Raw genomic sequence first — 71,373 nt, 5'->3', positions numbered from 1 at the left:
CAAGAACCACTAGCTAAAATGATCAAAGTAATAAAAGGTGAACATTGAGTATAATTTAGTTTCTAAATACTTCTTTTAATATTCATTTAAAAAACTCAAGTGCTTTTGTTCAAAGTTATCAGTTCTCCGTTTGGGACTGCGGTTAAAAAAAAATCAGTAAAAGTTTATTTTTAAATTTTTTTTGAGTATATTAATGTTAAAATTAATTTATTTTTTAAAATTAATTTAATATATTTTTAAATAAAAATTATTTTGCAAAATAAATACTATTATATTTTTAAACACCCTCTAAATCAGCCCAGTCAGGATTATGAATGCTATTATATTCTTAAACATCCTTTAAATCAACCCAGTCAAGATAATGAATCAGATGAATTATCTTATTAATCTAAAAATTTGTTTTTTTATATATTTTTTAAGTTAAAATAATATTTGAGCTATTTTTAAAAGACCAAATCAAGTTTTGATTGATTCCATTTAATCATAAATTAATTAAATTTAATAAAGTTAATTTTTACCTTATTTAATTTGAAATCAAAATGATATTGAGTTTAATTACAATGATCTTTTCTTTTATTTCAAGGAAAATATTATATTGCTAGTTATGTCAATTATTTGTTTCAACAATAAATACTCATAAATCCATTATCTAATTAAGTTAAATTTAATTTAATTTAATTTGAAATCAAAATGATGTTGAATTTTATAGCAGTGATCTTTTTCTTTATTTTAGGAGAATATTATATTTTTATCATAAATTTCTATCCAAGAAATGCAAGATTTTGTTTTCTTTTTCAAGAAGGTAAAAAAAAAAGCAAAATTTTGTCCAAAAGCGATGCTCCCCCATGTCCCATTTTATTGCAATTTGCAGTGCTTGTGCCTCCAATATTAGGTGTAACTAGCCACCAAATCTCCTCTCATATATATATATATTCTTGGATAGCAATCAAAGACCTAGAAATTGTGTCTATCTTCCTCTATTTAATTTTTTAATAAAATATTATATTGCTGGACTAAATTAATTCTCATTAATTCACATATTAATACTCAACTAAACAGATATATAACTTCATAATTAAAAAATATAAACAAGTGTATAAAAATATTGTTTCTCAAAATATTAACAAATAAACTAAAACAGATATCCGATAATATTTCCACTCATAATCCTTAAAAATTTTATAATAATCTATATATATATTTATAGCTTGTAACAACTAATCTTCATCTTCCTTACAACTAGTGTTTTTCAATTTCTAACCCATTTATTTTATGTACATAAAAAAGAAAATGAACTGTGCTAAATCTTTCACGTGCCACCTGCCACACGTGCGGGTCAGAATTCTGACAATTTCATGTAATAATCCGAACACGGTGACGGAGGCATTGACGGAGGTGGCGCCCTTAAATCTTTAAAATACTCCCTTATATCCACCCCAGCTGCCGTTGCCCTCTCCGTTAACTCCCCGTCGTCTCTCGACGGAATAAACGGCGGTCTTAAGACTTCCGTTAATAGGTCCCACCTTACACCCTTAAAAAACACATGCTCCTTGATCTCACAAGCTCCACGTTGATACCCCAACCTCTGTGTTGGGTCCTTCTCTAACAGCCGTTCAATCAAGTCTGTTAGCTCGTTTCGTTTCCCGATAAACTCCGGCTTCTTGGTCAATACGTTTCGAAACGTTTCCTTCCGGTTCTTCCCTACAAAAGGCGTCGTCCCATATAACATCTCGAAGCTCAAAATTCCAAGAGCCCACCAATCAACAGCGAACTCGTGCCCATCTCCTCTTACAACCTCCGGCGAGACATATTCCTCTGTGCCCACGAACGAGTTGGACCGTTCTCCATTGTTGAAGCTTGGTTTTCTCCTACTCACCGGGCTAACTCGTGCAGATTTTGCCTTCTTTAGCCCGTTCTTTTTGTGTGGAACATCATTAACAAACCACCACCTCGTCAAGTTCCTTATATGATGTTGCTCCTTTTGAGGTTTCTGTTCAATTTCGCCGACGGTGATTAAATTATTGCAGCTCGCGGCGGCGTTAGGGACAAGATTTCTTACCGTTTTTCTCGTTAACGTACGAGAAAGATCAAAGTCTGTAAGAGTAACGTGACCAGAATGTTGTATCAAAATGTTTTCAGGCTTTAGGTCTCTGTAAACAATGCCCATTTGGTGGAGGTGATCAAGAGCACACACGATTTCAGCTACGTAAAAGCGTATTACAGCAGGGGAGAAAACATGGTCGTTTTGGCGGTGGCGGAGAACGTTGAGGTCACCACCGGGACAAAAGGGGACAGACCAAGCGAGGAATTCTTGGGTTTCTATGGAGGAAATGAGGTGGGGGAGAAATGGGTGGGTTGTTTTTGGGGTGGATAATTGGTTCAAGACTTGGATCTCCCACCGTGCACGGCGTTCGGCGTCGAATTTGGTATGGAGGGTGGATTTATCGACTACTTTGAGGGCAAATCGGTTCTTGGCTGTGGAGTCTGTTTCTTGGTTGTGTACAAGGAAGACTGTCCCCATGGCTCCTTTGCCGAGGACTTTGGTGGCTCTAATGCTGTCAAAGTCTAAATCTTTTTGGTGTTGCTGGTCTTGTGGTGGTGGTGGAGGTGGTGGTCTTGGGAAGGGTGGTGGGAGCTCCATTTTTAGAGAGAGAAAAAGAGAGGGAGAGAGGATTTTGAGGGTGGATAGGAGAGCTGGATTTTGGGTTTTATAGTTAGTTTATATATATATATATATTTGGTTGTGGCTTTGGCTTTTTTTTTTAAGTGATGGTGATTCATGAGGGTAAATTTACTGCTTTGTACACCCCGGCATTGGATTAACTCATGGTTCCTAGTCCTAATTTGAAAGGTACGAGTTATTAGCCGGTTTAACTTCCATTAACTTTTTTTAAAAATTAAAAACAATTTTTTGTTATTTTTTTATATATTGGTCAGCTTGGTTCAATATCAAGCAAATCATTAAAAAATTAATCCAATCAACTAGATGTTATTGGATTAATATTTTATATAACTCAATTAAAAACTTACTCTCAATTAAATTTTAGATTATGAGTTCCGCGATCAGTGTAACAACAATGGATTAACTACAGGCTAATTTAGGAAAGCAAAAGAAGGATGGATTTATTGGGTTTTGCAGCTTCTTCTGTGCTATCTTTGTTGATTGTTTACTTTACAGCTGGCATTCTCTTTGCCATGTAAGGGTTTTGGACCAATAGAATTGGAGCTTACTTGGATGGAAATTGTTGCCTTAGTGGTAGAATTTCTTAATTCAATGAATTTGAAGAAATTAAGATTAACTGACCCTCGAACCAGCATATATTCTTTTTATATTCAATTTAGAAACTTGCAAGTTTGTGCATAAATCTCTCAACTCATAGCTTGTACACTTTGTATTTTGTTTTTTTGGATAAAGAAGGATTGTTTAAGGAATTACAAGCTGTTTGTGCATATATAATCACAATTGGACAAGTTATTGTAGAAGCACATTGAGCAATTTATAGGATAACTATTATAATGTTTCATTTTTAATTTAAGAAACTAGCACACATTCATGTTTTTTTATACTAATCCTAGTTTGTCATTAATGATTGGGTTAAGAAGTTCATCAAACATAAGTTTACTCACATTGAAATGAAAAAAATAGAATTTCAACTAATAAAATTAGCAACTTGCTATGTAATTGTTTTTATTTTACATATATGTTAGAGAGATTTGTGGGATATAATTATCAAAATCTTATTGCAATATTACAACCTCTCCAATAGCTAGGCTAACTAGCTAGCTAGGAACTAAACCGACCAAGTTAGGTTGTAACATTGTCCTAAAAGTGTCCTTGTTGCTTGTACTATTGTACGTGAGAAAAATGTATCATTAATCTAAACAATAGGATTATTGGCAATGCTTCATGGGAGGCATGTCTTCTTAAGTGTAATGAGTTGTTGATTAAAGTTTGAGTCTTTATTTTCCTAATTAATTAAAGGCTAAAATATATATAGAAACCTGAAACGAGAGGCACTCGTGCAAGGAGTAAAGATCGAGAGGATGCAATGCGAATTGCATATAGAGCCAAACGAGAGAGAGACAAGAAAAAGGCTTTCTTTTCAAGGTTTTTCACATGGTGGCTTCCATAATCTAAGGGAAGACTGTGATCGTGCAACTTAGGCATGAAGTTAATTAGGGTTGTTGATGGAATGTTGTCAGCTTGTCATTCCTTTATTCAAGCTAGATATAACTTCTTAATTTAATTAAGATTTTTAACTTTTTAAAAAATAGAATATGATTGGTGTACAAGTTAATGCAAGCATGTGAGCTGCAGTATATTAAATTATTTATTGACTTTTGTACAAGCTAACAACAGTTTATTCTCTTAATAGATTGCAGAAAATCAGGATAATGTTGCACTATATTAAATCAAGATTAGGGTTTGTCTCGAGGATTATTTAATTAGGATCCCAATATCATCAATCAATTAATCAATTAATTATGTATTATAGGAAATAATTGATAGGTCAAATATTGGAGGCATGTTCAATATTGCAGCTTCCAAACATGTTAAAATAATTCATTTGAAGTTGCAATCAGCTTAGAATTAATTAACTCTTCGTTATTGAATTGAGTTAATTTTATTTTATTATTTACTTATTTGTATTTGGATGTGGAAGGATTTTAAATTTGGACATTTCAACTTCTAAAATGATTTGGGATCAGTAAAGTTGGACTGGGATTAAGTTTATAACAATAAATCATAAGAATTAAGAAGGTAATTGATTCTAACTTGCTTATTGATCTTCGACATGGTAACTTTTTTACCCCAATTTTTTTTTTAACAGATGGTGAAGGACCTAACCCTGACCAAAAATGGTGATGATGGCTAAAAAAGTGATCATGCATATATATAGGGCATATAGAGTACTAATTAACAAGTAATTATGGTTTAAAGAAATTAAATATAGTGGAGCCCCATATATTAAAAAAGAAATTAAGAACTACAAGGCTAGCTAGGCTTTGCTATCATCACCTTTGTGGTAAAAATTTTATTCTTTGAACTTGAGCATAAAAGAAAAACAATCTGAATCTAATACCTGGATGTTGGCAGACATAATTATAACCACTTTTAGCAAATAAAATTAAAATAAATGTTGATCTGCAAATCTACTACTTAATTGATCATAAATAATGAAATATAAAGTGGGAAAAGGCTGTTACTTAGAAGTGAGTATTTAAAGTGGGGATTAGTTTCAAATTAAATTCCATTTAGCTACGTCATTGAAGCCAAATTATCTTAATTGATGGTCAGGGTTCATGTTAGGTATTCCCGATCAATCGCTGAAGCTCCTTCTTGGAAGCGGAGAAGAGAGGCTCATCTGCATATATATATATATATATATATATATATTGATGAACCAAAGTTTTTATTAATATATTTTTGCCAAAAAAATTAGATTGAAAAAGATTTACGGATATAAATTTTTTGAAACACAAGCACTCGCATGCCAAACCTAGCTATAATTAGGTATAACAGTGTGTCCAGCCTTGGGCACACATAAGAGAATAAACATCCTCCCCTAGACATATTCAAAAGAATGACTATCTTTCTTAGACACATCTAAAGAAATAAAGATTTTATTTAAAATGACTGAACTCTTTTAGTATCACCAAAGGACGAACTCAACCTCGCTCACTCAATGGATGAATCCACCTTTATTGGGTCTAATCTAAGGAAATAGCTCAATTTTCATGGTCTTAGCTATATTTGATGTTTTGGATCTTAATTTTTTTTTTTAACCTTTTAGGTGTATAAAAGTCCTTTAAGAACCCACTATATTTCTATCAAATATTAATATAGATATAAGAGATATTTATACATTGTTAAATATTATTAGGATAAAATTACACTTCAGACCACTTACGGGTTATAAATATACTATGAGACCTTTAAAACAAATATTCATAATTTTCATGTTCTACTGCATATATATTTTTAGAGCATCTCTTTCTAGAATATTATTGTATTTTCTCTCTTTAAAAAGATATTAAAGAGTCTTCACCTCCATGAAAATAAACTTTTTACACGTACTAACCACCCTTGCCTACCAAACACAAAGTATAAGCTATTAACTACCTTAGTTAAAAAGAATAGATGAGATTGCTAAGATTAATTGATTAACCGATTATCCAACACAAGAATCTTATTTCTAGGCTACTTGGAATATATATATTCAAAAACCAACTACATAAATTTTCTTTCTTTTCCTAGTCATTTTGACTTTTTTTTATTGTCTTTAATCTTTAAATGCTCATAAAATCTTTCTTATTACTTGAGGTTTGCATGCTCTTTAAATTTTAGAAGAACACCAAATCAATTTATTTTTCAACTTATTTTAAGTACTAGCCAAAATCTTGTTTTCCCTTTAACACAACTAAACAAAAATAAATAACAAAAAGTTCAAACATAAAACTATAAGCTTTACTAACAAAACTTGTCTTTTTTTCTTTTCTTTTCTTTCTAATTGTAATGCAGTCAGGGTGACGTCGAAATGGTATGTTTTAATTAGCCTCCTAAAAGATATATTGTTGGAAAGGAAATAATTTTGAGTTTAATCACAAAATTATGATTAACGTTCAGGAGCCCCTACCTAGTATTAAGTTTACTAGGATACCTCATGATTTGTGAGAGTTTGAGCAGAGGATTGGTTGTGCAAGCGGAGGACGCATCACCCCCAGAGCACCCTATTTAAAGTAAATTGTATTATTGCTTGATTCTTTTTCTAGATCAAGTTTTTATTCATTGGTTTGTTTTCAAAGGTCTAAGGCATATCTTCTTTTGTTAAGAAGTCTCTACCTTATTATGTTTAATCCTAACCATTCTTAAGTCTAAATTTTAGTATTATATTTATTTTATATTTTGTTTATTTAATACTTGATGGTGTATTCTATTGTGTAGTTTTATACCCCAAAATATTAAAGTCTACATTTACATCCTAATATAAAATAAACAAAATGATTGGTGAAATATTTTTTATATTTTGGTCAAATTCTAATGGATAAACATAAACTAGTTATAATATCCAAATTTTTTTTTAAATATGAGAAAAAAACATTTTTTATTTTTTTTATGAAAATATACCTTGGAAAAAATTTAGGATTTAGCTGTATGCATGAAAATAAAATATTTTTTTATGTTTTTTTAAAGAGAAATAATTTAAAAATTTTGAGATTTTTTTTAATTTTCAAAAATACATTGAGGAACATTTCAGAGAAAACTTGGTATTTTAATACCAGATTTATATCTTATAATATAAATATACAACTCGATATTATAAAAAATTAATATAAAAATATGCAAGAAAATAACAAATTTTTTTAAAGGACTTTTGACATTTTTGGATTTTTTTTAATAATAATATTATATATTATTATTATATTGGCTGGGCCAAGCCCAACTAAATTTGTTTGGGTTGACTGGTGGCCCTGGGCCAGTATTAGCCCAATAGACTTTACTTTTTTTTGGTTGGATTGGACTCGACCTAACTATCATGGGCTGGGTAGGCACGAATCCAACCCAAAACTAGAGGGGGGGGTTAATTACCCCCCGCTCTGCATGCAAAACAAATTACTTGGAGAATAATGGCTAGGGTGATAAAAAGAGAGGAGGAGATTTCTGGCATAGGGGGCTGATGATGGCCTGACCATGGAGCTGGTGGAGTGGACGATGACTACAGTTGGTTCCAAGAAAGGAAGAAGGAGAAGTTTGTAGAGGAGAGAGAGAGAACTCGATGGCACACTTACAATATAATGTGGTTAGGTTGTGCTTGCGATGGAGATGATGATTGTCAAGCTGGTGGTGGTTGAAGGCCACAGTAAAAAGAGAAAGAAAAGAGAGATGATGGCAGAAAAAGAAAAAACTACGGGGAGCGAGGAGCTGATTTTTTATCGATTTTAGCCTTAAATTTCTCCTTCCTCGAGCCTTGAAATCCACCTCTATTTATAGGAGGTGGAAGATGGACGTTTTGTCTTTACTGATGCCAAATCTTGACTTTGATTCAACCCAGAAAGATCCCAACCGTTGACTCAAAGTAGCTATAATGGGTTATCGAATTTGATTGGGTTGGCCGGGTTGGTCACTTTGGAGCAGAGCCATAGCCGTTGTGGTGTCAATCAACTAAAATGGATCACACCAACGTGTAGTCATGTGAACATTTTAGTATAAGTTTTGCCAAATTTGAGAGAAAAATAAAGCATTAAATGCTTTAGAAAGGAGGCCACTCAAACAGCTTTTCTAGCTAAAATTTTAAGAAGAAGAAGATAAACACTCAGCCCTAAAATAGTGTTATTTTGATAAAGCTCAATTCAGTCCTTTGATTTCTGATTTCTCTTAATTACATTCCTAATTGACTTTAAATTTTTAATTTTGTTCAATTTTGCCCCTAACAAACTTTAATTTCAACCCTGGATTTTAGTGCTTCTTTTGTTTTGGTTATTGGTTTCAAATTTTTTTTTAATTTAACTTATAATTAGTTCAAATCTCTTTAATTTTATCCCTGATTTCAGCCAATTAGGTTCTCATAGTTTAATATCTTTTGCAAAAATAATATTTAGCTATGAATTTCTTCAATTTAGCCTTTAATTGATCAAAAAACTTTAATTTTGTTGCAATTTTATTCTTGATTTGAATTAATTGACTTAGAAAAAATTAAATTTGATCTTCTAAATTTCAAGTTTCTTAATTAAATCCAAATTGAGCTCTCAAACTTATTTTTTCACCAATTAAGCCCCTAATAAAATTAATTTGACTCATTTAAAGTATAATTAAGTCATTGTTTCTAATTAAATCCTTCAATTAAACCCAAATTAATTTTTAAATATAATTAAATTGTAATTTGGCTCATGATTAAATCAAATTTGCCTATTAAAAATCTAATTATGTCTTTAAACTTAATTTTTATACAGATTCATCTAAAAATAATTTGATTTAACATTAATTATGTATTATCTCTTTATTTTTTAGTAAGACCGGGTATAATTAGACTCCTGATTCTATCTAAAATTACAGCTTGATTTTTTATTCATGTGAAATCCTCCCAACTTATTTTTATCAAAATGTCAATCTTCTTGCTATTTTTATTTTATTATTATTTATTTATTTATCTCTATTATAAAAAAATTAAATTTAAAGAATAACCTAGAAATATGTTATTACAAGTAATATTATCTAGCAATCAAAGTTCAATATCTTGCTCTTGTAGCTTGTAAAGTATATAATATTTGCGTACAATGGAGCTAGCATTTATTCATGATGAATCCAGCATTTCGTTTTCACGCTTGTTCATGCATGTGCTCTGTTTCATCACGCAGGAAAATTGAGCTTATGTATATTAATGATGGAGCATTAACAAGTTTTCTAGCTAGAGTGAGTTGTGTTTTTTCAAACAATTTTTAATGGGTCGGACAATAGAGATAAATTGAGATGCTTTGTTCATATCTAAGATCAAGCAAGATTTCTCAATCACATTTTATGCTTTCAGTGTTGATTGTTACACATCACAAGCATGGTTTCAAATGTTATGGTCCTAAGATTGCATTGCCATTGTCAAAGTGACTAAGTATCAACAATCAATGGACGTGATGAATCAATGGGTCCTTACTACGATATGTCAAATTATTTTAATTTTTTTTTTATTTGGATGGCATATGATATCCATATTGTGATAAGTTGCAATATGAAAAATTACCTATCCCTAGCCTATTATAAAAATTTACCTATTTCAAAACCTATTATTAGAAGAGAGATCAACAATCCTTGTTTGTAAGAAATTCTTTTTTTGACGATATGTCAAATTTTTTTTTTTTTTTTTATTTGGATGGCATATGATATCCATATTGTGATAAGTTGCAATATGAAAAATTACCTACCCCTAGCCTATTATAAAAATTTACCTATTTCAAAACCTATTATTAGAAGAGAGATCAACAATCCTTGTTTGTAAGAAATTCTTCTTTTGTTGACAACAAGTGATTGACTGTGTGATGAAATATGAGTAATGATGCTAAGAACAATTGATCTTTTAGAATAACTTTTTGCTAACATTTTCCTACAAATGAAGTGGTATTTACTATAATTCAAATCATGTGGATTTTATCAGATATAATGGAAATAAAAAATAATTACAAAAAGAATGATTAATGAAACACCAAGCATAAGGTCCTCCATCATTTATTAGTTAAGAAATTTTAGTTATATATCTAGAATTATTCCATGACATTCTAGTACAAGAATAACCATATAATAATAATAATATCAATAATATTTCTTCATATACTTCTAGGAACAATTTATTAATTCCATCCGGCAGTAAGATCTACTCAAATCTATAAAGGATCGAAAAAGTATGATATTGATGTATGCATATTGATCTAAATTGATTAAATAAGACAATTAATGTTCGCATGTGTGATGAATAGTGTTTAATAGAAATTAAGCGTTGAGAAGATAAGCGAGATTATGATTGAAATTATTGTTTGTTGAAGAAGAGAATTTCTTGAAATCTTTGCAAATCAGTGAGACAAAAAGAAAAGGATGCACACGCACATAAAGTTTGAAAGAGAGAGGGAAAAAGGAGGAGGGTGGAGATTAATGTTTGTCTTCTAGCTTTTTTTCAAGCCTGCCTGTTCCTAGGATTTAGCCCTATCTATGGATATTTCTTGTCTATGTATGAACAGTTTGATACAAAATAGAAACTGAGAGGGAAATATCATGGCTCTTTGTCCCTATATAGCTATTCCAATATGTCTCTAGCTAGATTATGATCTTGGTAAATTAATTTAATAGTCTTTATAAGACTTCTCGTGATGATGATATGAATGCTTGAAAATAAATTTATTTAAGAAAATATCAATTCTTAAGAAAGAAATCTTGTGTAATTTTAAATTTCGAGATAATTAACATTAATTATTCTTTAGTTTTAGAAGATTTATGTACCCTTTCAATGTTGTCTTATAGAAAATTTGAGATACAAGAATTGCTTATATTAAAAAAAAAAACATGATCATGCAAATACCCATCTCTTCTGGTAAGATGGATCCTCATGTTTCGTAGCCTTAAAGGCCCTCTAGCAGTCAATTCACCTCTCTTCCTTGTTCAATAATTTTTGACAAAATATTTGCTTCCTTGTTCAATAATTTTCGACAGAATATTTCCTCGTGTGTACAATGTGTATAACTTGCCCATTCTAGATGGGAGATGTAGTGTTCTATATAATTTTAGGATTTGATAGAACATTGGACATGCAGTATTTTACAATACATATAGTTTATAGGATTTGAAAGAACATTGAATAATATTTTACAAGCCATCGTACCAACAAGAGAAAAGGACATACATCTAACAAGGCTTGACTACTATATATATATATAGTAGTATTCCAGGAATTAGGGGGGCTGGCAGGTGCAGGGCCTGCAAGAAAAATTTTCTTAATTTTGATTCAATTTTTTTTCCAGCCCTTTCCTTTAATAACTCAGATTTTTAATTTTAAAAATAAAAAAATTTAAATTTTGGTTCCTTCTAAAATATTTTATCTCTAATTTTAGTCTTCCAAACTAAAATTCCTAGCTCTGAACCTATATTTGCCATTTAAAAAAAAAAAAAAACTAATAGAGGCACAAACCAAACTAAAATTCCTAGCTCTGAACCTATGTTTGCCATTTAAAAAAAAAAAAACAAAACTAATAGAGGCACAAGCCATAGCCCATAATAGCACATGGAAGCAATTACATCATAACTCAAAAGGACCAAGAAAAAAAAACAAAAAAAGAATTCTTTAAATTCCCTCAAAATGCAAATATGTGCAGCTGGGTTGATTTCAATTCAATGAAGTGTACATTTAACCAGCTGGATTTATTTACATGATTAATGCTAGTTTAATCTTTCCTTGTTCATATTCCATTTTAGTTTAGGGAAACCTCTTGTTGTCCCTTGCTTCTTATCCAATTCCCTATTCATCCCTTAAACAAGTTATTTTATAAGTTGGGTTTCTAACACAATACTTTGTATATTTTTTTATCTGGGTCATTCTGTCTTTATCAATTAATATTTTGTATGTTTTTTTTAAATAGAAAATATGGATTATTTAATGAAACTGGTAATTTATTTTGCTTGTTTACCAGAAGCCCACCATAGAATCGTCATGTGGTGCTGTTGGCCATGGCATGGACAACATGGGGCTAGTCATGTTGTTATCTGTGCATATATTTAAGGTTAAAAATGCAATTAGCTAGGTAGGTAACAATGACAGATCAAGCAGGCCGATGGCTCTTGATGACCTTCGCCATATAGAAGTAATTCTTTGGAAAAGGATCCACACATCTAAGACCCCATATATTCCAACTTTAGGCAGCACAATATCCTGTACACTATTTCCTTTTCGACCATCTTTTTAGAGTATGTTGGAGACACAATAAGCCCACCATCAAATTTTTTAAAACCCGTAAATGCTTTATTTGAAGTTTCATAAAAATGTGTTTCTGTTGCCATCATCATTTTGATTTTGGTGGTTGAAAATATAAGCCTCCACCTAAGCTCAAAGTAAAAGGAAAGTGAAAAAATATTCCTCCACCCATGTCAAAGTTAGGAACACTTGTACTTTAAAGAGAAAAAAAGCATATATATTTTGATTATGCCATTGTCGGCCATGATTTCACCATCACAGAGAATGCTTAGTTGGTTTTATGATTTGTAAATATTAATTTTCTTTCTTCTATGATGTAAAGTGAGTCGGGAGGAAACAATATATAAATCTTATGGTTTGAATCTTTTGTATGGTTTATCTTGAGATTCATATTCATGCTGGTAAAAAAAGTACTGTGACCACGAGGAAATTAGATACTTGCACTGAACTCCAAGATTGATATCAAATGTTGTCTAGCTAGCTTCATATCTTTCGGAATTTAATTTTCAGGAATCGAACTACAAGAGTTATTATAACCATGCTAAATCTTACATTAAACTTTATCTAACAGGAAAAGGCTTGATTTTAAATCAATGTTCTTAAATTTAGTAATAGCTAATTTTTTTTTATGTAATATTTTGTTGCTATTTTAAGACAGTAAAAATAGAAGGAATATATAGTTTTTCTATGTTTTTTGTTTTGAAATGATAGAAACTCGTTAAAAACTATTTTATATATGGATTTATTTTATATTTCTATCTCTTTTTTCTTCAACTAAGCATGTATTTTATCTTTTCTGTTTAAAAATATTAATCTAATCAATCACAATCCTAGAATAAGAGGACTGCTATTAATTGTGTTAAAATTATATAGTTGTAATTAAACATGTAGGAAAAATCTTAACCTTCTCTTAACCAATAATTTGTTTTTGTTCAGTTTTAATTAACTTGATAATCTATGGAATAGCATAGATCAATCAGTTAATTTAAAGAGTGTAGTATAAAGAAAAACATTCTCATCCCAAAGAGCCACACGTTCGTGAATAGATCAATAATGTAACACACAAACACACACACCATGATTTGAAGTACGAAAGGATGAAGCAATTTGATTGAAGAATAATATTGATCAAATTTTTAAATATGAATTACTATTGCTCATACTATCATATATATTATTATGATTAAGTGATTGAGCACTCAAAAAACAAGATAAGTGGTGGAATCCAACTTATGCTAGCTACCTAGCTTGCTAGCTGCTTTTGCACGCATGCACACGGGCAAGCCAAAGCTGTAACAAAGTACACCTGTATATTGTATGATCAAAGTGAAGAAATTGTATAGTATATGTAACCCATCATAGAAAGACATAATTATTGTATAATAACTTCTTTGGATTTTCCTGAAGACTTTCTTCAATAATGGTTAAAGTGGGCAACAAGCTAATAAGCATTTTACTTTACTTTTTTCCTGAGCTCAAAATGGATGTTCCATGCATACATGTAGTTGCTATGAGGACCATCCAACAAATTGAATCCTGAAAAAATCCATTCGTATATATATGTTCATATATAGTTATAAAATCTAAGAATAGTTTGATAGATCAGTCCGATGATCTATTAATACAAATCCTGAATTGTGTTGGGTTAATAAAAAAATCATAATTTTTTTAAAAATATTTCTTAAAATCTGGCTTCAACTGGGTTAATGGTGTCCATTTTGCTTTATTTCTTGCTTTCTTCTACCAATTTCTTCCTTCAAGTGTTTTATGATTGATAGCAGTCTGATTAAACCCAGAATACATATGGTCTTATTGTGGGTCTAGCTAGCTTGATTGATCATCACTCAAATTGATCTATCTTTACAGTTATTTTTCCATAATTGAGAACTTTTGCAGAGCAATAGCTAGCATATCTGTTTTCTGATGCTAGCATCCACTAGCTTCTGCAACCTCACAGGTCATAATGGAGCGTATGGAAGATAACTTTTTGTACCTGTAGTTCATGCTGTAGTGAGAAAAAAGGAAGCACTGCGATTTTTGCTTCTTTTTTTTCCCTTTCTGTATGTGTATCCATCTTTCTAACTTTTTTTTCAAGTTTTTTAATTATTAAAATGATAATTGTTGCCATTGATGACACAAAGACTTCAAGTATACTATCATTGCTAGCAATTACAAGGATATCCAATTGTATAGTAATAATGAGTTCATATATGTGTATTGTTATGATGGGATTGCCTGAATTCATATATATATATATATATATTCTCACATTAAGATTAAAAACTGTTATTCTTAAATTTTCATTTTTGATTAAAAGTTTAAAACTACCTTTCTACCTTAATTAATCTTAATCATTCCCATAAATGAATAGTAATTATATCGTTCAGCAATGTATATGCACCTTCTTCGAGGAACAATAAACCTAGCTAGATGTATTTCAATCAATCATAATTATTAAATATAGCCTGTTAATTTAGTAGCTAGTTTACCTGATATGGATCATGTTTTAAAATAATTAATTAGTCAAAATTGATTTGTTTTTTTTTTAAATTAACTCGTGCAATTAATATTTAATACTACGTAATTTTACCCTAATTGATACGATAATGAACTAAAAGCCTGCATCTTCACAAGCCCAGAACGAGTGTTCGGAACTTTAGCCTGGACTAGTAGCCCAGCAAATTCTTTTCAACTGAGACTGTCTACCAAAGAAACTAGAAATGACAAATCCAAATAAATTCTTTTGCTAATTAAAGTCTATACATACAAAATTAATCCCAAATGGATCTTCCGAAAACCCTAATCTACTAATTCAAAGGGCCCCATTATTAGAACCAATTGGGCCAACTGGTACAGAACCTTCGACTGATCCATTCAAGTTGGGATTTCAGTATCGATTTCTCCTTTTCAATGACAGAATAGTTTCGAATTTTGAATAAAAAACGTATAATTCTTTATATTTATGATCTTGAGATTTTTTATTTATCACGAACGCAGATTATTTTTAATGAACATGGATATATACATATTATTTTATTTTTTTATAATACTTATAATCAATTCTATGCATATATTTTTATTTTTTGCATCGTATTTTTTATACTAAATACGAGAGTTTTATAAATTATTTTAAAACAATAACCTTATTATTGTTTATTCTAACAAAACCATCCATGATATTGATTATAAATTTATATATTTTTTGTGGTATAAATGGTATTTAAAAAAATTTGAATTTTTTTACTTGAAATTAATTTTTTAGATGTTTTTAAATTGTTTTGATGTGTTAATATTAAAAATATATTTTTTAAATTATTATTTTGATATATTTTCATGTAAAAAATACTTTGAAAAATAATCATTACTACAAGATCAAATAGGTACCAAGACTTATTGTATCAATGATAAGGTTTTTTCACTAAAAAATATTATAACAATATTATTAGAGATCTTGTCTTTCATGCAAAGCTAGAAGTTTATTTCATGCCTTTGGTTAGATGCAAATGATTAATCACTTCTTTTATAACCTCTTGGTACCATAAACAAAATATTTATACTCGCTGTAAGATCCAAACTATGAGGTTAACATGAGCAAAATCCCATTGAAACAATCAATGAAGAAAGTCAAAATTGAACCTAAAAGATTTTTTCCCTCTCCCTGAACTCCTTCCAATCTATGATCCAGCTTTATTAAAGGTATATTTTAAGATTGGAGGATTCTTACAACATCGGTGATTAGTATTCTAACCCTTCATTAATTACTTATTTTTATTATCAATCTTACATTGCATAAAACAAGATAATGCTGAGCACATGCCTTATAGATTTCCCCTTTTGTTTCTTTAACCATAAGGTTATTGATCTTTTATTTTCTATACTTTATCGAAAGAGAAAAAATTCTCATTACCTGTGAGATCATCTAGGGCTAGGCAAAGTGGCTTTAACTATTTATCGAAACAATATCTAACTTATTCTTACTAGTGAAAGAAAATCAAGGCAAAATTATATTGTCTTGCTTGCTTCAAGACTTATATTATGTTTCTTGCTCTAACAATACGGATTATTTTAATTTGATGTTCATACTCCTCCACAAAATAACAACCAAGCCACATGCCCGTCAATGTTGTTGTTTGGATGATCGAGAAGGCGATTCTAAATGTTAATGTGGACATTGAAACTTGCACCAGTACTATGTAAGCTGGTTTTATTCAACTGAAAAATTTGGAGTTATTTTTTTTTCCAAGCCTCAAGCAATGGATCAAACTCTATCTTTCTCAACTAGTAACCTTTTTTATATATATATAATAATCAAGCGTATTAATCAAAAGGTAGTCATTTAGAAAATAACCCCTGAAAAGTTGAATGGTTATTTACAGGAAAATGAAAAGTTGAATGTTATAAGAATTTTATTCATAATAGCTAAGTATTAGAACAATAACTAATCTGAAGTCTTCCGTTTTACTTCATAAAATGGATACTTGGGTTGCTCTAATGGTAATAGCCGGCGTCTAAGAATAAAGTCACCTGCATAAATCTGAATTTAGACTGCCGGCCACATAAATGTCCGTATTTTAGGTGGAGCTATTTTGAAAAAAAGTTTTGGTTAGTTCATGTTTTGTTTTTTTATAAAGCTATGTTTATTATTTTTATCCTTTTTAGCTATTTCTTTAATGGCTATAACAAATAGTAATGAAATTCTCCTGTTTGATAAAAAAAAAAATCCAGTCGATGCTGGAGTAAATGATAATGAACTTGGAATATATTTTCTGCGCACAAATATCGTTCCTTAACTTGAGTAACTGTTGATATCTTTTTGGATCAAAATAAGAATGTCCAGAGAGTATATATATATACAAGTTATTGGGTACTGCTACCTACGTTGGCCACTGAAATAGGTTTTATGGAACGTAAATGATGCTGACATTACCAACTTATCAGGGCTTAGTTTAGATTGCATTTAAAAACAAGAGAAGCCTAGATAATTGCAAAAAGAGAAACTATCCCCAAACATTAATATTCTTATTGCATATTGCTTTAATTGCTCTGAGGTTGCTGTCTTGGAGTTACCTCGTAATTGATCTTGTTGCACTCGATGACACTAATTCATGATCGTTAATTAGCTTGGTAATTCGGCGAACAAAAAAAAGAGCTAGTTGGAAAATGTGAGAGTAATTCAAAATTGTAGTAATTACTAAAGTTATTAAAATCATCTTGAATTATAATTTTGTTAAAATAATATTATTTTAATTTTTTAAAAATCAAACTAGATTTCAACAGGATTATGAGCTAATCAGCTGAATTATCTAGTTTTAAATGGGTTAACTCTTACTTTCTTTTTTCTTTTTTGTAATTTGACTTGTGCTGATCCTAGATAAATTAATTTGTTAGAATAGGTTTGATAATAATTAGAGTTATACTTTGAAGTTGAGCTAGAATATTTTTTTTATTGAAATTAAAAACAAATTTTTGATGTAATCTTTGATGATAAACAATTAGAGTATTCCTTCTTGAAACATCTATATGTGAATAAAGGTGATGTACCATTTTGTTGATATCCAGCTCCGAATTAATGATGAATATCCCTCAATATGTTCCCAAATGTTTCCCCTTTTTAATTAGCATGCATCTACCATTTACAGTTCATTCTTTGTTGTCAACTACTATGTTCTAAAACTTATTTATATATGAATTTCATTCCTTCTTCTTCTTCTTCTTCTTTTTTTTTGTCTTTTGCACTACTGTTATAATTAAGGTCGGCACTGGTGGTTTCAAAACAACCCTAGAACTAGTCTAACTCTAAACCCTAACCCTGTTAGGGTTTGTACTTTGTCTGTAAGAAGAAAACAAGGGTTCCTAGAAATTCATTTGCCTTTTCGAGTGCTTCATTTCGAGGCGACACGAGCACTTTCCCGGCGTTTCCTCCCACAATTTAGAAATTCTCAAAACTTTTCTCTGGATTCTCGTGAGCTTCTTTGCCCTACATTGCCCTTTTTCCACCATTACATTTACAAACACACACCCTTTTAGTACTCACTTTCTTCTTCTTCTTCTTCTTCTTCTTCTAGCACACCTTCTTGTAATGTAACATCATTTATGTTTACTGGAATCAAGGATTTGTAAGTCTAGCACACGGATTGAAGCATAGATTTTGTCACAGCCATCAAACATTAGGAAGTAGTTCGGCAAATTGGAACTTTAAAAGAAATGTTGAATCACTCTTAAGACTTTCGGTCGACAATTATATACATGATCTTGCATATAATTTAGAACCATAACATTACATTCCACGAAAAAATCGTACATTGTAAAAGAAAAAAAATATGTGGTTGAAGAGTCATACAAGATTCCCTTTCCCCATTTTTTATTTTCTTTTACTACTACTTTATTTACCAAAATCAACACATGTTCATGTTACAAACAAATTAACTTTCCAAAGTTTGTTTTCTAATTGCTTTCAGTAACTCATTAATGGTCAAGTGAAGTCATGGTTTGAATGTCACCTGTAAGAATATAATCCTCTCCCTTCATACTTGCGGAGTACTGACCAGATATATGAAAATCTCATTTCAACTAACAATCACAGTAAAGTCATTATATGTGAATTTAGTATTCGTGATTTAAAGTATTTTTTAAAAATATTTTTTGTTTAAAAATATATCAAAATTATATTTTTTTATTTTTGATATCAACATATCAAAATTATTAAAAAAATTACTTAAAAAATATTAATTTGGTATTTTTTTTTCAAGTAAAAAGTACTTAAAAGCAAAAGCTACCACACTCATAATTTTGTATATATTTGATAGTGTAGTAGATGTTGTGTTTCAAAGTATTTTTGGTTTAATGTATCAAAATAATATTTTTTATTTTTTAAATTTTATTTTTAACATTAGCACACTAAAAAAAATTAATTTTAAAAAATAAAAAATAGCAAAATCAACACCCAAAAAATATGAGTCCAAGTCTCTCAAGATAAAAATTAATGCATTGAATTGCCTTCTAAAATTTAAAGCAATTTGGGTTGAATTAAAACTTCAAATTAATGCATCCAGTCAAAAACTTTTTTTAAAAATCAATAAAAATTAATTGTAAGAAACTCAGACAAGAGTTTAATCAAACTGGAATGCATCCAGTGAAAAACTTTTTTTAAAAATCAATAAAAATTAATTGTAAGAAACTCAGACAAGAGTTCAATCAAACTGGAAACTTCAAATTATGAACTCTTTAGTTTCCAATTTGAAACTTAGACAAGAGGACAATATAGTAAGACTGAGAAGTAGAAACTTAAGTTATCTTGTCTTAGAATGGTCAAAGTGATGCTTCTATTTTGTGTTTTTTTGTGCAAAGCTTGCAAACCGGATAAGTGGCCCTCCCTCCTCCTGCCTCTGCCAACTTTCAAAAGTCCAAAAAGACAACAACTGGCAGGGGTCAGTCACATTCCTCTGCATTTGGCCGCAATAACTGCAACGACCTGAGCCCTCTTTGATTAAATGGCCAGTGCCTTCTCTCTCTTTAATCAAAGAGAGAGAGTTAAGAGATTCTTGTTTGGTTACAGTCTTTGAATGTAAGTAAATGCTTTTTTTCTTTTTGTTTTTTATCACTATTTTCTGTTTATATAATGAAGATTTTTTTTTTATGTTCTTTTAAATGTGTTTGGAGAGAAGGCTAAAGGGTTTTTTTGGGTGAATTATTAGGCTTCATGCAATCAGCTGGTTTGTATATTTTGTAGGGTTGTAGAGTTGAGAAATTAAACGTGAAGAGAGAAGAAAGGAGGATAGAGAGAAAGCGAGAGACGTGGGTTCTGCTCCCTTATTGTGGTGCAATTCAGTCAACGTAGTCTTATATATTTATGTTTAAGAACTTGAGGGGAACTGTGTCATCAACAATGGCAGAGGATTTTCTTCTCTTCTCTTTTTTTTTTTTTTTTATGATCTCTGATCTTTACAGCTTGGTGTTGTAGAACGTTGTCCTATTTATTATTACTTGGATGGTTTTAGACTTTAGATTCTGAGAATTAACTAGTTTAGTGATACATTCTACTAGATTATGATCTGAACCCAGAAACTCTCAAAAGTTTCAGCTGGTAAATGATGAATAAACAGTTTTGATCACACTTCCTGGTCAGAGTGAGCCTGACTTCATGTGGATATATATCTTAAACCTTCAAAGACAAAATAGAATTATTTCTTATCAATTCTCGAATTTGATATTTAACAATACACACGTGATAGATCGATAATATATATGTCTGTATCAATGTGGATTGATTTGTATAGATAAATGTATGGATGAAGAGTGTGTTTGTTCATACAGCCTCCTATCTTGCCATACATATTGGTCTCATGCATGTAGTGTTTCTAAAATCCAGCTTGGCATGGTGATCAATAGACTTGGTGATCCACCTACTCGAATTCGTGATCTTGTTTGGCCCAAGTTCGTCATCAACAGTCTGGGTTAATAACTATCAAAACAACATTATTTTATATTTTGTATAAAAAAAATTTAAAAATTAAGTTAAATCAAATTAATTCTCAAACCGCAACCTAAGTCTTGAATCAGGTTGTCTTTCAAATCTAGTCTAAAAAATTATCGATGTACATACTAAGAAAAAAAATGAGAGAGCTTACTTTATAGAGAATTTTCATCTACATTACAACTTACCCAACAGACCATTCAAAATATTTTGATCGGTTTCATTAGTGATGGCTTAACGAAGCAATGCACTTAAACAACTACTGTTGATCAGATACAATGCAGATTTTCTAATACATGTATAGGAACTTATTTTAATCTTTAAACTTAAACCTCTTGACGGGGCACAAAGATCAATTAGAGGTGGTCAACAGATTTCTACTCGGGGAAACCAAACAAAATCCCTCAAGAAAAATCATAATTATCTTATTTGAACCAAGTTAATTATTGAGTGGTCCAAATTTTGCACAAACGGTAACTCTTCCCCCTTTCTCTAGTACTTTTAATATTTAATATGTCGGATTCTAACCCTAACATATTGCGTGGCCTTACACATGCAGGGACTCGGGGATCCACAGATTTGGTTTTTGGTGATAACCCATTTGCGAGAGAAAGATGAGAGATCTTCTATGGTTACGGGTTCGATCATCCCATATGTATAAAAAGATTAACACAATACCAAACACGCATATAGTTATTTGGAATTATGTTAATTTTCATAGTTATTGTTTAAAAAATAGATTTAAAAAAATTATAAATTATAATTTTTTTAATCTATGATTTTAAGGGTTTTCAATAACATACATGTAAAACTGTAGAATGTTGATTAACCAAACATTTATAAATATATAATTAATTTCTAGAAGATGAGGAAGGGAGGGAGTTAACTTTGCGTGGAGTGGTCGACATTGAGAGAGTGAGAGATGATTTCAATGGTGTGGGAATGCTGGGCTTTGGGGAGTCATATATCGCATTGAACGAGGTCGACGAGAGTTCCAATAAATTAACCAAGTGGGGGTGTGAAAGATTTTTATAAAGAGTCAAGGGAGGTATGGATTGGATTTTTCCAGTTGGATTTGTGGGTTTGTTTCAATACAAAGACTATCAGAGAAGCTCTAGCTAGATCAAATTTATATTTTAATATTTAAAACAATTTATTTAAAAAATAATAGTTGTAGTTGTAGTTTCATAGGATATAAACACTCGTGTCCTCTGTAGATTTTGTAATATTATAGTGTGACTTGGTTTTGAAGTGTTGGAAAATGGTGATGAGAGTCTTACCGCTTAGAATGGCCATTACAAAAGGGGTGAGCAAGGAACAACTTGGTTGATTTGTGTGTCTTCTGTGTGTGTGAGAGAGAGGAAACAAAGAAAGACTCTTGCATTTTAAGTACATTGTATCCTTCTCAAAATTCTTTCTTTTCAGCCTCTCCTCCTCCCTTCTCTTCTCTCATGGTCCCAAACATACAATCTTCATTTAGGTCAGAAGTTTAAGAAAGAAAGAATGTGTGAGAGAGACAGCAGTGTAGCAAACCCTAGATACTTATATATAGGTAAACATATAGCTGCAAAGATTTGATGGCTTCTCTCGTGTGCTTTCATTAATTTTTCTTGCTCAAAAGTTATGTTTTGAAGTTGTCTTTGTGTTATGTTCTGTTACATGCAGGTGGTTTTTGAGTTTTTGAAGTGCAAGCAAGTTTACCCCTTGAGATCATTAATTTTCAAAGAAGAATTTTGGGATCCATGAATTCTAACAACTGGCTTTCATTTCCTCTTTCTCCTACTCATCCTACCTTGCCTGCCCATCTACATGCATCTCACCCTCATCAATTCTCTCTAGGATTAGTCAATGATAGTATGGAAAACCCATTTCAAACTCAAGGTACAACTCTTATAATAATTTCCTCCTCTTCTTTTTCTTAGAGAATTATTAGTTATTTATAATTTCCTATTCACCTTCTCTATTTATATATATATATGTTTTTTTTTCCCTTTAGAGTGGAGTCTTCTTAACACTCAAGGCAACAATGAAGTGCCAAAGGTTGCAGACTTTCTTGGTGTAAATAAATCTGAGAATCAATCAGATCTCGTGGCCTTCAATGAAATTCAAGCCAATGATTCTGAGTATCTTTTTTCAAGCAATAGTCTGTTGCCAGTCCAAAATGCTGTGGTAGCCGCCAGTACTAACTATGAATTTCAAGAAAATTCTAGCAATTTGCAGTTGTCTATGGGCAGTGCTAGTGGTAAGGGTTCTAAATGTGAAACCAGTGGTGATAATAGTACTAATTCTGTCGAAGCTGCTGCTCCAAGAAGGACTTTGGATACATTTGGTCAAAGAACATCCATCTATCGTGGTGTAACAAGGTTGACACGACTAGTAGTGCTGAATTGGTTTCATCTTTTATTGTTTCGATTCTTTAAATCTTGATCAGTTACATTTTTGGGTTTTGAAATGGGTAGTTTTTGTGCATATGCAGGCATCGATGGACAGGAAGGTATGAAGCTCATTTATGGGATAATAGTTGCAGAAGAGAAGGTCAATCCAGGAAAGGAAGACAAGGTGCACAATGTTCATTGATCTTCTATCTAGGGTTTATAAATTTTAGTTGTGTCCTAATTTACATGGTACTAACTGTTTCTCTTTATTTTCATGCCTGCCTTTGGTTCCATTATTCTTGCAGTCTATTTAGGTGGGTAAAGTTCACTTCTCATGATAGTTTTTGTTGAGAATTTTTTTACATGTGATAGCTAAGCCTATCCTCTGTTAACTTCTTAACGAGCTCAGGTGGCTATGACAAAGAAGACAAGGCTGCTAGAGCTTATGATCTTGCTGCACTTAAGTACTGGGGAACATCTACCACTACCAATTTTCCTGTAAGTTTTTTCTAGTAAAAAAAACCACTGACAAGATGCATGGTTTTCATGAATGCATGCCAACTTTTTCCTTGATTTTCCTTTTGCAGATCAGCAACTATGAGAAAGAACTAGAGGACATGAAGCAAATGACCAGACAAGAATTTGTGGCCTCCATTAGAAGGTAAGTGATAGCAACTGCAAATTGGCACCAGAATGATTACATTTTCAAAAAAAAAATAATCTTATGCATAGGATTAGAAGTTTGAAGTAGTATTACCATCACAGCTAGCCCTAATTGTTTTCTTGTTGATAAATCACAGGAAGAGTAGTGGCTTCTCTAGGGGTGCATCCATGTACCGTGGGGTCACAAGGTACCACATTTAACATCTCTCTCCCCCCCCCTTCTTCTTCCTTCACTCTTCGCATTTCTGATCTCTCTTGCGTATGAATATCATTGATTAGGCATCACCAACATGGAAGATGGCAAGCAAGAATTGGTAGAGTTGCAGGAAACAAAGATCTCTACTTGGGAACTTTTAGTAAGTCTTTTTTGTCTCCATGCACATTGATTAGAAAACATTCTTTTGCTTTCTACATCTTATGCAGAATTTTAATTCTATGCAGGCACTGAGGAGGAGGCTGCGGAAGCTTATGACATAGCAGCAATAAAGTTTAGGGGGCTTAATGCAGTGACTAACTTTGACATGAATCGATATGATGTGAAAAGCATTCTTGAGAGCAATAGTTTACCAATTGGAGGAGGGGCAGCCAAAAGGCTAAAGGAGGCTCAAGCAATCGAATCGTCACAAAAACGAGAAGAAATTATTGCTCTTGGATCAAGTTATCCATATGGATCAACTTCAAGCTCTAGTCGACTACAAGCTTACTCTCTAATGCAAAAACCATTTGAGCAACCTCAACCTTTACTTACTCTACAAAATCAAGACATTTCTCAGTACACTCAAGATTCTTCATTTCAGCAAAATTACCTTCAAACACAGCTTCACTTGCACCAGCTATCTGCAGGGTCTAATTACCTACATAATAACCAATCAAGCCAAAATCCCCAGTATTACAGCAGCTATATCCAAAACAATCCCGCTCTGCTTCATGGATTTTGGAACATGGGTTCTTCATCATCTCTAATGGAGAATAATGTCAGTTCTAGTGGGAGTTATAGCACCGGAGGTTATCTGGGAAATGGGTTGGGAATGGCTACCAATTCAACAGGGTCTAATGCAGTAGCTGAGGAACTTCCACTTGTTAAGGTAGATTATGATATGCCTTCTGGTGGCTATGGAGGTTGGTCCGGGGAATCACTTCAGGGATCCAACCCAGGTGTTTTTACAATGTGGAATCATGAGTGATCAGATATTGGAAATGGAAAAAAAAAATGTCTATGATCAAGAGATGGGAGTCATTAAAGGAGTGTGCATGCATGCATGATCATGGGGGACAATATATTTGACCATGCTTTCTTTATGTTTGATTAAGCCATAGGAGTTCATTTTTAAAGCAAAACCCTCAAGAGGAAATGTAAAACCCTAGCTAGGGCTTTCTTTGATAAGTTGACAATCTTCTTTCAACTTAATTTGTTGGTATAACTGCTTATTTTTCTCGGAAGAGGAAATTAATGTAGCTAAGGTTTTAACTGGAACTGACTCGACCCAAAACGTGGTTTACTGGGTTAGTTTATACTTTTCATGTCAGTTGTTTCTGGGTCAAGTATGTCACAGATTTTGTATTGTACTAAATATCCATAAATCTTCTAACGATATCTATGAATTTTTCCGGTTCAATGGTCAATTCAAACTTGTTTATTCAAGATTTAATACAAATCAGGTTTTATAATGAATTAAGTAGAAGTTGACATGATTAAATTTGATCAACGGCCGGATTTATTAATGAATTAATTAAAATTTGAGTGAAGCTAATTAATTTAACCTTAATATTTCTTTTAAATAATAGCATTTTAATTTTTTAAAAATCTTTAAAAATAATAATATTTTAGATAAATAAAATCAACCTAAATTTGATTTGGCTGAGATATTTCTGTAATGTGGTGGTATTTTTTTATTTTAAAAAAATTTTAAATGATTTTTTTTAAAAAAATATTTTTAATATTAACGTATTAAAATGATTTTAAAATAAAAAAAATAAAAAAAAATAGTATTTCAACTACAATACTAAACATTAAAAAAAACAAATTGATGGTGGTCCTTGGTCAATTAGTAATATTGACTTCTTATTTTTTTAAAAAGAGAAAATTCACTAAAATTTAAAAGTAAAAAAACTATTGGACACAAATCTCTTTCTTTTTTTATAGCAGTCCAATATGATTTGATTTCTTTTTCCATTAATATTAGTTTTTAACTTGACAATTATTTTCATGTATATCGTAGGTTAAACAGCTATGATATTTTCCCATCAACTCCTGTGTAACAAGACTTTATATTTTTTTTATGAGTATAAAGTAAATTGTTTATATATACAATTAATGAGTAATTTAGATATTATTAGTTTTCTTTTCTTTTCTTGAATTTACCTGAGCTTAACCCCAATTAAAACCTAACTTAGAAATCAGGTGGATTAACAAAAAATAAAAATAAAAATAAAGGTCAAAATAATTTTTTATAAAAACATCAAAAATAAATAAATATTTTTTTACCACAAGTCAACCTATATTTTTTACAAGGTTATATCAAATAAAATATTTTTATTTATTATGAAATTTAACTCAATTAAGGTCTTAGATCAACTTAATCGAGTTTATTACTAAGTTTTTATAATAATTATAATTTTCTGTGTTTTAATTTAATTTATTATTATTTTTTTTTGCAGCCTCCTTCAGAAATTTTTTTTTAGGTTTAAAGAAAAAATGGAACTTCTTCTCCAAGCCACTTCCTCATCTATCATTGGATTAAAAAAAAATAAGAAAAAGAAAATCTGTTTCTACTTAGTTAGCAAGGGTAACATTGTCTTAAAGGTACAACAATCACATGCGGCAAGGTACTCCATAGACACATTACACCGCCATCACTTTACTATATTTTGTCAAATTTCACGACCTTTTCCAGCCTCCATCTCTCTTTGAGATCTCCACAGCTCTCCATCGTCGTAGTTTTCTCTTCAAGGTGCGTGCTTTCACCTCTAAATCTCTTCTTTAGCATCTTCTCTGAAATGGGTTGTCTTTTAAATCTCTGAGTTTCTTTGATTTTTGTGTTATAATTAGCGCTGACTTTAGATAGATCAAATCTACAAAATCCCATATATTGATGTACTTACATGTGTTTGCGTGAATTTTTTTCTTGGAATGATCTTTAGGGCATGATTGTTAATTGGTTGTGACTTTCTTAGAGCTGTATTGATAATTGTTTGAGGAAAATAACAGCTTTGATTGGATTTGGTGCTTTAAATTTGTGTTTTAGAATGTAATTGAAAGATAGGTTTTGAATATCTGCTTGGCCCTTTTTTGGGTTTTTATTGCCTTGGCCATCTCATTAACTTGTGGTCTTGTTTTGTTTTGTTCTGTCCCATAGTCATAGGAATGATGGGTTCTTGGATTTTCTTTGAGATGGATGCGGTTTCAAGAAAAAAGAAAAGGCTTATTTTCCCATATTCTTGATAAAGTGGTAATCAGTTACCAGTAATTGTGCATTAATTTTTGCTCTGGAAACAACCATGATCTTTTGGGTGGATTTCTTTTTTACATAAGCCAGGATGATTAAACATTGTGAGTGTAAACGATTCTTGTTGAATGGACTTTCGTCATTCTGATGTTCTTATTTCATTGCATTTTGTAATGCTCTAGTTAATCATTAACCTGGAAAACAAGCTATAGATGATGCTTTATTCCTGGTGAGCGTAAAGAGGTTAGAATGGAAGCTTTTAAACAGGGAAGCGATGTATTTTTTTGCCTGGGCTTGACTTCTTGGTCATCTTTTTGTCCAGAATTTGTTATCTTATGAATGATGATCTGAATTAATCATGAAAAAATAATGTTATCCTTCCCTTTGTGAAAATGTGCTGACCAATTTTTTATTCTTTAATGAAGAGCACCAGTTGAAACAGCATGGTGAAAGCATACGGACAGGAGCATGTTTACAAGCACCCATGGGAGAGGGTAACATCTGCATCATGGCGCAAGTTTTCAGACCCTGAGAACAAGCGAACTCTATCCCATATCGTTGAGGTTGATACTTTAAACCATAAGCTGGATCCTGAATCTGGGAAGCTTTACACGACTCGTGCCATTACTGTCCATGCTCCTGGACCTTGGTTTGTCCGCAAAATCATTGGTCAGGATATCTGCCACTGTGTCGAATCAACAGTTGTTGATGCCCGAACTAAGTCAATGCAACTTAACACTCGCAACATCAGTCTCCAGAAGTTCCTAGAAGTGGAGGAGAAGATCCGCTATGATCCTCACCCAGATAATCCAAATGAGTGGACAGTGTGTCGACAGGAGACTAGCATACGGATTAAGCCACTGTCAGCACTGGCATCAATGGCAGAGAAGGTTGAGCAAAAATGCGCTGAGAAGTTCATGCAGAATAGTGCGAAGGGTCGAGAGGTTATGGAGAGAATGTGCAAGTATCTGGAAGCTGAATCTAGAGGCATTGCCATGTAATCTGGCTTTCTCATGATTTTGATTTCCCATTATTGGCTCATCAGGCTATGAAGCCTTTTAGAATAGAACATGCCAAGACATTCTTAGAGTAGCAAATAACTGAAGTGCCTGTATAATACCATGGGTTAATCTTGAATCCTTTATGGATGATGTGCAAATTTTGTAGTTAAATTAAGTTTGGAGACGTGTATGTGCATATATCTTTCATTTCAGTATGAAAACCTGTTGGTTGGCATCGCCATTTAGCTTTTGTATCTTTTGGTCACCAACAATAACCTCATATTGAAAGGAGGGGAAGGGTTGAATGTCATACTATTCGTGAGATATCACATAATCATCATACCGAAACTTCCCATGTTATATGCATCAAAGAACTTGCTGAAAGAGAAGATTGTTATTGAATGAGTACCAGGTTTATTTTTACGTGCCTGTTATGCTATCAGGATTGAGCTCAGTATCTGCACTGGAGATATGATCGTCAGAGTGAGAAGCTGAGAACAGATGAATAGATTCTCTCTTCCATGGTGCTTATAAGATTGGATTTTCTATTTGTGTGGTCTGCGTGTGTGTGAGTTAATTCAGTTCAATTATGTCCAAAAGCTTAAATGCCTGTTTAGAAGCATGATAGTGTGGTATGCGTTTCTACTTTTTGATATTTTTTTAAAATAATTATTTTCAGATTTTTTTATTTTTAATATCTACACATCAAAATAATTTAAAAAAATATTAAAAAACTATCTATTTAATATATTTCTAGAACAAATACATTTTAGAAACACACAGTTGCCAAACTCAATGTAAAACAGGCAAGCTGTTGCTCATTCCTGGATTACTCGTTTGTAGGGACCTCTTCTGTCATTCTTGAACCTTGAACGAAGGTAATCCAAAACGAAAGAGAAGAAATACTGAATGCTGTGTTCTATGATGGAGCTCTACACGCCTGCCTTAGCTTTTACATGGTGGGTTCCGCAATCATACTTTGGTGGAAAAACAACATAGAATTGGCTTGTTATCTTACAGATCCTTTCAGTGGTTCTGAAAGAAGTAACTTTTCGTGGCATGAGTCGGACACGAGTAGGTGGCCTCGATTAAAATGAAATCTACTTGTTCAATATGTGTGACTTTTTGGCAACAATTCCTCAATTTGTTACTTGCTTTACACTTGAAGGTTTCGTGTGTTTGGTACTCCAGTATATTGCATTTTTAAAAAATATTTTTTTTTATTACAAACACATCAAAATATTCTTTTAATTTTTTACAACACTTCAAAATAATCAAAAAATATTTAAAAAATATCATTTTATTTTTATTTATTTATTGATAAAATACAATCAGAAAAACAAATCTAACCATAAAGACAAATACTTTTTAAAGTGTTTATCATTGCAACCAACCACGCAGTTTGCCATGATAACTAACGGAAAACCTAACCTAAATTGTAAGCCAGCTTACACCCTTAACCTAAATGGTCAGTGGGTTTGTAGGGTTTGAATTCAAAGGGAAAATTCTGTGAATATACTTTTGGGGTATGAAATTATGAATGACCCGAAAAAGACTAAATCTTAGCAAGCGGAGCTCGGAGAACCCTCTAAATTCTAAAAACCCATCAGTCCTGTCTTAGAGAAAACTGAGCCAGTAGGCAGGTGACAGCATTGGTGCAGGAAAAATCAATGGTGGGGTAAATACCATAGGCCAGTCTTTTATGGCTTGAAAGATGACCCTTTTCATATTGGCATATCATTGCCTTGTTGCCCTGTGAAGTCACCAATCTTCATAGGAAAGGGAAAAAATTGATATGGTCTTCAAATACTGCCTTTGAAGGAGCCTAATTTCCACAGCTGATTTAAATTTGAAATTAGATAGCAGTAGCAACCCCAACATAAAAGGGATTCAGGGACGCAAATAATGCCATCAAAGCCATAATTGAAATTTACAAAGGTACACATAAGCATCCATGGACGGCCTCCACAAAATCCAGAAATGGTTTTAGATAAATGGCATATGAAACAGGATGGCACACTACAAACTTAACCATGACAGAGTTCTTCAAACCACCATAGATCAAGACTTAAAACATTGGGGCCAACATACAAACTCTCGGCAGTCACAAGATACGGAGTTCATGCTGCCAAGATGTCCTAAACTGTCTTGCTTCTTCCCAAAGATGACAATTAAAAGAGGGCACTGATTCGATACTCGGCCATCTCAGAAGCCCCAAAGATGAAAATGTGCATCATATTTCAGAACACGAAACGTCATTCCATCAGATACTTAGATTTTATCAAGCTTCTCTGCCTTGACAACAGGGTTGGCTTTTGCTATTGCTTCACGGGCAGCAGAACGATAATCAAATGGGCAGTCATGTTTATCTGAGTAGCGATGAGATGCACAAAACAGGCTACCGCATCGACACTTGAACCCTGTTAAACCAACTCTTTTCTTGCAAGAGGTGCACCGGTTTGGACCCTCTTTTGGCTTTGCCTCAACTCTCTCCCCTGAGCCTGAAGCACAGGATGGCTGCACAGTGATGGTCTTAGGCTCCACTGCATTGTTTTGGACATCAATGATGTCAGCAATAACAGTTTCAAAAACATCGCTGCTTGATGATCCATTCACAATACTTCCAATAGATGACGCAGCGAGATTTGCCTGTTCCTGTTTTAACAGCATATCCTTGTGGCACTTTGAACACATGTTCATAGTAGCTGCACTTCCAAAGAAGCCACAATTGTTTGTACACAAAATAGGACCTTCTGGAGGAGCTTGGCATCCTGTCTCGTCATGGTCCATCCTTCACCTTTCCTGCACCACAACTAGATGATCAATATAAGCAGAAGATAAATGTAAAAAAAAAAAAATTCACTTTAATATATTTAATATAATCAGAAGATAAATATGCATATTCAGGTGCCAGATACATGCAAAAGAAATGTTAGACATACAACTATGTTCCTTGCCAAATGTATTATACCCTTCCCCACCAAAACATTATTTCTGATACCATACTCAAAGAAACATAAAATTCTAAAATGGCCTTTACTTTTCCAAAATGATCTAACCAAGAGAAATCCTTCTCTGAAACTAGTTTTCAAACTGAAGCATGGTCACACAATGATTAAGACCAATGGCCAAAGCCCATCTAACAATAAAAGCCATCTATTACTCTCATGCAAGACTATTTCTCCAACAAAACCAACAAAACTTCCAACGTAAACATATTTAACCAGAATACCAAAATGAAACTAAACAATTCAAACTAGTTTTGGATTTATACATGCAAAGTTTCTTTGTTGTTAGTCTAGTGAGTGAAGTGAAATTATTTAGATATCTGATATTGATTATTTATCTCTGCTTTAAACTTTTAAGCAATATAATCCAGACACATTACCCAAATATGAGGCTCTCATAGCATAATGCCAAAATGTTCTAAGGAAAAAAAAGGAAGAACAACAAAGAAAATACAACACTTCCTTTTGAAAGAAGCAAGGATTGTGGAAAAAATAATGTTCCATTTTGAATATTTAATTCTCAGTCTGCCTCTAGCTTCCTTGACAACAGATACCAAATGCATACAAGTGATACAAAATTCATAAACTAAAGGCTGATAATATCTTCCTCAAGAGAGATTCTAACAATTCTTTCGTGTTTAACCTCATCAAACATCATTCAATGAAAATTTCATATACCAGTATGCACATAAATGGGAAACCAGCTGAGATTGCAACACAAGTCAATTTTCAAGCAACTGAAAATGATTTTCAAAAATACCATACCTTAATAAACAGTCATAAACTACATGCAGAAAAGTGACAAAAAGAAATAAAGACCCTACTTTCAAACTTCTCCTACAAATCTTCAACCACATCCAAAGTATTAACCAAACTATACCAAAATATCCCAAAGTCTAAGAAACCTCAACTTCAATCATCCGAAACACAAAAACATACATATCCTCATTTAAACACACACTCTCGAGAAAAAAGAAGCCGACTCTTTTAGCCCTTTTGACACTTGAAATAACAGATTCTATCATCAATATCTAACAAAGATCTTAACTGTATCATGTTTTTCCTTCATCATACCAAAACCCATAAAATCACACATGCCCATAATCCCATAATTGTAAAAACAAAAAAGAAACAAAAAAGCTACCAGCAACAAACATATGCATGTACATGCTCATGGCTACCCCATATGCATGTATCCATGAATGTTATGTAGTAAGTCTAACCTGGTTAAACAAGAAACGATTCCTTTGAGCCGATCTTAGCTCAAAACTCCATAAAAAAATTCCTGCTTTTATCAAATGAAACGAAACAAATAAACAAATATTAAATAAATAAATAACTATGAACACAACAAATCCATTAAAACACAAATCAAAATAAATCAAAACCAGGAAATCAAAAGGTGCAAACCTTGCAAGAAATGGACCAGATCACCCAGAGAAGAGAGAGAGCCAAGCCAAAAAGAGAAGAGAGAGAGGGATGTGTATTTTTTTGGTTCTCTCTCTATTTTTGTTTTATATAATTTAGATTCTCAATATTTTTTCTTTGATTTTAAAAAAGGTCGACTACATTTCAGTCCCTAAAGAATCACTACTATCTTACTTTAATCTATATGGTTTGAAATTCTTATTGTCAGCTAGTTACAATGTTTAATGAAGTAATCACACCGATTAAGAACATGCTGGAATTGGGATTAAAAAATGATGTCAAAAGGAAACCAAGTGAAGAACTTTATTTGTTATTGTTTCTTTATAATTTAAACTAATTATACATCTCAGCGCGCGGTACATATATATATATATATATAGTTTCCAAAAATTCACACTAATTATAGCAAATAAAATCTAACTACGAGTGACTTTAAAACTTGTTGAAATTTGTCTAAAATAATATTAAATATAGAAGACTTTCATTAATTAAAAAAATGCATGTGTTATATAAAATATATTTTTTTATGGAATTCCTCCATGGATAGAGATGAGAAAGAAGTAAAAGAATTTAAGAAAAAAATCATGAAGAAATAAAATACCCAAAGCTTGGTTTGAAATGAGCTTTATTTTGAACCAATTTTTTTCCACCAATATATAACATTGTTTTAGTTTTTTAAATTATAATTCTCATTGACCAACTAATTTATCAATTGATTTATTAAATTTATGACTTGAATTTTAAATCAGATTAACTTTCTATTAAATTTTATAGTATAAAACATTTTAAAAAATATGAAAGACAAAAAAAAAGAGAGTAGAAAAGGTTGTAGGTAAAGAGACTTCAAGTGTCATCCATCACATATTAATCATGATAGAGGTTGATTGAAATCTTCTAAAAAACATAGGATTATATTCTAAGATTATAAAATATATGGGTCTAAAAAAAATACTTTTAAATATATAAGGGCTAAACTATAGTTTTCCATTTTAAGGAACAAAAATATATAATAATAATAATAATAATAAATAAAGGTTCTCTCTGCCAGCGAACCGAACCATCTTTACTGACTGGGGGTTACGTGTTAACATATTACTGGATGCACGTGTACCTTTCCAGGTTTCCTTTTTTGTCCTTTTGATTCAAACTAATTAACGGCTTTTGCCATTTCTGAAGGAGGCTTGTTTCACCTACCAGTTGTTATGTAGGGAAGGAAGGTGCCTGACGACGGCATGACATACAAGAAAATGACATGTCGTTGATCCATCCAAAATGTGGCTTTTCATATTCTTACGGTAATTAATTACGGGTCTTGGACCTAATTATAAGACCTGGCTCAATGCCTCAAGGGAGGTCTATTTGATGACCTGCCAGCCTATGATTTGTTCGGAGTGGGGAGACGGTGTACAATTTCAATTTTTTTTTATTATTATTATTGAAATGATGTTAATTTAAATTTAAAAAAAAAACAAATTTTAGATTTATTAGAGTCAATTTTCCATACAAGTAGCCTGAGTTTTGGAATTGATCAACTTCCAAGTTAGATTTTATAATCATGGTTGTGATAATTTTTTAAAGATGTTATTTATATGTTTATTTTGTTGACTCTTTAATTAAATATATATTTACTTTTAAGTTAATTTAGTTACTTTAATTTAAAATATATTTTTAAAAAATTAAGTTTTAACTAGACTATCCATAATGTTATTTGGTAAATCCTAAACCCTAAATTCTCAAGACTTGAGGGTTTTTTTTTTTTAAGCTATCAATAGTAAGAAGTCAATGAATAAATAATAATAATTATAAGTGTATAACTATAACAGTCAATTCATAGATTTAATTGACCTTCTGCTTTATAAAAATAAATGACTGCAGAGACGGTTGAATTTTGACTGAATTAGTTCTTCCATGTTCTTGAATGCTCTTCTCACCATGTCATGTTTGAATTTGTAATTTTCTTGAATGGAGATCTTTTGCTCTAGAGGATCCTTTACTTTAATCTTAAAAAAATGATTTAAAATCAATATTTTGAAGCCATCACTAGAATACAAAACTTTATCCAGTGTTTGTTTTAACTTATGCTCCTTGCACCAACGTTAATTGCCTTTTTTTTTCCTAATTAACAAAGTCACCTACAACCATAAATATGAAATTCAGATTGGTCTGTTAGGTTAATTTAGTGAATAGATCAATCTTGATAAAATAAAATATTAGAATAAGTAAAATTTTAATGAAATTTAATTGATCTGGATAATCTGACAAAACCAAATTGAAATTGAAATTATTTTTTAAATGTATTTTTTTTAGTTAAAGACTTTTTTATATATATTTTTTAGTTGGTTATTAACTATTTTTAAATTTTATTATATAAATACTAGTAAAATGTTTTATTTTTTAAATATAAGATTTAAAATCTTTTAATAAATATAATTTATGTTCACAAAAAAAATTACTTTTTTAATATAGGATTTAAAATTTTTTAGTATATATATTTTATATTCACAGTAAAAAAATTATGTTTTTACAATGTAAAATAAAAAAAAATTGATTTAAGTATTTTAACTTGAAAAAATAACATACTAACATTGTATATTTTCAATTTAGATACAAAACTTTTTAAAATAATCTCTTAAACTTTATTATTTTTAACATGTATAGTGTATATTCATGTGAATTATTTTTTAATTTTTTTGTATGAAATATAAAAAAAAATTTAAATTTTTTTTTTTTTAAATTAACACGGGTCAATTTATATATCCCAAGATCTAGTTTTTTAACCGGATCAATTCCCAAATCACATTTGATAACTATGCTATGAACAAGAGATTTTATTTTTTTTAGCTGGGAGCATAATTATAAAACTATGTTCAGCTAATAAACCTTGTCGCATGTTATATTAGTTGGCTCGGATTTATTGGTTTTTTTTTTTTAAGTTTCAAAATATTGTTGTCTTGAATAAAATTTTAAAAAATAAAATAATATCATTTTAAATAAAAATAAAAAATATATAAATTTTCATTGCAGCAAAATACTGGATTGATTTATTGAGTTCCCATTTAAATGATTTAAGATCAAAACATCAGATCTTGAATTATAAAATTAACCCGTCAAGCAAGATAAGTTTAACAACGACAACATGAAGATCAAAAAGAAATGGTGATTATCAGAGCTCAGAGCACAAAGAACAACTGTTTATTCCTTTTCTTTTTTTTTTCTTTTTTTTTTTCTGGATAAAATCAAGGGGTTGTAATAAAAGCAGGATGATAACACACAAGCAAGGTTGGACCAGAAACAGCACTTCACCGCACAAGTTGATTCTCCAAGGCAGGACGAGATTTTCCCCACTTGCAAGGTTGCGTTTCTGAGTGCTTTTCTGGCTGGCTTGCAAAGGAGCAAGGCGCCAGATCTTGTTTGAAATGCATGTGGGCCTCTGGCGGTGACCAAATGATGCTTTCTTCCAGGAGTAAACTAGGCTCTCCTTTTTTGCACTAGCAAACTGTCCCCAAGATAAAATTATGTTTTGTCTCTATTAAAATTTTAAAAGTATTGGACTAATCAATATAAATTATAATTTTATATGATTTAAAATTTTTTTAAAAATTTTAATTATAAAAATATCTATAATATATGAGTCTTTTTTAAATTTACTTCTTCAAATCATAACCATAAAAACTATTTCAATATCATATATATTTTAAAATATATTACAGATATATCATTTTCAAAATGAATGGTCAGTTTAAGATTAAATTAGAAAATATTTTAGTTGTTTCATTATATTTTTAATTATTTATTATTTTTTATATTGGATCAAATACTAAATTACCTCTCATTTGACATTAGAATTGCAAAAAAAAAAAAAAATCATTGTGCAAATAGGTTTTAGATATTTTAAAACACAAGAAAATCAATTTAATTTATTTTTATTGTAATCACCAATAAAAAATAACAACATTGAATGTAGAGCTCCAATGTTTTTCCAATATCCGAACTTCTTTTAACATAACAACATTGAAAACTTCGAGTGCAGTTAAAAAAATTAATTTAATATATTTTTAAGTTAATTTTTTTTTAAAAAAAAACATATAAAAGCAGAACTAAAAGTTATGCTAAATACTCCAAAAAAAAAAGACTTCAATGTATTTAATAACTAACACTAACTTTTTTTTAGATAAAAAATAAAATTATAATTATATTATTTCAATGAATAATATTTTTAAATGTACAGCTCCAAAGTTTTTCCAAAGTATCTCAAGTTCTTTTAACACTGCAACCTTAATCTCAATTCAATGGAACCTCAGTTTTGTGGTTATTAATGCCAAATACCAAGAAATTATTATACGAAAGAAAAATATTCAGAGTCCAACTTTATAATTAGATTTCAGTTGCTTGGTTGGTACAATGATTAGCTATGGCCCTACCAAATGGACGAAGAAATAACAACCTTGAATTGATGTCTCAAGAATTTGTATATTAAAAAAGATTTTTCTGTCCATGAAAGCCATTTAAACTCTGTAAATAATGCACCTTTGGTGGAAAAGACAATAGACAAGACATCTTGTAGTATCCAAGTACAAAAAACAAACAAAACATTTTTATTTCATTTTTTGAATCTGTGTTTTAAAATAATTTTTTAATTTTTATTGATTTATTTATTTTAGATCAATATATTTTTAATATTTTTAAATTATTTTAATATAAAAATAATTTTTTAAAAATTAAAAATATCATTAATATATATATTTTAATATTAAAAATTATTTTAAAAAAACCACAATTACACTAACAAATAAATAATAATTATTAAGATCGGTTAATAATTTAATTGAAATAACAATAGTTTTTTTAATATTTATTATTTAAAACTATATTAATATAATATTTTTAAATTTATTTTTAATTTCAACACATTAAAATCATCTAAATCTATAAAATATTAATTTAACTTAAAAAGATTCATTTTTTTAAAAAATATTTTTTAAACATAAAAAGAACACTCTTAATATTAGATTTGCCTCAAAATAAATTTTATCTCCAAATAATCGTGATTTTTCATAATTTCATAACATAAAACGTGAAGTTCCATGTAAAAATGATGTTTCTTATAAAATTAAAGGTATAATTTAATGAAATCTATCATCAAATATGTATTTGAAATTTAAAAAATAAAACTGATATAAAAATCTATTTAAAAAAATATTATATAAATAATATTTAGTTACTATCTTGGAAATAAAAAAAATATTATGAAAACAATAAAAAAAATATTTTTTTACCTCCAAATTTATTTCGGTCATCATCACCCACCACATATGGCAGTAATGATGCGTAGGGAATCCCGAAATGCAAGTAATGCTAAACTGCTAAGCTTTCCTATCTATTTCAAACCGTGGTTGGCACACCTGTCCCAGGAAACTAAAGCCTCTGCCTTTTTTATCCTTCTTTCCTTTGCTTTTGCCTCAAATTTGCTCTTTCTTTTGAATTTAAAATTAGTATTCAAAATGCTCAGTTTCTTTCCTTGAACTTGTAATATCTTTTCATCCCTTCACATTTTTCTTGAGTTTGGATGACATGTTTATGGGGTGATTCTTGAATAGTTATATGTATGTGTAAATGAAGAATTTATCGCACTTTGTCTTCATGTTTGCTGCATGATTCCTGTTTGTGATCTCTGAACCACGCAACTTTTACCGTGACATTGTTCTGTGCAAACAGTTAATGTTTCTGTTGTGGTCTTGAATTCAATTTAATGGTTTTTGTAGCCATATAATACAATGGCTTGCTTGACATGAACCGGTCAAGGGGGAGCACCCCTTGGAAAGGCTAGTGGATAAGTGGATATAGCTGTAAGGTCTGTTACTTCTCTGAGCTTTGAAGTTAGTCATGGAGACTAAGAACAAAGAAATGGTATCTAAGATGGACGATTATGAAGTTCTAGAGCAAATTGGAAGAGGAACGTTTGGTGCTGCATTTCTTGTTCTTCATAAATTTGAGAATAAGAGGTAAAAAAAATCTGTCCCAACTCTTCTTCTCTTCCCAATTTCTTCAGGTTTTTGTATAGGATGTTTTTGCACTTCAGCTTAGATTGTACTTAGGAAGGGGTCAGCAGAAGAACTCTCCCTCGCAAGTTAGGGGAAGGGGTAGGACTCAATTTGAGTCCTGTCTTGCTACACTAAGAAACATCAAGAAGGAAGAGAGAGAGAGAGAGAGAGGAGGAGGAGGAGGAGGAGGAGGAGGAGGTAGTTGGGAAGGATAAAGGACTAGAATTGATTTTTTTGACCTTAATATTATGCAAGCTTTTCTTTCTAAACTAGAGAGCTGAATGTTACTTAGGATTCTTTAGGAGGGTTAATAAATGCCAAATAAAGTTCTTAGTACTGTCCTTTGAGTGATAATTGAGAGGATCGGTTTCTTGTTTATGAAGTGTGATTAGGCCCACATATGCCATTTATTTCCTCCTGCTGTTATTGTTACAGAATCAATATGCTTTTGCCATATACAGCTGTTTTCAGAAACCTGACATTGACATTGATCCAGCTTAGCCAAGTTATTTTGGAAGATTTAGGTAGGGTGTGGTTAATATTCTGGAAGAAATACACGGGGATGGTTGGGAAAGAAAAGACATATCTTCTTTGTATTTTCCGTCACTTTATTTTTATATCTTCCTCTCTGTTGCTTCAACCAAATACGTTTTTTTTTTTTTTTGGTTGTAAAACACAAACCAAACTTTCAGAAAATTAATTTTGGTTTCAGTACATTTTTAAACGAAATCTATCTGTATTCTTTAGGTATGTCTTGAAGAAGATTCGATTGGCTAAACAAACAGAAAAGTTCAAGCAAACTGCTTATCAAGAGGTAATTAACCTCCAGAAAACTGTTTAATTCATCAATTACTTAACTCTGCTATGATGTTCATGTATTGCATTGAGAAGTATAACTTAGCTACTATTGGTATATGCTGCAGATGAATTTGATATCAAAGCTTAATAACCCATACATTGTGCAGTTCAAAGATTCATGGGTGGAGAAGGTAGCTTTTAGCAATCTGTTCTTGTTTGCTCATGTTGTTTTACCTCACAATTGAGGAAAAAATGAATTTATTGAGAAAATCACTATTCCAATAACAAAAATAGTATCTTCACTGTCTGCATTTATGTTACAGGAATCCTATGTATGCATTGTAACAAGTTATTGTGAGGGAGGAGACATGTAAGTTAATACAGTATAAAATTTTGAGTTCAATCTTGAATTGGCATGCAGGATGCCAACTATTTCTAAGTGCAGTTGAGACTGTCTGGATGCTCGGATCCCCACCATCCATGCACTGCACGCACGGTTGGCTCCCATGGCACGTGCACTGCATTGAAGGTGGGGGTCTGCACGGTCGGGACTGCACAGAGTATTCCCCTTGCCAATAACATCTCACCATTGCTGCTGGCTTAATTGTTCAAGGCAACCATGTTGATATTTTATCCATTTGTTTATCTGATATTTGATTTTACAGGGCTCAAATGATTAAGAAAGTTAGAGGGACATATCTTCCTGAAGAGGTAATGGACGTATGAAATTTCTGCAATAAACTAAAGTCCTTTAAGACAATTTTGTTTCTGATGTTAGTTTTGCATCTATTGCAATTATTTTCCTACTCTACTCCAGATGCTCTGCAGATGGCTGACGCAGCTGTTGCTTGCTGTGGACTACCTCCATTCTAATCGTGTCTTGCACAGAGATTTGAAAGTATGCATCAGTAGCAATTCTCATTTGAAAAAAAGTTGTTCATGGTATCATTCTGATATGAATATACTCTCTAATGCCAGTGCTCCAACATATTCCTTGCGAAAGATGGCAACATCCAGCTAGGTGAGGATGCAAATACACAGAACTCTTTTACATTTTATTTGCTTCAATTGTAAAGAAACTGTATTATCTCACGATACATGTCCAGGTGACTTTGGACTTGCAAAATTGTTGAACAAGGAGGATCTTGCATCCACGGTAATGATTCAATTATCGATTCAGTCTGATTGTGATGTGTTCCTATATATTGTTAATTCTGGCATTGGTGACACAACAAGGAGGATCATTTGTTTAACTGAATTTTCCTGGAAAACCGCTACTAATGCTGCTTGTTATTTCTGTAGATTGTAGGCACTCCGAACTATATGTGTCCAGAACTTCTTGCAGACATACCTTATGGCTACAAATCGGACATTTGGTCTCTAGGTAACAAAAACCCTGTTATATGTTTATGCATTAATTTTCCAGCCCGCTAGCATGGAATCTCTTTAAATCACATTTTTCTATAATTTTACAGGTTGCTGCATGTTTGAGATTGCTGCACATCAACCTGCATTTAGAGCTTCTGTACGTGTCACATCAGCATTGTTCAGACAAAAATTGAACAAGTTTTTTCAGTCCTGATGAAGGTCAATAACTTTTACAATGGTTATGAACAGGATATGGCTGGACTAATTAACAAGATAAATCGCTCCTCCATTTCTCCACTCCCAACTGTCTATTCCTCCACATTGTACGTGATATTCTCTGCAACCTCCCAATGCATATGCACTATATCAGGAAAATACAACTGAATACGTTGGCTTTTTTATCTCCAGAAAACAATTAATCAAAACCATGCTGCGGAAGAGCCCAGTGCATAGGCCAACAGTGAGTCTGAGTTGCCCTTGGTAGTTCTCTTCTCTTGATCAGAAAATGATTTTTATTAATGCTTGCATTTCCACAACTAGGCTGCAGAGTTGTTGAGGCACCCCTATCTACAACCATATCTTGCTCAATGCCAAAATCTATCTCCTGTTTTTCTCCCTGTGACGTCTGAATACAGCTGCACGGATAAACCAAAAGGAACCCGATTACCTAACAAGTCTAGTGTTCACAAGAATGCCATAGCGTTGAAAGCAAGTCCATCAAAGGAGTGCAAATGTTTTAACCAGGAAAAAGTTGGTGCTTTTGCACAAAGAGTAGCAGCAAATGATTCGCCAAAAAGTGCAGAACAAACTGAAAAGGTCACCTCAGGAACCAGTTCAGCAAGCATCGCAAGGACTCACCATGATGAAGAGAAACAAGAAATTGCTTCTGAGAAGTCCCAAATAGTTCAAGAGAAGCTCCGTGGAGTTGGCCAAGCTGGCATGGAATGTAAAAGTGCTAGTTCAGGGAATAGCAAAAGAATGGAAAAGCTGTCTGCGGATTCGACAGACTATGTTGGTCTTGCTGGTTACAAAAAGGCATCAGCATTGGCGATGGATGACCAAACTAGACATGATCTTGAATTGGAACCGGAATTCTGCGAACCCCCAACAGTGACAGACATGAAATCAACACCAAGTAAATCGAAACCACCTCACGGAAACGGAGATAGACAAAAGGAATTGAATAGATCCCCTAGTGACATCTCATCAGTGAGTTCACTGGCTTCTCTACATGGTGATGAAACAAAGATTAACTGGAATCCTCAGAGCCTGCAAAGAGCAGATGCTCTGGAATCACTACTAGAGATTTGTGCAACTTTGGTTAGACAGGAAAGGTATGAGGAGCTAGCAGGAGTACTAAGACCTTTCAGTGAAGAAGCTGTATCATCAAGAGAAACAGCAATTTGGTTGACAAAGAGCCTCATGAAACTTCACAAAAAAGGCAACGGAGCAGCTCAGCGATGAAATTTCTGATAATTCAACTAGCTAATTCGACTGGATCTGATATGGAGAGTGTATAAAATAGGCTGTCAAATTTCTGTGTTCTGGCTTCTGATAAGGCTCATCAAGGAGTTCTTCATGAACTACTCTGAGAAGCAGAAACCATAATCCATGCACATTGTGCTTGCATACCAAACTAGCTAGTTTATAACTTCCAACTTGTCATGATTGGTTCTGGTCTCATGTCAGATAAGACCATTGAACTTAATTTCAATATTTGCTTGTTTCAAGTTTTGGTTATGACAAGACACGAAACATTTATATGCATAAATTTATTCCAAGGCCCTGAACACACCCCACCTCCAAAAAAAAAAAAAAAACATAAGCCTGAGCTCATTATCTAAGCACATACCCAGCACCTCGTGGGCTTTGTTTTTGAGTCCAAACAATATGTTTAGATTTATTTTTTATTTTTAAAGTGCTCAGTTTAAAAATTTCTTTTAGGATTCCATAAAAATCCTTTAATATTTTATATTAATTTAATATATATTATTTTAAGTATAATAAAATTTAAAATATTATAATGATAAAATTAAACTTTAGCCCATTCTTTCTACAAAATAACAAAATTCATGAATTATAAATATATCATGAATTTTTTAAACTCAAGGTTGATAATTTTTTTATTTTTAACACTTTCATTATAAATATTTTTAGAGTTTATATCTCTAAAATATTTATTTTCAGATGTGATGGGATACATGATACTCAATAGCAATGTAATTTTATTTTTAAAATAAAAATAATATTTCTCTAATATACATTTTCTAAGTACAAATCTTTAGTAAGGGGTTTTGGACACTTTTCAAGGATGAGATTGATTTGGTCTTTCTAATACAATAACACCACTCTTTTTAAAGGGGATTAACTTAGTTTATCTAGTGCAATATCCCCACAATCTTCAAGGAGTAGGTATGAGATCTCCTAGTTGCAATAACACATTTTACAAGTGATGTTTAAGCTCCTTTTACCAATTTGTCAAGGGTTGATCTTAAATCTCCTATTCTCTAGTGCACTCTTGGACTGTTATATTCTCTAGATGATGTCTAAATGCTTCTCATCAATTCGCCAGGAATTGATCTCAGATCCCATATTCTCTAGTGCAATCTTAGACTAACACATTCTATAGTTGATGATTAAAGGCATCTCACCAATTTGTTAAAGATTAATCTTAGATCTTTTATTTTCTCATGCAGTCTCAGATTAGCACATTCTTCAGGTGATATTAAAGGGCCTCTAAATAATTTACCAGGGATTGATCTTTGATCTCCTGCCTCTCCAATATAGTCTTGGACTGACATCACTTTCTAGTAGGGGGCTTTCATGTCTTATACCATCCTAGGGAGGTTATATACTTCTTACACTTCATTGACCACTCTTTAGTGGAGGGCTCTAATGTCTCATATCATCTTAGAAAGGTTACATACCTCCCACGTTCCAATGTAACCACTCTTTAAAGGATGAGCTTGATCTCTCTACTACAATAGCACAACCTTCTATGACCCGTCCTCTTATCCTTTTAGAAGTTTTTTTAATCTAAAATATAGGCATTGATATGAGCTCATCTCCTTAATCTCTTGGAAAAAATTTTAAGTATGAGTGTCAACATGGATCCTTCTACCATCTATTTAGAAAATCTTTCAAGTATAAGCTTACACTTTATGAGTTCTCCTTTACATACTTAGATTTCTTTTCATCTATGGTGCATGCTCCTCTATATAGGTTTTTTGGTATATTACTCGAGGTTTTCACCTTTATTGTTGTATAAAGAAAGTACAATAAACTTGTCATGGTAACCTAATATTTTTTTACAAGTTTTTATGGATTAATATTAAAAAGATTTGAGAACCTACTCATGAATCCACATTTATCTGGCCTAAGAAAACCCAAACAACCTTTAAAAGATCAAAAAACATCTCATTTGGCTCAAGTTATCATACTTGAGCCCAATTTTAACCAAGGCGCATATGTTAGGTGTATGCCCGAGCTCGGGCATGGAATCTTAAGCCCACCATTTGAACATATACCCAACATCCTAGGCATGACATGCTTAGCCTTGATGGGCATGCACCCAGCATCCTTATGAGCTCGGGCTACCATACCCAAGCCCAATATATTTGGATCTAAGTAGAGTGTCTAGATCTATTTTTCATTTCTAATGGACTCCGACACCTTGCTTGAGCCTACCATTCCCTTATAATTTTTTTAAGACCCCGTATAAGTTTTTTAGTGTTTTATATTAATTCAATACATATTATTTTGAGTATAAGACAACTCAAAATATTATAAAAATAAAATTACACTTCAACCTCTACTTCGTAAAATGACAAAACTCATGAGTTATAAATATACTATAAATTTTTTAAACTTAAGGTTCATAATTTCTTGAGTATTTATATTTTTAGAGTTTATTTTTTTAAAATACTATTACACCTTTTCTTTTTATAAAATTACTTATTTAAACACTGGAAAATATAATTATTAAAAAGGATTTTTTATAGATATAAATTATCAGCTACATTGGTTTACATACCTGCTAATAGCTGCCAACTATCCATTTTTGGAGGTATCCATTTTATCCTTGATCAATAAAATTTCCAATACACAGGACGTCAAGAACTTCATAGCAAACTGAAAAAATGAAGTCCAAGCAAGGTAATGAATGCTCTGGAGCACTGCCAGACAACATGAAAGAAACAGCACCAACCGGAACCAGGTCAGTCCCTTGGGGCCGGCAAAATCCAGGGCTAAAATGCCGTGTTGCAATTCCTGCCATGCCACTTTTCCTTGTGGCATGGATCATTCCTCACTGCTCCATCCGTAGGTAATCATTTTTTTTCTTTGAAGCAAATTGTTAAGAAGGTTTTTTTTTTTTTTTTTGGTTGCTTTCAATGGACCATCGAGTTTCTTTACCACCAAAAGTTTTCTAGGGGTTTGTTACACGCTTTTCCAAAACTTATTGTAGAGTAATTAACCAGAATTTTGCATTGTAGTTGAAGTGAAAAGAATATCAATTAACGTGAGATCATCCACATCAAACTTGATTCTATTTAATTCATATTTAATTCAATAATTAAATTCTTGTCTATATATTAGTAACTACTATTGCCAGATAAGCCTTCTTGGACTTGACTGGGATATGATGAATTAAAACATGATTTTTTTTTTTAAAATATAGATTATCAACTTAACTCCATTCATCTAATTTTTAATATAAATCCCTGTTTATATATGTGATAATGGTGTGTTTAAACTCGGTTTAACTTGAAAAAAGATTTTTTTTATGTTTTTTCAAGCTAAATACAATTTAAATCGCATGAACAATTGTAACCTAAATCTCGAACCGGGTCATCCCAGTTCGGTTCCTATAAATATGCTAATAACAACGTAATCGACAGTAATGAGTTTGGTGTCGATTGTGAGGAAAGTCTTCTTCCTTGAACTTGTCGTGTTACTCATCATCAAACAATCTCCTTCTTTATCCTCTTTATATTGTTTCCCACTAAACACAATCACTCCTTCAGTGGAGTTGTCATATATATTTATATATAACAGCTCTAGTCATTTAGTGGGTCGTTGTCATATAGCCAAAGGAAGCATCTTTTTTCAATGGATTCTCAAGTTATGGTAGCTTTGGCTCTCTCTCTTGTGGGTGGCTTAAGCACTTCTATAGGTAAGTTATGCATAAAAGCTTGCAACTTTTTGTGTTTTTCTATGATGGGTTATTCAAAAAGAAACATCTTTTTGTGTTTTTACTTGTGGAGTGATTTCTTGAATCTGAATTATAAACAAGGAGAAATTTAAAAGTTTAGGGATGTTAATGTAGAAGTTGATTGAGAGTTTCTGGTTATGTATAATGAAGACTAGTGATTGAGCTAGTAAGGAATACTTCAGAACTTGCGAATGGAGTTAGTTGACAATGATTTTTTGAATATCAAGTTAAAGAAACAAAACCAATTAGTCTTAATTTCTGTCGAACCTTATAAAGTTAGCTAGTTTACTAAGATTAGTGTAAGCAGCTTATATGGAGAGAGGCAGTAGTTGATTAGTACGATTCAGGAAGAGACAAGTTGGGCAGCGGATTTTCTGTTTTTTGCACAATATAAGTGAGGGAACTCTCAATTCAGTTCAGTGTGTTGCTCTATAGAATGATAAAAAGTTCGTGGACGGTGGTATAACAATTATCAACTTATTATCTCCATTTATCGAATCACCTTAAGTGACCATCTCCTTCTCTCTATATTTTGTTTCGTTTTGAAGGCTGCGTGTGTATATGTTTGGAGTCTATAATAGTCCAAAACCAAAAGCTATATATATATATATATAGAAGTTAATTATTGAGGATGCTTTTGAACTGTTGAATGGAGGGATTCTTTTTTTCAGTAAGATGATCATCAAGGAATGGACAATGATTTTTTTATTGTATTAAATAAATAAATTCATTAGCCTGATTCGTAATTTCCCGACAGGTTACAAAACAATACTCAAGCTTCTATTGAAACTGGTTATTACCTAATTTACTTAGTCTAGTCTAAGCAGCTCATACAGGGAGAGGAAGTAACTGACAAGTGTGGGACAGTAAGAGATATGTTGAGGCGAACTTTCTATTTTCACCCAGTATAAGTGAGGGAATAATCTGTTCATCAAATGCTGCACAAGAGGACAATTGAAAGTTAGGTTGACTGTATAGAATGCAGCGGTAGGAACGATCAACTTATTTTCTCCTTTTATTGAATCACCTTATGAAACCATCTCATTCTTTTTATATTCCTTTCTGGTGTATGCAGATGCATGTAAGCCATAGTAGTAATACTCAGCATAGAATACACCTCCCAAGTCCCAACACTCATATTTTTCCATATTATCAACATTTTGGTCCAAGTGAGAGTATCTCCATGGACAGTTTCATGATGATCGTGCTTGGTGTTTCTGTTTCGGGTGGTTTGAGTACGTCATTGGGTTAGCTAATAACACTTGTTTACATGATATGGCATGAAATTCAAATATTACTACTGACTAATATTTTTACCACTCAAGTTTTGATTATTTTGCTTTGGTAGTAACTATAGTTGCGTTTGGCTACTCGCCGACTTTGTGCATGGACACTGGTTCCTATATGGTTTCACACATTTGAATGAAAGGAAAAATAATACTACTATTGAAGGTTTAGGTAGTGTGTTTTTTGGTGTTGAGGTTTTGCTGGGATCAAGAATCTCTTCAGTTGAGTTGTAATGATCATTATGTGATATTGAATTTATTACAAACTCGATCAGAAACAAAAATTGCTAGCTTTTTTTTCTATATCGTCATTGCAAATCTGATTTAAGTTAAAAGGTGATTTAACTCTTTGTTGGGATACTATTTTTTCCTCCAACATGCCTGTTAATCAGATGAAGCTAGTTCAGGATTACATGTTCTATAATCTAATTATATCTCTTGGATTATGAAACAGGTGCACTCTTTGTAATTCTTTGTCGGGCTCCCAATTTGAAGATGCTTGGACTATTACAGGTGATTTTTGGATGTTGAAGTCTCCTTCTACAAAATGCTGTTTTTTTTTTTGCCCTTCTTTATTGCTTCTTCTCACAAGTAGTTGCAAGGAAAAGAATCCCACTTTAGTGTATTATCACCCTATGAAAGGATATTGGTTTCTTCACATGTTTATGAAAGAATGTTGTGGCATGGAGTTACCATGAATGATCCTAACGTGATTTTAAATTCCAGGGGAAAGTTTTTGCATTAATGCTTTCTAAACTTCTCTATGCAGGGTTTTGCTGCAGGCCTGATGCTGAGCATATCATTCCTTGATCTTGCTCATAATGCTATCAACTCAATTGGGTTCTTAAAAGGCAACCTCTGGGTTAGCTATATCTTTCCTTTTTTTCATCAAATCCAATTGCATTTCTTACTAGACATTATTTATTCATTTATACCTGTCATTTTCTTCTATTAATTGGCTTTGCAGTTTTTTGGTGGTGTTGTATTCTTTGGCATCATTGCCAATTTTATCCCAGAGCCAACATTTGCCCCAAGTTCAGATGTTAAAAGTAAAAAGGTTCTGGGTGATACAGTTTTCTAATACTTAAATGTTTTGTGACTTTCACGATGTGGCTAGAATATTAGAATGTAGAGTGACAGTTTGGCAACTTGTTTGGGAACAGAAAAATGGCGACCAAGGGGGAAAGGACATAATGAAAAAGCATCGTCGCCAAGTTTTGTTCAGTGGAATTATCACTGCAATAGGTATAATTACCTTCTTTGATCCTGTTCTATCACTATCCAACTTCAATTTTATTTGCATTCAGCCTTTTTTTTTTCTTTGACTAAACCTCGAGATATCAGACTTAATTCCCCCGATAATTGGAAACTGTAAATTTGGCACCTTCCTATTTTTTGAAAAAGTTCATAAACTTGTCTGATTGGATTGAATCTTGTCTTTCATGGTTTGCAGGAATAAGTTTGCATAACTTTCCAGAGGGAATGGCAGTGTTCCTTGGATCAATTAAGGTAGCCTTAGCCTTATTTGTATCTCTGTAGTGTCAGTTTTCAATTCAGCTGCAACATATCTACATACATTTTAGTGCTTATGTCAGTCTTAAAATGCACCTGTCTTGAATGAAATATACTCATCAAACTTTATCCTGAAAAAAAGGAACACGAAGGGTCTTTCTCAAAATCTTAATGTATGACTTTGTTGAACAAATTTGAGCTTCAATTTAGCAGTAAGGAACTGCACAATTCCTTATACATGTACGCTATTTTTACCTGAATAGTTTCTTTGGTTTCCTGGGTTGCATTTGCATGCCCTTTTAACTGTGTTAAGTCATAAAATATTCCTGTGCTATGGAGATTGTTTATTCAACATTGATATTTTGAAGATGAGAAAACTGAAACATTTAGCTGCACTATTTATTCAATGGCACCCAATCAGGCAGTTATTCAGTTCCTTTTTTTTAATGATACAATTGCTCTGCATCTGAAATAAACAAATTCATTGATTTTCAAAGCACTATCATGAATTGTCAAACTACAACAGCAAAGGATATTTGGTTACGATGTCAAAGATTTTTTTTCCTATACTTTTGCCTGCGGTCACGTTACACTTCAATATTTGGCAGTTCCTGAATGTAACCAAATTTGTACCACTTGGTTTTAGATATTAATCTTAGTGTGCATATTCTTTCAATTAAATGCAATTGGCAATTGGAAGTTAACTATGATTGTTTTAATTTTGGTTCTTGAGTTTTGGAAGCTTATTTCTTATCCTTGCTTAAGTCAATTTTGTCATCTTCTTTTTAATGATACTTTTGTAGGGCCTCCGTGTTGGTCTTAATTTGGCTCTGGCAATTGCTTTGCACAACATTCCAGAGGTATGTTTTCTTTGATTCTGTAGTATTGCCTTTTTGCATATGCTATTGGCTCTTCAAAGTGGTTGCTTCCTTCCATAATGAAGTTGGTCCCTTTAAACTTCAAACATTTTCAGTGCCAAATATTTATGGATTGGAATTAAAAAAATTGATGAGTTCTGCTGTCAGCATTAATGCGTTTTAAGTTTTTTTTCTGGTTTTATAGACACGATGCGCAATTTATCCTATGATAAGATTTTTCTTAGAGCAGTGGATATATTTGCTTTTTTATTTTGGAAGTTCTATGATATTGTACTTGGGATCCACCCTAACACACAGGATATTTTTTGTGGTTAGTCCCCACACGGAGTATTGTTCCAGTTGATATCCAAAACCTTGGTTACCAGATTTCGCTGTATTTAGACACGAAGCTACTTATTTATAACTTATGTGATCCTTTTTTCCCATCTACAAATATATAAATAGGGGGGATTTTCTGTTTTGTCTGAACTTCTTTATGTTCATTTCTACAGGGTGTTGCTGTTGCACTTCCTATATATTTTGCAACGCAGAGGTAAAAATCTCTTGAGGCACTGTACTTTTCAGCTCTCTAAAGCATCAGTAAAACCTGCTTTAGAAAGCATTGGTCCAAAGCATTTCTTATGTGAAAGTAGCTTGAAAAGGTTCCTTATTGGAAATAAGAATCAACAAAATAGGGACATGACCATTGCGGTGGTAGAGGTGGAGATAGATTCCCTGTTTACTGTCTTAGCTCTGGAGCTAGCAGGGTAGAGTGGCCGAGTAATGAGCAGAGGTCAGAAACCGCCCTGGAGTTTCATATAATTTTTTGAATATTATGAGGCCTACCGAAGATGGTCAAGGCAGCAGCTGTATTGTTGTATGTTATGTCCATGTGTTGTAGCTAAATTTGAAAATCAGAAGTACTGCTGTTATTGGTGTAGCATTAGTGGCTACCGTGGCACCCTGAATCTATTCACAAACACTCTTTGTTTGGCCTTAATCTTCAAATCCTGAAGAAAGCAAGGATTTCAAACAAAAGAAAGCATACTGCGATTTTAGTGCATATCATTTAATCATATGATTTAGTGCATACAACAACTTTTTGCTCCAGACTGCGGCCACCTGCCTAGGTGGTCGGAGTGATTAGATATGTAGTAGATGCCCTCATTTATTTGACTCCAATGTTCTGGTTTCTTTTCTATCGGATGTTTTTTGGCTACATGTTTTGTGCGGCTATTTCTACTTAGTATAATTTATTGCATTGTACTCGTAATATAAATTAACTGGTTGATTTCTTTACACATTTCAGCAAGTGGCAGGCATTCAAATTGGCGACAGTTTCCGGTTTTGCTGAGCCACTTGGTGTGGTGCTTGTTGGTATGACAAATTCCTTTTATTGCTTCTAATGCCAAAGCATGAGATATCATTTAATTTTGACCAAGAAGAGTGTCCTTTTCCTTAACTGCAGCATATCTATTCCCAAGCAGCTTAAGTCCTGAAATTCTTGAGGGTTTGCTCGCATCAGGTATGCAGTACCATTTATTTCTCAGTTATCTCTGCTGATTTAGGAAACTTAATTTGCTATTTCAATCTCAATAACTCTATGTTTCATTTGCAGTTGGTGGAGTGATGGCTTTCCTAACCTTGCATGAAATGCTGCCACTGGCATTTGATTATGCGGGTCAGAAACAAGCTGTCAAGGCTGTATTCTTTGGTATGGCTTTCATGTCGGCAAGGTAATAGAACTCATACTGTACATGATTCTATTTCAAGATCCTAATTATTATTATTATTTGTCACAAAATCCGAATCATCTTTCTCACATGTATCGATACTGGTCTGCAGCCTATATTTTCTTGAAATCAACCTCCCTGAGGAGATGAGCTTGTAGCTGTGGATCAGCTTAATCAACCTACGTAACCATTTGTAAATTCCCAAACCAGGGAGAGCTAGGTCGTGCTGCATGGTGCCTGTGTAATGTCACATTGAAATCCGATGATTTGACCTCGCCAGAAGGCCAAACTGGCGGCACAATCCTTGAGAACATGGCGGTTTCCAGCTTTAAGCACCTCAAAATTGTACTGATCTTCTTCCTTTGATTAGTGTGAAAATCTAAAATGGCATTAAGGGTTGACAAGGGGAACAATTATGGATTGCATACTCTTCAATGAAGTTCGTTTCATTTATCATAGCGTCGCCGCACTATGAGCTTCCAAGTATTCTGCTGCTTGCATGGAAGATAAATGGTTTCTGGGCTAGCAAGTTACAAGCTGTAGTTCTACAAAATAGATGAAAATGAGAGCTTTAGTTATTACAATTGATGCCAGCGCTTGTTTTTCCTAACATAACAGCAGAAACAATGGGATGGAAAATAGAAGAAAAGGCTGCAACCAGGGGGTTGGACGTGGGTCTCTTCGTCAACATGGAACCACTTTGTCAAAATTCAAGTGAAATGGAGTTTGATTTCTTTTGAAAAATTCTCAGAACTTTTTTTTTTTTTTTAAATATAACTCATTAGCTAGTTTTGCTCTTTTTAATTATATTATATAAAAAGGAAGGAGAAGATATAATACTCATGCATTTACAAACTTCATCTTTAGTAATTACTTGGATATAATTTCATTTAATTTTTCAAAAATCTGAAATAATCCTTGAACCTGATTTACCCTCGAAACTCATTCCTTGTTGAAGTTTTGAATAGAGTAGTCATGTCCCTCCATGCCTTCAAATTTTCCCACTAGCAATCCCGGATCACTTTTCCATAGACTAATATGTCATTACAGAATCCTCTTCGACTCCCTCTCTCGGGACTCCACTCTTGACCAGAGCGTAACTAGCTCTAGCACGGGTGTTCAATTTTATTTGTAGAAAAAGAGACTACGAACAGCCAGTGAAAAAGCACGGTTGAAAAATGCAATATTTAAAAAAACCACGGTTGGGAACTGCGGTATTTAAACAAGCCACAGATGAACGTGGCCGTTTGGTAACGCCTCCCCCACAGCCACACTAAGAACGTTTGGTAAGGTAGAAAAAACTGCTTCTGCTTCTAGCTGGTAGAATCCATTATATTACCACAGGTTTTAGAGGCGCAGTATTTTATGGGGAATGAGACACAATAATAAAGCATGGCTTCACTGTTCAGTGCTGTTGTATTGTTTACTAAACTTAAATTAATTTTTATTTTTAAAAATCAATACAAATAAATTAATTTACCTATATTTTTCAAGTGAAAAGTTTAGTATTTTTTTTAAAAAAATCAGTGCCGTTAATTGATTTCATTTCACTTAATCTGATCACGTGAATATAAATAATAAAATTTTTTATGTTTTTAAATTAGTTTAAGATGAATTAAATTTACTAATCTCAATTTTATTCCTGAAAATATTTTATTTAATTTTATTATAAGCTCAAAAAATCATAAAAATCGTAGGTCTTGTCGAATGAATTGTGTAGATAATGAAATTGTAGTTTTTTTAAAAAAAATAAGTATTACTCGAAAAGCTAGTATTTAATATTATTTAATAGCACTATATAAATTAGAAAGATATCGCATGATAACGTAGTATTTATAAAATTTGATCGCAATTCTAATTATGTTCTTGTTGGGTCCAACCCAATTAAAAAACATTCAGTTTTTATTTTTTTAATTGTGTTTTATTCAAAAACTTAGAAGAAGATCGCTTGATGACGTAACAAAATATTCAATTTTGTTGCTATGTGTTTAAAAAAACCATGGAAAATATAGTCCTTGTTGGATAGATTTTGTATGTGATGACATTACATATAGTTTAATGGAATAATAAAAAATATTTAATATCAATATTATTTATTTCATAATATAATAACAGTAGTTAAATCTACAATGTTTACTTAAAATTCATTAATATTAATATATATATTTTTTAATTATTGTTCAACATCAATTTGAAAAGTATTTTTTTAACCAAACACATTAAATTATTTTTTGTTCAATATTAATTTCAACCACAGTTTTAATTAAACTTATATTTTTCCAACCCAACCTCAACTAAAAATAATTTTTTTAAACCACAATCACAATAACAACGTACCAAAGACTACATTGACATCTTTATACTAAAAAATTGACTATACTATTTTTTTATTAAAAAAATTTGCAATTCCCGCCTACAGTTTTTATAAAGGGCTATTCTAACCTACGGTTTTTATATGGGTTTTTTTATATATATAAGAAAACCATCACGTGAGAATTGAGGTCTTTTAAGCTATGTTATTTTTCAAAAAAAAAAAATTCAGTAATAGTATTAGTTTATTATTATTTTTTAAATGTGCTATTTTAAAAAGAAAAAATCGACGAAGTGGGATAGGTCTTGTGTTTGGTATTGTGATAGTTTTTATGATTGTAATTTGAAAAAAATTATTTTATAAATACTTTTAGTTGAGGTTAGTTTGATAAAATATATATTTGATTAAAATTGTAGTTGAAATTAAGGTTAAAAAAAAATAGTTCAATGTGTTTGGTTAAAAATATTTTTTAAATTGAGGTTACAAAATAACTAAAAAAACATATACTAGTATTAATGATTTTTAATTTAAATATTATAGATTTAACTATTACACATCATAAAAATAAACAATACTTAATACAAAATATTTTTTATTGTTCTATTACACTATCTGCAATTTCATTATATATGAAATCCATCCGACTAAGCCTCGAGGTACCATGGCCTCCTGAGCGTGTAACAATATTAGATAAAATATTATCAAAAATAAAAATAAAATTATGATGAAATTATACAAATACTACATTATCATGCAAGTTTCTTTTAATGTAATCGTGTAGTGTTATTGATGCCACTACAATTGTCAACTTGTGTTTTGTATGGATAAACAATTATATTTTATATAATTTTTCACCTTTGTTTTTATATTTTAAAAAAATATTTTATCATATTATACAGTGATGAGCATGTATAATTATAAATTTCTTATCAATTTTTTAGTTTTCCACAACTTCTAAAATTACATAAGAACGAGGTAAAAAAAATAGTGATAAATAAGATAAGTACAAAGTAATATATATATATATACACACACTAAGAAATTCAATTATACCATTGTTATAGTATTTGTATAATAGTAATGATAATTAATTTATACATGATGATGCTACAGGAGAGTGAAAATAATTAATTCAATTTATGATTGTTTGCCTTCCAATACTCCCACATCATCTTAAGCAGCAGGAAAAGCTCAATTTTTCAACTTTTATTCAACCATGGGTGCAGCCACGATTATTAATGGGCTCCATTATTATAAAAGCCGATTGCAGCATAACCAAACATATAAAAACTGTGGCTTCCTTTAACCTACGCAGTTGCATTACCAAACGGCACTTAAAGAAATGGATCTGCAATTCCTTCCTTAGTAAATGAAGTTGATCTGCGTAAATCAAATTCATATTAAATACATCTAGTCAGCTCGAGAGGACTAATATGAAAAAGGGTCAAACTCACTAATTCACACTATATCAATACTTGACTCATCATGGCAAAATGAATCAATTAACATCCTTTAATTATTTTTTAAAATATTATATTTTAGATTTAACTTAGTCAAGTTTAAAAAAATTACTAAAAACTTTATCGAGTTAACTTTTTTTTTTATCCAACTTAAAATCCAATCTAAATTAAGATGTGAATCACATAATTTCTAGTTTAACTCTCCGGAGTCCGGATCATGTTTACTATTAAGCTTATTACACAATGAACCTCTTGCACCTATGTATGGCATATGCTTCATAGGATTTTAAGTTTCTGCACATACATTGAGAACAACCTATAACAAAAGCAATTTCAGACAATCAGATTTCCTTACATCACACACACATAGATGACACAAAATGAAGTTCTAGAAACTTGGATTAACATTTTTCAACGAGGATTCTTCTAAACTAAACAGCTACTAAAGTGGGTGAAAGAAAACATAAATAAAAGAGCGAGTAACTCTAATCCTCGATAGGATTCTTCCTCTACAGATCCATGATTTTGTGTAAAACACAAGATGTATCAATTAAAAATTACAATTTCAAACATATATTAATTTCACTGAATGAATTTATTATCTTATTCAATTTCAAAGTTGGTTCTGTTAAAAAATTATCTCAATCCAATAGCTTAAAATGTTAGATGAGATTTTAAAATATGATATATATTATATTTTTAAAACATTTCCTCAAGTGAAAACCTTTTAGGCTTAAAACTTGCACAGACCCATATTATTTTGTAATTAATTTTTATCAAATAAATAAAAATGATAATATTTAAACTCGTAACCGTTTGATCATCAAGATTTTAATACTATATTAAAAAATAATATAAATCATATCTTAAAATTTTATTTTATTTAATAAGAATTTGCTCTATAAAATCAAAAGGTTAAGCAAGTCAAGTGAGATTTTTAGCTTTAGTAGGGAGAGAATGTCATTGTGATCTGAACATTGAAGTGTTTGGCAGTGCAGAATCTTTTTCAAGGACCATCATCTTACAGGGTGGGGAGTAAAAGCTAAAGGTTATAAAAGACGGTTGAGAATTCGATTGATGAAGTTCAAGAGTGGTTGGATTTGTTTGGACAATGAGTTTGAAATTTATATATTATTTTATATTTAATTTTTATTAAATAAATAAAAATAATAAAATTTAAATTCATGATTGTTTAGTTATAAAATTATATTACTATTTAAAAAAAAATATCACAACCTAAGATATTAAATGAAATCTTAAAATATATTTTATATTATTTTCTAATATATTCAACATCTTCTTCAAAGAAATCAATGTCATTTGCCGAATGGCCATATCCAAATGACTTAATGTGATCATTGAGGGATCTTTTGTGCTTGAAATCGGATCCACAAGTACAATACCAAAGCTTGCCACAATTCTTCTCGTGGGTTCTCCAATCACCTTTCACGGCAAATGCCTTGCCACATTTTCTGCACATGAAAGGCTTGATTCCATGCTTTCTCTTGTAATGAGTTTGAAGGGTTCTAAAATCTCTGAGAGGCTTCGCTCTTGGATGATCAATGTTGTTTATGCATCCTGTTGCACAGCAGTAGCAAGGGAGCCTAAGCATTGCTGTTGGCTGCGTACCTCTTAGAGAATCTGGCCCTTTCCTATACTGAGATCCGTGCCCCCACATATGCATCTACACATTCAAGCCATGCTCACATATGAAAAACCACCAAACAAGAAAAACCAATATATTTAAAAATAACAAACCTATCTTAACACATAGTTGCCAGCTTGACCATATCTTAAAGTAAAGACAGATAGAAAGGAGAATCCAAATCTAAATAAACTAGGAAAGATGCTACAAGCTTGCTGTAGATATATCTGCGCTGACTCAAAGAAAAAGTTACATACTGGAGTTGCGCTTCCTTAGCGTTTCAGGATAGACGATGCAAGAGAAAAACAAAAGTAATTTTAGAGTGAATTAATATCATTTCAAAATAAAAAGATCAGAAGGGCATATCTTATATGCCCCAACTATCTTTATTTTAAGAACTAATATTCATCGAAATAACACTCTATAATTATCATTATATATAAACATAGGTTTTCTAACCTGAAAGTTTGATTATGATCATAACCTAATATGGGCTTATACTTTCAATAGTCAAGATTAGAAGGAAAAAAACCCAGACAAAGGCATTTTTTACTTGAGCTGTAATGCTAACAGACTAGGCAAGGTACACTGCTTAGGCTTTTCATGTGCAAACACTAGTTTGCTGATCAGGGTTTGATGAATATTCATAAGACCCTTGTTTATATATATATATATATATATATATATATATCGAGAATATATTAATAGTCAAAGCGAAATACAAGGATATGAAAAAAAAAAGATTTAGAAAAAAAAATTAATCTACCACAACAAACAACAAAAAAACTATCTAAATTTTTTTATTGCACCATAATATGTTATCAGAAGATGAGATAATTTTATGTATAAATAAAGTTTGAATCATTGACCCTTGTAATTTCAGGTTTTACACTCCTGACAATGTGTGAAACACATACTCCAATGAACAAAAAGCATAATGCCTTAGTAGTTCAATCACATAAAGAGAGCTACTGATCTTATTCTTAGTTAGACCAGGTTGATTTATTCTTATTTTATAAATCCCAGAGCAAAAAATCATGAAAAAAGGAGAGAAAGAAAGAGGGGAACAAGAGAGGGGGAAAGATGTGTGTTAAAGTAGAGAAAAGAAAAGGGAAAACCCTAGTAAGGTCCCATTTTTACTCTTCTCTTCTCAAGAGAGTCTAAATTAGAATAAAAGTGAGTTGTTGAATCAAAGGATAAGAATTGAATTTTCTCTTTTTCTACAAAATCAAAAGGAGAAACATAGAAAGTGATGGGAGATCGAGGAGTGAAAGGTAAGCTTTTTGAAATTATCATGGGTTAGTTTGATAAGAGATACCTGCATGTTGTTGTATCGGTTGAAGGTCTTGAAGCAAAGTGGGCATGAAAACTGTGTAGGACCAATCAGAATCTGAGAAGGGGTAGGAATCCAATACTGACCCTTGTTAAGAGTACGACTGCATGTTTGATAGCCAGAAGCAACAGCACTTACTTCTTCGTTGTCTGATGAGATCTCTGTGGAAGACACCAAATCAGCAGAATCAAGTCTAGGTAGCCCTAAATGTAGCGCCACAGTCACAGTTTTATCATCATATAGGCTTTCTTCTCTGTCCTTGTTCTTGTCCACTTCCATGGCACTACACGAGGAGTACTCCCGTTGATCTTCGTGATGCCTTGTTGGACTTAAACTAAGAAGTGGAAGAACTTCTCTGAGAGGAGGAGAAGGAGGTGACGAGGAATGACTCTGAATAAAGGACTTGTCATAGATAATATTATTATCTGAGTACATATTGCATCCATGGGATGCATATAGTGATGAAATGGAAGAAGGTGCTGAGGCAGATAAATGGTGGAGGTGGTTGAAATTGTACCATCCATTGAAGTAATTGGAATATGGATCAGCCATGATTGAAAGTGGGAGGAGAGAGCAGTTACTTGAGTATATAGATAGGTTATTGAAGAAAGAAAGAAAGAAAGAGATAGCGAAAAAACTAAAGATGGCTAAAAGTTTTGACAAGGTGGAGCCTGAACAAGACCACCAAATTGAAAGAAGTGTACGAGGGACGGGTTGAAGGAAAAATGAACAAGGTTAAGGTTGATATATAAAGGAAGCCCAGTTGACTACAAAAGGAGAGGCAAGATATCATTTGTGAGGTGTAAATAATTAATAGAGAAACATGCCAAGGCAAAGAGAGAAAGTGGAAGAAGAGAAGAGAGGAGTACTAATATAGTGTAAATAATCAATAGAGAAATATGCCAAGGCAAAGAGAGAAAGTGGAAGAAGAGAAGAGAGGCGTACTAATATATGTTAATACTAGATAATCTTAGTGCAACTCGTGTATTTCGCATTTAAAATATTGTTTTTTATGTTTTTTATTTGAAATATAAATTGTTTAGTAATTGCATCGCGTTGCCAAACAATTTTAAATCTCTAATATTATTATTAAAACAAAATTCAACATTCAACTCATGATAAAGATAAATAAATAAAAAATGTTGATGTCAAAAAGCAAGCTAGTGATGAGGGTTTGAAGCTTGTCTTTCTACGTCATCCCAACCCTATAGCTAGTACATGTATATGTGCTTGGATGTATAGTACGGCATTTTTTGACTTCATCTTCTTGCCTTTCTGATTTCTTCTCTGATCCTGGGGAAGCATTCAGTTTGATACCAGTCCGGCACTTGCTTTGGTGGGCACGCCCATGTGGCTCAGTACCTGCTGAGAAATTGTCCCAACTAACCTTACTGTTCACTGTTTAAGATCTTACAACAACGGCATCTCTCTCTATGATCTCTTTTTTCTGACTCGCTCTAGCTAAATATACAGAGACATGCTAGCTCAGAATGGTTTAAGAAACCTTGCCTTGCGGTTAAGGTCCTTCTGCAGCAAATGCTGCGGGCTACAACGATCAAACCACAGGTCTCCATTTGACCTATAGCTATGGCTCATATGAATCATAAGATAATTAATTTACAAAGAGCCTCCTTTCTCTGACCAGAATGTGTGCACCAATCCCTCCATGTTTCCATTACAACACGAGGGGATATACTGTGAGTTCTTTGAAAATTCATGTCTTGTCTTGTAATGGCGTTTTCAAGCATCTGCATCTGTTTCCTCAACACTAGCAAAACTTTGTCTATTTTATAATAATCCCGTTTACATTTTCTTGTGCAGCATAATTTCAAGACATTGACCATGACGGTGCTTAATTTGCTTGGATTTCCCCATCCCAAAAAATAAAATTCCTACTAGAAAGCAAATCTCATATATAGCTATACACTAATCAAATTAATTTCTATTATATTTATACTTTAAAACCAACAACCAAAATTAATAAATCTAAATTTGTTGCCTAATATAATTGTGTTATAGCTCATTATGTCTCACCTATCTACCTGTGCTTGCTTCTTCAATTATTTTTCCAAGTACAATCTTAACAAGCTACATTTATTTCTTTGTGATGTCTCTTGCATTGGCGTCTGCATTCTTCTGCTTGAATTAGTCGGGATCCCGTATACAATGTTTTTCAAATTTGTTTTTTATACTTAAAGAAGGTAGGAATTAAATAAATGTGGAATACTGGAGTATTTTTGCTAATTTTTTAAAGTTGGTAAAATAACATGATTTAAAAAAAATTAATGAAATGACATAGTTTAATACATATTGCGATTAGGAAATGTGATAAAAATTAGTCACCTAGTGCTATTCATTTACCAGTTTCTTTGAAACGTTGTGTTTTTTAATCATGGCAAGTATTAATTTATACTATTTCACTAATTGATTTTTTTAATTGTTTTATTTTTCCAAAAAAGATTAAAACAATGCTAATTTAAAAAAGAAATGGAAAACTAGTAGTAAAGGGATCAATCTTTGTAATCGTCACATTTTATTTGCTTTATTTTTTTATTTTTATTTTTGGGAATATGAGAGACGATGATGATTTAAATGATGGAAATTTGTTTTAAAAACATGGATAATAAACATGTTTGAGGTTAAATTAAAAGTGAGGTTCGTTCATTTTTTGGGTTAAAATTTTATTAGAAATTATTCTTTAATAAGAGTTTTTTAACATAAAACATTAATATAATTAAAATAAATTAATATGATTAAAATAAATTGTAGATAAATATAAGATTAATGTCAAATAATCCTTAGTTAGCATGTTTTTGTGAAACTCAAGACTCTCTCTCTCTATATATATATATAACACAATATCTTTTTATAGTTTATATAGTAAAAAATTGAAGAGTAATAAATACGCTTAAGCAAAATGAATTTGAACTTAAATCATGTTTATCTCGAGCACGAGCTCTAACATAGACCCTAGACACTAGTAGTACAAAAGCATAGTAGATTCATTATGCAAATTGCATTATGGATTGCATCACAAAACAATGTGGATTTCTTTTTTTTTTTTTATTTCACTCTTAGATAACTAAATTATAGGTCAATTTAGGTTAATTTGTCAGGAATGGGTAATATTCCAATAAAAGGGACCAAAGTAAAAAAAAAAAAAAAGAAGAGGAAATGAGTGGCTTTTTTAGACTTCAGGTGAAATGTTCATTGTAGTCCTTATATTTTTCAAATTATAAATATTATGTCCCTCTAGTTTCTAAAATTTTAAAACAAAATCAATTTTAATCTAAAACTTTATTTTCCTTGTTTTCAAGTTCCTAGATTAAAAGAGGAAGGAGAGAGTCGTTGAATCCAGTGATAGAAAGAGAACATTAGCATTGATGTTGATCTCAATTACTAAGATAATTGATCTTGATGCCAACAAATTTTATTTAGTAAGAGGAGTTCCACTTAAATGTTTTTTTTCACCTTTAAATTGTCTAAAAAACATATTTAAGGTTAGGAAGATTTTTAATTTTGAATTTTTGTGTGATATTTTAAGATCATTTATGAATTTATCAAGATGTCTAGATGTTTTGGATAAAAAATAGATTAACAAATAGGTTTTTACATAAAAAAACCAACAATCATGATTTTTCGGTCATAACAATAGCCAAAATATAAGGAAAAGCAAATGACACGTTATTTAATTTTATTTTTTTAATAAAATTTAAAACATGTAAAGAGTTATTCATCCTATTAATAATTAAAAAATTAAGATTGGCGTACAAGCTTGGTCTTACAAACCCACAAGCATGCCCTTCCAAATGGATCAAGCATACTGACTTGACTTGTTGGACCAAACATCACCTAATATATATATATATATATACTAATTCATCTATATTTTTTTAATCTTTTATATCAATCAATTTTATCTTAATTATTTTTGAATAATATTGTTAATCTTTATAACCTTATAATTCCTTCTTCTTTTTTTAATAATAAGGACTACACAATATCAATGGAAACTGTGATCATTAAAATTACTAAGCCACTTTAGGTGGCTTATCTATGACATGAAACGGCCCCAACCGCAGACAAACGAAGGTTTCCTTCCATGACAAATTGCAAGTTTTCCTTATGGTTTGGACACGCTAAGACAAAACATTGAATGCAAAAGACGATAAAGCATGAGGAGATGATCATATTCAATGTAAACCACACCCCATTGTCGATTTGATTTGAAAGGGACCACCCATAATCAATGCACAGACAAAACAATAGTGCATACGACGACCATATAGTAGGAGTCCTCTTCTGTTTCGTGGCCACGAAGTAAATTAGGATCGCTTGGACTCGAGCTTGCTTCACTGAAAAAAGCTACCGGGTAAACAAACTCAGCATGCCCATGAGTTTCAAAGCCAATGATGAATACGATAATAGATAGGTTTAGTCGTATTTGTTTTTAGAAAGTAATTTTTAATAAATTATTTTTTATGTTTATTTATTATTAAAAAAATTGATCAACTAAAAATACTTTTCAATCAATAAAAAATATTTTCCAGTTAACAGAAAACACTTTCTGGTCAATGAAAAATATTTTTCAGTCAAAAAAAATTGACTTGGTTTTCAAAAAAGTATTTTTCTTTTTTGCTGTATTTATTTTTCAAAAAGTAATTTCTAAAAAATCACTTTCCAAACTTTCTTATATTTATTTATTGTTAGGAAAGTTGATCAACAAAAAATACTTTTCAGTCAAAAGAAAATTTAATTTGGTTTTCAAGAAAGTGTTTCCCTATAAAATTTGAATAGAAAACACTTTTTGAAAGTTATGAAAAATTTAAAACTATTATTATTTTCTAATTATATCAAATTTGATCCTCAAACTTTTAATTACTATATATATTTTATTTTGAATATTTATTTTTCAATTTCATTTATTAAAATTTAATTTTTATATTAATTTTAGTTCTATTATCAAATATCAAATAATAATTCAGCTTAAAAAATACCGAAACAGGCCTCTATAAGTAAGCAATAGAATTGATTGTTGATCCCCATTCTTTTAATTATTACTTATTTTATATGAAATATAATAATTTTAATTTCTTCATCTTTTTTTTATATTTGATATTTATTATTTTAATTATTATTTATTTTATTTAAGATAATTTTTTAATTTATAAGATTTATTCTTTATTATTTTAATAAACTTCTTTTTAATTTGTAAGATTTATTCTTTATTATTTTAATAAACTTGAAAAAAATAAAATATTAATAAATTATTTTCTAGTTCATTTTCCACAACATAACTAAATATTTTTTCAATTTATTTTCTATAATACTATCTCCTTCCACTGGTCCCAACTGCAAAAGAAAGAAAAGCAAAGGACAAAATAGTAAGCTTCCCCTTAACATTTGGATTATGTTGGCATTTGGTGTCAAGCATGCACAGAAGTCATCAAAGCAGAACTCATTACATTTAAAAATAAACGCATGTACAAAACTGCCAGCGGCGCAATGTTCAGAGACCAAAACAGAAAAGTTGCCCGCAATCACCTACCACAGGGAAAGAAATTTCACCAGAGCCAATTACATATGATCTACCAGAGCTCACAGCCCCTTCTTCATATCCTCTCACACTGTTTGTTCCACCAATGGCAAATGCTTCATGAGGAAAAAAATTACCCACCACATGACCGCCAGACAAACTGGAAATAAAAAGAAAAGAAGCAAGTCAGCCAGCAGTACCCGATTATTATTTGCATCATCTTTGAAGTAAATAAGAATACAGGCAGGGATCCAAGAAAAAGATGTCTTGTGATACAAAAGCATGGTGGACTTTAACATTGTGGATAGCATGCACTGACTTACTATAAAACTTTAAATAATTTTGTAATTTTCCCTGATATATAAAAACATAAAATTTTCCAGATTGAATAGCCAGCAACTTTGTACAAAGCTTTTAAGGCTTTCCAACAAATGCTATTGTAACTGTTTATCATCTGAAACTTTCATCCTATATCCCCAAGAAAGGTCATTTAAGCTTACTTTACAGGCCTGCTCACAGGAAAAAAAAAAAATAGAAGTAAACACCATACATAAGAAGACACAAAGCAGGACCAATTTGTGCACCCTTTCTAGCACGAGCATTAACCCTGTTGAAAAACAGCCACTCGGGCCAAAGAGGCGGTCCTTGTTCCATGTTAAACACAAACTGCATCGACAAAAATGCTAATCCATAAAACAGTAAGAGCCAAAACTGAAAACTTTTCCTTCTTTTTTCTTTCCAGTGTTTAATAAGCATATCATAATAAAATGCCAGGATAAGGAATCCCTGCTTAGTTATAGATGACTGACCATTGAAGAGCCATGATCACCAGAACCTGTATATACACTTTCAAATTTGGCAAGCAACATATCATCATGAGTCTTGCCGCTGCATGACACAAATGTAAACAGAACAGTAAATCACAAGGCAATATTCACAATTGATAACCAATAAACCAGGCAATAGTCACAATTGATAACCAATAAACCATTGCAGCCAAACATTGTAACGTTTTAAACCAAAGATGTGTACCTTGCAGTAAGCGGGCTGCTGTAATGGTCCTTAACAATAGCATTGCCATTTTCATCACGAACACCAGCATGCTGAGATATCAAGACCAATAAATGAGGGTAGGTTATACAGCTTATGCCAAATGGTTATTTATCAACGGGAATAAAACTTTCAAAATCATCGTAAGGAACCAGAGTAGGTATTGCATATGTTCCCATACAGCTCCGGTGCACCATAGAGATATCAAAATTCCTTAAATTATTTTGAATCACTGGTTAAAACATTATTTAATGGAACAAGCATCCAAATAATTATGGGCAAGGTCAATATAAAATAACAAGAAACAGGTGACTAATCTATGAACATATGAAAAAATATAAAATAACAGGTGACTAATCTATGAACATATGAAGACATTCATTCACAACATCATTATTATTGAGCGAAAGCTCCGGAAAGCCAGGTAAAAAATTTCACTTACTCATTAATGCTACCAAGTTTCAAGAATTAAGTACCTGAAAAATAAGTCTGCCTGTTCCACTACACTTTGGCACTTTTACATTATCACCGAGAAGTAATTGTAACTAGAAGGTACATAATAAAAATTACCTGAACCATAATTGTTCTAGAAGTCCGTTTGTCATCCCCTTCAATCCATGGGTCTGTGTAGTTTACGCAAAAGATCGAGTCAATTTGGCCTCTCTCAAGGGAAATATTAAGTTTCCGGTTTTGTCCAAAAACATTTCTATGAGAATATGCAAAGCTGCAACAGAAATAAAAGCAACTGTGAGGTAAAACAGCATTCCTCGCAAGTTTCCACATAATGACAGCCAATAATTAAGAATTAACGAGCATATTTGAGAGAAAACTAAACCAACCACATCATGTATTCTTTAAACTTACCTTCCAATAAGTCCTGATAGAGGGCCACTTGTGATCCTAGAAATTGCAAATTAATCAGTATATGTTGTTTCCAATCCACGAAAGATACAATAGCATACATGTAAATTAGGTGGAAAAGCATGGTATTAGTGCCCTCTAAGTTAATACCACTCACCCACTTGATATCCCACCGCCAGCAGAGAAACCTCCATTTGGACATTCAACAACATTCATTATCAAATCAACTTTGCCAGTATCTAAAACAAAGAGAGAGCACAAATAAAGTTTCAAAATTCATTGATTGGGATAGAACAGCTGAGGTTTATGTGTGCCCACTAGCACCTCAATTCAATTATGCTTGGCATAAATGATTATTCTGAAAATATGTATGGTACAGAAGAGACACTGAATCACTAGCAAAAAGTATAGACCATGTCAAAAGGTATAATCTACAGAACATCGAATCTTCTGTGTTTTGCTTGACACATCAATTGATATCAAATCACACAAAACCAGATTTATTCAATTGTACTCTCAAGCAGATTCTACCCATCATTCTCTAAGAACGATTGCAATGTTACCACAACAATCCACAGTATGCAATGTGCATGTGCGGAGTGTGGGCACATGTATGTTCATAGATGTATATTTCAGTTAGCATTTCTCTAAGTATGATATTTTATTAGACTATTTAAAATGAAAAACGTCCTTTTTCACCTCCAGCAGGTTGGGGAATAAACCTAACATCTTCCATGATTACCATAGTTAACACAGTATCCACATCTCTTTTCCCTTGAAGCATACTGTAGAACTACAAAGGAGCCATTTCAAATAGAGAAACATTTGTCAGTGAATATGTTAAGCACTAGCTCACGTATAATTTCCACAAATGGCAATTTGAGTAAAGATCCTTGTAGGAAAAAAAGGAAGTAAGGTGCAATAGAGTTAAAGAGTTCTATTATCATGAAAAGAGGACTTTATCTTTCATAGACCACAGAACAAAAAAAACAAACAAATGATAGAAAATACAGAAACTAAAAGAGACTCTCAAGGCAGAAAAATGCTGAAGCACCCTTTTCAGCCAGAAATCAGCACTATATATACATGGGGTCTTGAGGACATATAGTGTGAGAGTACCCAAAAAAAGCTGTTCCAGAATTACCTGTCCCTTTTTGGTTGTAAGTTGCCTAAGTATCGTTGCAGGCTTTGTCTTCCCTTTAGTTGGTTCACCACTGAAGAGCAATGAAACACATGCTAGTCATGAGTCTCTCTGTCACCATGTCAGGGTGTGTGGGAATGCAGATGAGATTGTGCAACAAATTGAAAGAAATCTCTTACGTTTTTCGGTCAAGAAAACATATGGAAATGTCGTTCATTTCTGCCTCTGCAACTTGCAACCTTATAATACCCCCAGAGAGAATCTCAGCATTTGAAACCTCTAACAATGTAAATGAAGATGTTACTTAATTTAAAGTTGTAATAAGAAACCATGGAGAACTTAACAGTCCAATCCTACATTAGCCCAAATGTGACATGAAAATAATATCATGAAAGATGAAGCACAAACCATGCCAAAAAGGCCACGCTCCATGTACCAGCCATTGATGGAATTTATTACTTCATCCAAATGCTTAATATTTACCACTTTTCCTGCACAGCTTGACGCCAAAAATAAAATCAATGAAAGTATCCTATTATAACAGTTCACATGAAGCATGACAACACTCATAACCATGCGCATGGATAGATACCAAACAATTACTGTACATTCAAATTATACCATAACTAAAAAACATAAATTAAAACAAAACTATTAATTTATCCTAACATAAATTAAATAAAGAAATAAAAACACAAAAGACGGTCTATACTTAGCATCCGCTTAGATTGAGACATTACACATTTATGAAAAACGTGCAAACAATATAAGGGCCAAACAATTTTCAAAATTATGAAAGAACGAGATGGGGGAGGGGAAGAGATAAAAAGGGGCAGCTCTACAGACAACATACATTATTAAATCTCTATATTTGCAATGCCAAATACCACCTACCATAACCGCCAAGAAAAGCATCCTGTATAAACCTTGTCGGAAGAACACTAGCTCCTTCACATACTAGACCATGAAACTCCTGGTTCGGTTCTACCTTAGGCCACAAGAAAGCAACATCAGTCATTAATTCAACCCATAACACTGCGATGCCTACAAAAACAACACTTGAATAAACCACTGACATGTCTGCTCTCAATCAAATATCCTCACCCTGAAGCAATGCACCAATGCAAACCACAATACTCAAAGACTTATACTTTCTATAAGCACAATAACATCCCAATTATAACCCAACAAAACTTTAACACAGGGTGTTCTCAGGCCAGCTTTCGCGCAGCAAGGCGAAGTATGGTGGGTCCCACATACCTGAAAAACCAACTGAATCCCATCACGAGTGTCAACAGCAACATGCAAACAGGAGGAAAAATATCAACTACTGGTAATCCTATGCACATCCTCTTGAACTTCACCTAAGATCCGAGTTAGCACGGCAAGCTTTTAACGCCGCTAAAGCCTCACCTTCTAAATCCTTCCTCTCCAGTTCCTCCCCATCTTTATTCTTCACCAGCACTTCACTGATCAACAACCTCTCCTCATCGTTCCGACCCGACCCATGAACCCCACTCGCCCCACCACTCTTCTGCTGGGAGGAAACCACCGAGTCGAGCTGATTCGACTCACCGAGTTGGGACTGACTCAGCGACGAGGAGCCGAGGTTCGGCAGGGGTTTGGGGTCTGAGCAGGAGGAGTGAGAAAGGGAGAGTGAGGCGGAGCAGAGGAGGGGTGAGTTGGGAGTCCGAGTTGACGGACTGGTTAGGAGTGAGTCGAGGAAGCTGGCGAAGGTGAGTTTGGTTTTGGCGAGTCGAGAGAAGAGAGGGAGGGAGGGTTAAGTTTGGTGGCGGGGTTCTGAGAGAAGATGAAGTGAAGGAAACGTCGTCGTTTTTACTCATTGTGGTGGAGGAAAAAGAAATCATCATTTGAAGAAAATTCATTTGGATTTTTTTTCGGAGAAGGAGAAGGGAAGGGGTAAAACACCTTCAAAATTAAAAGGACCAAAATGTACCTTTTCCTTCTAATTTTTGGCTGCCTTTTAGGTGCAATTTCCAAAAAAAATGAATTTTTTATTTAGAATTAAATTTTTTTTATTTTTTTATTTACTAATATCAAAATTAATTTAAAAAATAAAAAATATATATTATTTAATTTATTTTTAAATAAAAACATTTTAAAAAATAATTATTATTATATTTTAAATAATATTGCACTTTTTATACATAAAACTTGGATTTCACTGAAAAGCAAACAAATATTACTTTTTTTTAGGAGTAAAAATAAAAACCAAGTACCTTTAAGAAAAAAGACCCTAAACTAATAAAACTAATAAAAGAAATAGAAAATTCTGGTTTAAAAATCTAAAAATAAATTTAGTTTTATTTGATTTACTTTGTTTTTAGCATAGAAAATTGAACTGAATTAAACCTAAATAAAACCTAAAAAATAATTTAATTCATCCAACCACCATATATATAAAAAGAGAAGGAAAAAAACATAAATCAACCACGAACAAATTACAAAACCACAGCAGCCTTGCATCTACTTTCTTCTCTTTCTTATCTGTTGCAGAATTTAGATTCTAGCGTTTTAGCTTATTGTATGTTTGGAAATATAGATATAATTATTTTTTAAAGTATTTTTATATAAAAATAATATTTTTTTATTTATTTAAAATTATTTTGGAAATGAGAATATTAAAATAATAAAAAATATTTTTTAATAAAAAATTAAATCTTTTAAAACCATGTTCCCAAACATTCATTTAAAAATCACAAAAAAAACAAAATCAAATTCAAAGGTGTAAATGAAGGTTGAGGACAAAAGGAAGAAACCTTTTCTCCTTCAGTTCATCGATGTGCATTATCCTGCCACCAGCTATTCATCCATCCATCGTCAAATCAATGCTTAAGAGCTTGACGCCCCCCTCCCTGAGCCCGATATTTTTATTATTATTTATTACTGTTTACCATGAATAAATAATAATTATTATTTACTATTATTTAATCATTTCAGCTTGATAGCCTCCTGCTCCCTTTTTATTTCAAAAAAATAAAAATTTATATATATAATAAAAGATTAACCGCATCATTAAAAACCTGATTAAATTAATAGATTTAAATTATGTTAATATTTTTTAAAATTTAATTTAAAACTTAGTTTAGATAGATTTAAAATCACAAATTTATCATATCAGGTCAACAAGTTAGATTTAATAATTATATTTTTTATTTTATTGTCTACATAAAATATGCATGATTGTGACTTAGTAATTATATTTTTAGAAGGCATGAATATTGACCTTTTTTTAGAGTAGAATCATTGACCTGGTACGTTTATTTTGGATTGTGTTGACTTAGTGTTTATATTTTTATGTAAAAAATGCGTTGTGCCTATACATTAATCTTGTACGTTGGTATAATTTATAGTTGTTCAAATCCAGGCAAAAGTACAAGCACAAGCATATGAGGTAATGGTAAGTTTTAAATTGAAATATATATATATATATATATATATAGAGAGAGAGAGAGAGAGAGATTAGCGTCTCCATGATCTGTCCTTTGTAATGTCTCTTATTTGATGATTAGTCGGTTGAAGAAAACAAGAAAAAAACATAAAGACAATTTTGCAGATGTTTATGATGATCTCTTGTCTTGTATGCATTTGGTCGCATCTTAATCAATATTTTTTGGTCATGCATAGTATTTTTATTTATTTATTTATTTATTTTTGTATCAATGTGATGAGACAACACATATTTTCAGCCATTGAATGCCTAACACAACAAATACTATAGCTGGTTTTCCCGTTCCATCACCTTGATTCGTGGATGCGTTTTTTCCTGTTGAGTGTGATGCTCTTTGTTGTTTTGTTAATAATTATTTTTTAAAATAATTTTTATTTAAAAATATATTAAAAATTAACATTAAAATGATAAAAAAATAAAAAAATTAATTTAAAATAAAAAATTATTTATTTTAAAAGTACATTACTATTCATAGTTTTTAAACCAATTTCATTCCAGGGTTCGGATTTTGAGTTTTGACAAGATCACTAGGTTTTGACTGGATCACCGGGTCGGATTAATCTCTATTTAAAAAAAAAATCAAAACAGCATCGTTTTAGTAAAAAAAATTAACAGGTTGTAATTAGGTTTTGTCAAGTTAATTGGATCATTAATTAACCCACTAAGATGACTGGGTCATATCAAATTATAATTTTTTTTAGTTTTTTTTAATATAGTCCAATTTCAACTCTGAAGTAGCTGGATTCCTGATCAACCTATGAGACCAGGTAGAATTTCATAATTATAAAAAATATGCCTTGAATAGTCGCTTGGATCCAAAGATGGAAGTAAAGGAGGCAAGTTGGGGTCAGGAACCCCTCAAAACATTTATTATTATTATTATTGGGTTATTAAAGCATTACTTCATGACATCAAGT

At 31.8% G+C, this 71,373-nt stretch overlaps 7 protein-coding genes and 1 pseudogene across 12 annotated transcripts; 4 read left to right on the top strand and 4 right to left on the bottom strand.

The window, feature by feature from the left end:
- Nucleotides 1-1,223: 1,223 nt before the first annotated feature.
- LOC105134929 (serine/threonine-protein kinase UCNL-like) lies at nt 1,224-2,715 on the bottom strand. Its single transcript, XM_011039536.1, has one exon. The coding sequence runs from the start codon at nt 2,639-2,641 to the stop codon at nt 1,337-1,339; it is 1,305 nt and encodes a 434-aa protein (XP_011037838.1). The 5' UTR covers nt 2,642-2,715; the 3' UTR covers nt 1,224-1,336.
- A 19,572-nt stretch (nt 2,716-22,287) lies between these two features.
- Nucleotides 22,288-25,365, top strand: LOC105134928 (AP2-like ethylene-responsive transcription factor PLT2). Its single transcript, XM_011039535.1, has 10 exons — nt 22,288-22,471; nt 22,585-22,800; nt 22,916-23,282; nt 23,396-23,478; nt 23,600-23,608; nt 23,704-23,792; nt 23,882-23,955; nt 24,095-24,145; nt 24,237-24,313; nt 24,399-25,365. Exons 2-10 carry the CDS (start codon nt 22,662-22,664, stop codon nt 25,139-25,141), a joined length of 1,632 nt encoding a protein of 543 aa, XP_011037837.1. The 5' UTR covers nt 22,288-22,471; nt 22,585-22,661; the 3' UTR covers nt 25,142-25,365.
- Nucleotides 25,366-26,800: 1,435 nt separating this feature from the next.
- Nucleotides 26,801-28,611, top strand: LOC105134927 (MSF1-like family protein). Of its 4 annotated transcripts, none has more exons than XM_011039532.1 (3): nt 26,820-26,908; nt 27,314-27,406; nt 27,829-28,611. In XM_011039532.1, the coding sequence occupies exon 3, from the start codon at nt 27,847-27,849 to the stop codon at nt 28,402-28,404; it is 558 nt and encodes a 185-aa protein (XP_011037834.1). In that variant the 5' UTR covers nt 26,820-26,908; nt 27,314-27,406; nt 27,829-27,846; the 3' UTR covers nt 28,405-28,611. The 4 variants fall into 4 exon arrangements, with proteins under 4 accessions (XP_011037833.1, XP_011037834.1, XP_011037835.1 ...); XM_011039533.1 differs by lacking the exon at nt 27,314-27,406 and adding an exon at nt 27,586-27,646 and having other exon boundaries at nt 26,894-26,908; XM_011039531.1 differs by lacking the exon at nt 27,314-27,406 and having other exon boundaries at nt 26,801-26,908.
- Nucleotides 28,612-30,293: 1,682 nt separating this feature from the next.
- LOC105134926 (zinc finger A20 and AN1 domain-containing stress-associated protein 8-like) lies at nt 30,294-32,906 on the bottom strand. Of its 2 annotated transcripts, none has more exons than XM_011039529.1 (3): nt 32,823-32,906; nt 32,636-32,700; nt 30,294-31,206 (listed from the first exon to the last, which is right to left on the bottom strand). In XM_011039529.1, exon 3 carries the CDS (start codon nt 31,192-31,194, stop codon nt 30,676-30,678), a length of 519 nt encoding a protein of 172 aa, XP_011037831.1. In that variant the 5' UTR covers nt 31,195-31,206; nt 32,636-32,700; nt 32,823-32,906; the 3' UTR covers nt 30,294-30,675. The 2 variants fall into 2 exon arrangements, with proteins under 2 accessions (XP_011037831.1, XP_011037832.1); XM_011039530.1 differs by having other exon boundaries at nt 32,636-32,697.
- A 5,354-nt stretch (nt 32,907-38,260) lies between these two features.
- Nucleotides 38,261-42,787, top strand: LOC105134924 (serine/threonine-protein kinase Nek6-like). 2 transcript variants are annotated; one of them, XM_011039526.1, is made up of 13 exons: nt 38,261-38,842; nt 39,629-39,695; nt 39,805-39,870; nt 40,003-40,049; nt 40,345-40,390; nt 40,497-40,577; nt 40,658-40,700; nt 40,786-40,835; nt 40,982-41,063; nt 41,155-41,204; nt 41,297-41,370; nt 41,456-41,507; nt 41,588-42,787. In XM_011039526.1, exons 1-13 carry the CDS (start codon nt 38,724-38,726, stop codon nt 42,509-42,511), a joined length of 1,701 nt encoding a protein of 566 aa, XP_011037828.1. In that variant the 5' UTR covers nt 38,261-38,723; the 3' UTR covers nt 42,512-42,787. The 2 variants fall into 2 exon arrangements, with proteins under 2 accessions (XP_011037828.1, XP_011037829.1); XM_011039527.1 differs by lacking the exons at nt 38,261-38,842; nt 40,003-40,049 and adding an exon at nt 40,101-40,239.
- Nucleotides 42,788-45,900: 3,113 nt separating this feature from the next.
- LOC105134923 (zinc transporter ZTP29) lies at nt 45,901-52,232 on the top strand. The gene is made up of 12 exons (XM_011039525.1): nt 45,901-46,220; nt 48,000-48,058; nt 48,315-48,407; nt 48,513-48,602; nt 48,709-48,790; nt 48,999-49,054; nt 49,861-49,917; nt 50,427-50,467; nt 51,224-51,291; nt 51,383-51,439; nt 51,533-51,650; nt 51,760-52,232. Exons 1-12 carry the CDS (start codon nt 46,157-46,159, stop codon nt 51,803-51,805), a joined length of 831 nt encoding a protein of 276 aa, XP_011037827.1. The 5' UTR covers nt 45,901-46,156; the 3' UTR covers nt 51,806-52,232.
- A 4,459-nt stretch (nt 52,233-56,691) lies between these two features.
- LOC105135013 (zinc finger protein WIP2-like) lies at nt 56,692-59,085 on the bottom strand. Its single transcript, XM_011039684.1, has 2 exons — nt 58,382-59,085; nt 56,692-57,102 (listed from the first exon to the last, which is right to left on the bottom strand). Exons 1-2 carry the CDS (start codon nt 58,946-58,948, stop codon nt 56,692-56,694), a joined length of 978 nt encoding a protein of 325 aa, XP_011037986.1. The 5' UTR covers nt 58,949-59,085.
- A 500-nt stretch (nt 59,086-59,585) lies between these two features.
- LOC105135012 (outer envelope protein 80, chloroplastic-like) lies at nt 59,586-68,758 on the bottom strand (annotated as a pseudogene).
- Nucleotides 68,759-71,373: the final 2,615 nt, after the last annotated feature.

This window comes from Populus euphratica, unplaced genomic scaffold (assembly GCF_000495115.2).
Source record: "Populus euphratica unplaced genomic scaffold, PopEup_1.0 scaffold57.1, whole genome shotgun sequence".
Lineage (NCBI taxonomy): Eukaryota > Viridiplantae > Streptophyta > Magnoliopsida > Malpighiales > Salicaceae > Populus > Populus euphratica.
This window is presented reverse-complemented; position numbering and strand designations above follow the sequence as displayed.

Excerpts from the sequence above, each read along its gene's own strand:
- LOC105134923 (XM_011039525.1), top strand. The coding sequence starts at position 46,157 with ATGGATTCTCAAGTTATGGTAGCTTTGGCTCTCTCTCTTGTGGGTGGC. Across the intron at positions 48,059-48,314 it reads AGATGCTTGGACTATTACAG|GGTTTTGCTGCAGGCCTGAT; the intron begins GTGATTTTTGGA and ends TTCTCTATGCAG. Across the intron at positions 49,918-50,426 it reads CTTTGCACAACATTCCAGAG|GGTGTTGCTGTTGCACTTCC; the intron begins GTATGTTTTCTT and ends TCATTTCTACAG.
- LOC105134926 (XM_011039529.1), bottom strand. The coding sequence starts at position 31,194 with ATGGACCATGACGAGACAGGATGCCAAGCTCCTCCAGAAGGTCCTATT.
- LOC105134928 (XM_011039535.1), top strand. The coding sequence starts at position 22,662 with ATGAATTCTAACAACTGGCTTTCATTTCCTCTTTCTCCTACTCATCCT. Across the intron at positions 24,146-24,236 it reads ATGTACCGTGGGGTCACAAG|GCATCACCAACATGGAAGAT; the intron begins GTACCACATTTA and ends ATCATTGATTAG. Across the intron at positions 24,314-24,398 it reads TCTCTACTTGGGAACTTTTA|GCACTGAGGAGGAGGCTGCG; the intron begins GTAAGTCTTTTT and ends AATTCTATGCAG.
- LOC105134927 (XM_011039531.1), top strand. The coding sequence starts at position 27,847 with ATGGTGAAAGCATACGGACAGGAGCATGTTTACAAGCACCCATGGGAG.
- LOC105135013 (XM_011039684.1), bottom strand. The coding sequence starts at position 58,948 with ATGGCTGATCCATATTCCAATTACTTCAATGGATGGTACAATTTCAAC. Across the intron at positions 57,103-58,381 it reads ACCGATACAACAACATGCAG|ATGCATATGTGGGGGCACGG; the intron begins GTATCTCTTATC and ends TTGAATGTGTAG.
- LOC105134929 (XM_011039536.1), bottom strand. The coding sequence starts at position 2,641 with ATGGAGCTCCCACCACCCTTCCCAAGACCACCACCTCCACCACCACCA.
- LOC105134924 (XM_011039526.1), top strand. The coding sequence starts at position 38,724 with ATGGAGACTAAGAACAAAGAAATGGTATCTAAGATGGACGATTATGAA. Across the intron at positions 40,050-40,344 it reads TATTGTGAGGGAGGAGACAT|GGCTCAAATGATTAAGAAAG; the intron begins GTAAGTTAATAC and ends TTGATTTTACAG. Across the intron at positions 40,836-40,981 it reads AGGAGGATCTTGCATCCACG|ATTGTAGGCACTCCGAACTA; the intron begins GTAATGATTCAA and ends TTATTTCTGTAG.